Below are 72,089 nucleotides of genomic sequence, written 5' to 3'. Positions count from 1 at the left end.
AGAGCCGGGAACATCATTAGCACATTGTTAGAGCTAGAAAGAAACATATTTGGAGCAAGTAATGAAGAAACAAAACCTACAAAGAAAGGATTTGGAAAGTATTCTTCGCAGAGAGTAACAATGAAAGAGCTTGCAAGAGAGTAAGAGCTGGGAACATCATTTGCACCTGGTTAGGGCTGGAAAGAAAAATTTGGAGCAAGTTAGACCAATTGGAAAAAACTGCAAAGACTTAGAGCTTGGAAAACAAACATTATTCTCAGAGAGTAACAATGAAAGAGCCTGCAAGCGGGTAAGAGCTGGGAATATTGTTAGCACTTAGTTAGGGCTGGAAATAAATTTATTCGGAGCAAGTTAGAGCAATGGAAAAAACGCTGCAAAGACTTAGGGCTTGGAAAACATCCTTTGCAGAGAGTAACAATGAAAGAGCTTGCAAGCTGGTAAGAGCTGGGAACATTGTTAGCACCTGGTTAGGGCTGGAAAGAAACTTATTTGGAGCAAGTTAGAGCAATGATAAAAACCCTGCAAAGACTTAGGGCTTGGAAAACATTATTTGCATGGAGAAACAGTGAAATAACCTGCAAGGTAAGAGCTGGGAAGATGGTAAGCAGCTAGTTAGGACTGAAAAAAAAAGGCACATTCAGAGTATAAAACGCACCCAAATTATTAGCCTATTTTAGGCAGGAAAAATATATGTCTTATACTCAGAAAAATACGGTAGCTTCTCGTTCTATCTTTAGGTACTTTGGAGAATAGGTTGACCCCCTCTTCTTTGTTGCAACCTCTTATTTACTGTACTGTATCCTGGGGTGCAGTTTGAGAGTTTCTTAAGGAGTAGTTATATAACCAAAGTGATCCATTTGGGTTATTCCAACAGAGCAATATTTCAGAATTCTGCAGTTGGGCATTACAAACAATGCAGCCGTGACATTGGTTGGGGCCACTTGAGGCTTATGAAATCAATTGTTCTTTCACATGGAAGATAGAGGGATCAATTATCCTATTCCCCCCCACCAAGTGTTGTTTAAAGCACCAAAGAAAACACCGCTTTACAAATGGAGTAAATTTAGGAGAACGGTGGTATTCTGCCAAACAAGAAAGAAAAGGAAAGGGGGGGAGACCCATATTTCCTCCTTGTTTATATTAAAAATGACTTGTTCTGTGAAAAATGATTGGTTTGCTTCCACAATTGCAGCAGGGAAAATGGGCAAAATTGAACATTATGCTTGATTATGAAAGTGTGTAGGAATAGGCTTCTGCCATTATGATATATTGTTACTGCTATGTTAAAGAAAATAGCAATTTTTGATCATTACAAGTGTTGCTATTTATACGCTGACAGGTTCTGTGTCGGGAACCCTGAGAAAAATTTAAAGGCATAGAAGATGGATGCCAGGCAGTTTTAATTTATGTATCTCATTTGCTCGGAGCAATTGAGACACAAACATAAACACATTTACATGAGTAGTTGTGTGTGTAGATCCCAATGTTTTGGATGCGCACATAAAGATGCTCTAATCTCAAAGCTTTTTTTTTCTCTCTCTCTCTCTACAATATATAGAAACACATGATGGAATGGGCTTATAATTTCTTAGTCCAGCCTTAAATTTTTGGATTTATTTTTCAGAAATTTTCATTGCTCAACTTTCTCCATAACTTGAGTTTATTTTCTTTATTTTCTTATTTTCTTCTCTATCCTGGTCCTCTCTCATTTTTTCCTCTCTCATCTGTCTGTCTGTCTGTCTGTCTGTCTGTCTGTCTGTCTGTCTGTCTATCTTCATCTATCTCTCTATCTCTCTATCTCTCTATCTTCATCTATCTATCTATCTATCTATCTTCATCTATCATCTATCTATCTATCTATCTATCTATCTATCTATCTATCTATCTATCTTCATCTATCTATCTGTCTGTCTGTCTGTCTGTCTGTCTGTCTGTCTGTCTGTCTGTCTGCCTGCCTGCCTGCCTGCCTGCCTATCTATCTATCTATCTATCTATCTATCTATCTATCTATCTATCTATCTATCTATCTATCTATCTATCTATCTATCAACTTTATCCATAATTTGTGTTTATCTTTTCTCTATCATAAGACTCTCTTCTTTATTTATGGTCGGTCTATCTGTCTGTCTGTCTGTCTGTCTGTCTGTCTGTCTGTCTATCTATATTTGATGTCATTAAAAAAAAGCATTGCAATTTAATTACAATTATCCTTGACTCTAGCAAGGAAGATGGGTGTGAAACTTTTTCAGCTCTCATGTGAAAATCTGGCACTGAAATGCAAACAACAGCAAAAGAGTAAAAGGGTGCTCATAAACAAACTAACAACAACAAAAAAATAAAAAACAACAATGCTAATAAAATTATACAAATTACAAATGTTCCAAAAGTAATGCATAATTGAAATAGGTTGCAATAATGACAAAAGATAATAGCCAAGAAGCCATGTGTTTGCACAAAATGATGTCTTTATAAAACACATACTAATTATTTTCTAAATATGGAACTTTCCATTGACTGGTTAGCTAATGTCATATTGTGTATTACATTTATTCTTATGACCTCTTTCCATTTATATGTCAGATATATACCTATTTGGAATTTGACATTTAAGGAGATATCTATATCCTTTTATACATACATACATACATACATACATACATACATACATACATACATACATACATAATCAGCAAAAATACTGCATGTTACATATACACACACACACACACACATTTAAATGTATAATGAGCTCAGATGCACCTGGATTTTGATCTCTCTAATTCCAAATCTTTTAAATGGGCCACATACTCTCATTATTCATCTTATCCCTATTGTTAACAATGGCTTAAAGGCAGAAAAAGTGAATTACCATTAGAGTTGAAGATATAAAAATCTTATGATGGGGAAAATGAGTGTTTACCCAATGCTTGGAGGAAAAAATATATAATAAAGCCATTGTTGATTTTTCACTCAGCATTACTGAACAATTCGGTGAAAACTAGAGTTATCCCATCATTTGAATTTTCAATTAGGCAAGGGTATTTTGTAGAATTATTTGGGTTTATTATATTCGAATACACATATATAATTTCACACATAACATCTTGTTCTTTTCCAATTTTAAAGGAGACAATTTATTTTTCTGATGAGTCTTGGGGGGGAAACAGGACTTACATCTTTGATAAGCTTCAAAGATTGTGGTGTATTGTTACAATGTCTGCTAAAGTGATGCTTATAGAGAAAGATGTGGTAACTCTACATAGAGCAACTTGGCTCACAATGCTGCTTTCTTCCTTTTGAGACCTATGTACAAACATCACATTTCAGTGAGTATTTATTTATTTGTTTGTTTATTTTGTCCAATACATAATACACATTGAAGAGAAAGATATGTAATAATATAAATAAAGAAAAGAATAGAAGAAAAGATATAAAAGTACAGGTGGACATATTTGAAAGGAAGAAAAGATAAATGAGATAAGGAGAGACAATTGGACAGGGGACGGAAGGCACACTGGTGCACTTATGCACGCCCCTTACTGACCTCTAAGGAACCTGGAGAGGTCAATTGTGGATAGTCTAAGGGAAAAACGTTGGGGGTTAGGGGTTGACACTATCTCCCATAAACAGAGCCCTTTTTGATGCTTCTCAAGGTAGCAAAACCCATCAAACATCATCCATAGACTTCAGCAAACATGTCCCATCTTGGCAACTTTTAAGACTTAAGAGTTCCAATATCTCCAGGGTTGCCACAAAGAAAAGGGAGTCAGACTATTTTCCAAAGCACCTGAAGGCCGGGCAAGAAGCAACAGGTGAAAACTCATCAAGGAGAGAAACAACCTGGAACAAAGGAGAAACTTCCTAACAATGAGAACAATTAATCAGTGGAACAACTTGCCACCAGAAGTTGTGAGTGCTTCATCACTGAAGGTTTTTAAGAGGATGTTGGATAACCATTTGTCTGAAGTGGAGTAGGGTTTCCTGCCAAAGCAGGGGGTTGGACTAGACTCTTCTCTTCTCTTCTCTTCCATTCCATTCCATTGTATTCTATTCTATTCTATTCTATTCTATTCTATTCTATTCTATAAAAATAAAGATATTAGGGGATTGAAGGCTAAAATATACAAAGAATGATTGGGGGATTTGGGTATGCCTAGTTTAATGAAAAGAAGGACTAGGTGTCACATGATAGCACTGTTCCAACATTTGATGGGTTGTCACAAAGCCTACCTACCATACTAACCTACCCAGGCTTCATGCTCTGGGGAATCCAGAGCACGATATCATGGTCTTTCAAGACTGAAGGATGCCAATTGCAATGTTACAAAGCACCGGAAGGCAGGACAAGAAGCAATGGATAGAAACTAACCAAGGAACCTAGAACAGAGGAGTCAGTGTGTGCTTCTGGTTTTGATTTTGCAACAAACTTTAATAAATACGACATATCCAATAAATGTGTTCTTTGAGGAAACTGCATGCCTTGGAGTTCTGTTTGCTATGGGTGTATTACTTGGAACCTTGACACCTTGACTACTGCAACACTCTCTACATGGGGCTACCTTTATAAAGTGTTCGGAAACTTCAGATCGTGCAGAATGCGGCCGCGAGAGCAATCATGGGCTTCCCAAAGTATGCCCATGTTTCGTCAATACTCTGCGGCTTGCAGTGGCTGCCGATCAGTTTCTGGTCACAATTCAAAGTGTTGGTTATGACCTATAAAGCCCTTCATGGCATTGGACCAGAATATCTTCGGGACCGCCTTCTGCCGCACGAATCCCAGTGACTGATTAGGTCCCACAGAGTTGGCCTTCTCCGAGTCCCGTCGACTAAACAATGCCATCTGGCGGGACCCAGGGGAAGAGCCTTCTCTGTGGTGGCCCCGGCCCTCTGGAATCAACTCCCACCAGAGATTAGGATGCCCCCACCTTCCTTGCCTTTTGAAAGCTCCTAAAAACCCACTTATGTCGCCAGGCATGGGGAAACTGATACACCCCTTAGCTATTATGTTTTTTTATGTATGATTTGTTAGGTTGTGATTGCTTTTTTATAAGAAGGGTTTTAAATGGTTTTTTACATTAGATTTGTACACTGTGTATTGTTGTTGTGAGCCGCTCCAAGTCCTCGGAGAAGGGCAACATACAAATCTAATGAATTATTATGTCAGTACAACACAGCAAACGAGATCACTATGCTGTATTTCGTATTTCATCACCAGTCGGGTGCTTCCCAAGCACCTAGGACTGCGTGATGTAGTGGCGAATTATGTTTGCCGATCCCAGTAAAGCGGCCTTTTGCAATTGACAGATGGAGATTTTGTCAATTCCGATGGTTTTCAAATATCCGCTGAGATCCTTTGACACTGCGCTCAGCGTGCCAAGGACCACTGGGACCACTTTCACGGGCTTATGCCAGAGTCGTTGCAGCTCGATTTTTAGATCTTCGTATTTCACTAATTTCTCTAGCTGCTTCTCCTCAATTCTGCTGTCCCCTGGGATTGCAATGTCGATGATCTATACTTTCTTTTTCTCCACGATCACAATGTCTGGTGTGTTATGCTTCAGAATTCGGTCAGTCTGAAGTCGGAGGTCCCACAGTAGTTTTGCTTGCTCATTTTTGACCACTTTTTCGGGCTTATGATCCCACCAGTTCTTTGCCACTGGTAAATGGTAGTTCCGGCACAGGTTCCAGTGGATCATCTGTGCCACAGCATCATGTCTATGCTTGTAGTCAGTCTGTGCGATCTTTTTGCAGCAGCTGAGTATGTAATCGATATTATTATTATTATTATTATTATTATTATTATTATTATTATTATTATTATTAATTATTATTACTCTTTTCCCATTTATCAGATAGACCTATTTTTCACAGGAATACAGTGCTGGGTAGCCCAAAAGTGGAATCAGAACAGTGATTTGGAATGTGAAATAATCAGATGGATCAAAACTTCTCATATAAGGCAGCCAAAGAAAATACTTAAAAAAAACATAATCCCAAGAGTCATTTCGGTATTTTGGATGTGCTGTTGACTTGAATAAACAAAAATTAATGGAGGAAAAAGAAATAGATGGACAGAAGAGGCAATGGGAAGAAAAGTAGGGGAGGTCTCAAGTGAATCTTTCTTATGAAAAATGCCTAAGAATCTTAAAAAGGCCCTCAAGGAAAGCAACTATAATTAATAATTAAAGAAAGACATGAAATCAGGAAGCACTAAAAACAGAAGCAAGAAATGTGAACATTTGTGAAAACTTTAAATTAGATCTCTCTCTTCCCCCCCCCCTCTTCCTCCCTCTCTACCACCCTGCTAAATTTCCCATGAACTCTAGAAAGAGAGTGAGAATTAGTGTTGGGCGAACCGAACCTGCAAAGTTCGGGTCCGTACCGAACTTTGCGCGGTTTGGTATACCGAACCCGAAACCAAATTTTTGTAAAAGTTCGGCAAAAGTTTGGGTTCGGGAGAGCGCCAGGAAGCGCCGCCGCCCAGCTGTCACCTTCTGAAACAGCCGGGGAGCTGTCGGCCAGTCTGGAGGCGGAAAAGGAGATGGGGAATCCCCCGAGGAGATTGCAGGACAGTGTTCCCTCTAATTTTTTGGGGGGGTGGGCGGAAAAGTATAGTGTCTGAACGGCAGTCCCTTCGGGACTGGGCGGCACAGGAATAATAAATAAACAAACAAACAAACAAATAAATAAAAAACCCACCCTGTTTTGCCTCAGAGAATTTCAAAATAAAATACTGTACTGTGTGTCTATAACAGTGAGCTCATAATAGGGCAACTCTATCAATATCAAAATGCCACTTAAATAGTTGAGCTAGTTTCAAACTAGATTTCGATTTTCTTTCTCTCTTCCTTACTCCCATTCTTTTTCTTTCTTTTTTCCTTCCTCTCTTTTTTCTATCTGTTTCTCTCTCTTCCTCTCTCTCTCCTTCCCTCTCACTCTTTCCCTCTCGGCTTCTGGGCAGGTTTGGAAAACTCTGAGTTGATGATGATTTTTAAGTGAGCAATTGCTCACTGCTCAGCTTAGAGGGAACTATGTTCCAGGGGCGGAGCTTTGACGTCACTGAGACATCCTTCCTGGCCGGCTGAAACAGGGACTATAGGAAGGACATCTCAGTGACGTCAAAGCTCCACCCCTGGAATCCCCTCATGGGATTCCCCACCTCCTTTTGTGCCTCCCCACCGGCCGACAGCTCCCTGGCTGTTCTGAGAAGCGCCACCGCCCAGCTGTCACCTTCAGAAAAATCCAGGGCGCTTCTCAGCGGTCTCCCGAACGCCGAACCTGGAAGTTTGGCAAAAGTTCGAGTTCGGGAGAGCGCCGGGAAGCGCCCCGACTGTTCTGAAAGGTGACAGCTGGGCAGCAGCGCTTCCTGGCACTTTCCCGAGCACCGAACTCGAAAGTTTGGCAAAAGTTCGGGCTCAGGTTCGGGTGCCGAACCCAAACCCGAACTTCGTTGGGTTCGCCCAACACTAGTGAGAATCTGTCCAGTAATCTACCACTTTTTTCATCAACCAAGTTAACTTTCCCATTTTAACTCTTGGAAACGAGAAGAAAACTAGCACTGGGATCATAGTTCCCTCTAAGCTGAGCAGTGAGCAATCGCTCACTTAAAAATCATCATCAACTCAAGAGTTTTCCAAACCTGCCCAGAAGCCGAGAGGGAAAGAGTGAGAGGGAAGGAGAGAGAGAGGAAGAGAGAGAAACAGATAGAAAAAAGAGAGGAAGGAAAAGACAAAGAAAAAGAATGGGAGTAAGGAAGAGAGAAAGAAAATCAAAATCTAGTTTGAAACTAGCTCAACTATTTAAGTGACATTTTGATATTGATAGAGTTGCCCTATTATGAGCTCACTGTTATAGACACACAGTACAGTATTTTATTTTGAAATTCTTTGAGGCAAAACAGGGTGGGGTTTTTGTTTGTTTGTTTGTTTGTTTGTTTGTTTGTTTATTTATTTATTTATTTATTTTTATTTATTTATTCATTCATTCATTCATTCATTCATTCATTTATTTATTTACTTATTTATTTATTTATTTATTTATTTATTTATTTATTTATTTAATATTTCTGTGCCGCCCAATCCCGAAGGGACGGCCGCTCAGACACTACACTTTTCCGCCCACCCCAAAAAAAAATTAGAGGGAACACTGACTGGGATGGATATTTAAAAAAAAAAAATAAGCACTTAAACTCAAAATGAGCAGAGGGAAGCAAATCAAGGCGTCCCAATCTGTTCCATGTTATATAAAACTAATTTAGGAATTACACACATGAGGTATGCTTACAAATGATCTTAATTGCAAACTAATTACAATTTGGTTCTGCTAATCAGATGATCGGGTGCATTGATTTTGATCAGTTGATTAACCTTAATATACAACTTTGCAGAAATATGCCAGACACTGTTTTGTTGTGTTGAGGAGGTTGGGTTGAGGTAGGAGACCTAAAAAAGATCATTTACAAACCTGGTAGAATTGTGTTAGCAGGTGGATGCCTAATGAGCCAGAAAAAAATAGTCATTCCCTACTTGTATCCCCATTGTGGTTGATGTTGTTGTTGTTTCTTTCACTGTCTGTAGTAGGTATTTGTCCAAGGCAGTGATGGATTGCTATTGCCGGCCAATATTGGTGTGCTGCGCTTTGGTTGCCTTGCATGTGTTGTGGTTAGCTCTGGCCCATCTCCTGCCCCAAGGACTGTGGATGTGGGGGAGACATCCACATGCTGCAGGCCTGTTTTGCCCCCGGTGGAATCAGCTGATGAAGGCTCCTCTGACCAAGAAGACATGAGTGACAGGGAGGAGGAGAGTGTGGCAGACAGCTCAGAAGGAGATCAATTCTCTAGCTCCTCCTTGGATTCAGAACAAGAGTTAATGATACAGCCATGCATGCGGAGAGCGATGTATAGGCAGCAACAACTGAGAGATTATTATCAAAGAAAATGAGGCCACCTGTGGTTGGGTGGGGCTGCGGTAATTAGTGAGGCTGCTATTAATAGCAGCCCGTGGGTTTGGCCATTGTGGAGGATTATCTGATCGTTGTGTTTCGTGCCTGCTTTACTGACTTTGACCTTTGTGGGCTGATTTTTCCCCGCTTTGAAACTAAACCAGAGCAAAGTGTGTGTCACTTTGTGAAAGAAGAAGGACTGTGAATTGCCTCACAGCTGCAAGCTAAGTATCACAGAACTGATAAGGGACTTGTACAAATTACCAGTTTGTTTGGAGACGAGTGCTCTTTGCTATACCAAAAGAGGGCTTCGTTTATTTGCATTTTCGGTATAAAGAACATTGTTTTGAATTTTCAAACGTGTGTGTGTCTGAAATTGTATCTGTGCATTTTTGGGAGGATTCTACCAGAGAGCCCGACAGAACAGCATGAATGTGCATGCCATGCAGCCCTGCGTTTGTTTTGTTTCTGCACATGTGCAGAAAGCAAAACATGCCAACATTTGTGAGCGGACTTGTGCGGGAGAGAGATTTCAGAGATTTTTTGCTTCCATGCATACACAGGAGCAAAAAAAATAACTGAAATCTCTTTTTGGGTGCATCCTCTCGTGAGATTTTGCTTCTGCAAATTTTTGCATCCAGAAAATTTACAGCTACGCCGCCTCCGAACTGATTTAACTCTTGTTCATAATATCATACATCACAATGTACTCCCTGTTAGCGACGACTTCATCTTTAACAACAACAACACAAGAGCACACAGTAGATACAAACTAAGTGTAAATCGCTCCAAACTTGACTGCAGAAAATACGATTTCAGCAATAGAGTGGTCAACGCCTGGAATTCATTACCGGACTCTGTTGTTTCTTCCCCCATCCCAAAATCTTCAATCTTACATAATCTACATTATCTTATTTGTCTCTTCACTATCTCGGTCTCAATTATTTCTTATCAAATTTTATGCAGTTGTTCATATTGTTTAGGACATTTGCATTTCATATTTGGTCTCATGTAATTATTTTATATTTCCTCACCAGTTTATTATTACTAAATACTTTATAGTACTATAATTAATTCATTACACCCTTGCCTATTAGAATGGTCTTCTATACTAAGTTACTCTTTTCTCACTCATTATTAATAATAATAATTAATAATAATTTTTTAGATTTGTATGCCGCCCCAAGAACTATCTATCTATCTATCTATACATCCTCTACCATCTCTATGAGTTCTCAAGATTTATCATCCCTATATTATTTTATTAAGTTTTCTTCCTTTTGTCTAACCATTTATACCATTTGTCCCAAATTTGATAATAGTCTGTGTTTTTTTTTAAAAAAATCTCATTTTTAGGCTACTCATTTCTGCCACTTTAAATATTTATATCTTGTAGATTGGTAGGAACGGTTTCTTTCTTCAAAGATTGTGCATAGCAAATCCTCGCCACAGAATCTGGTAACTCTCTAATTCAAATATTTCCTTACCTTTGCCAGCTATCTTCATTTGCCCGTGGCAGCCTTGATTCTTCATCAGTATCTAATTGAATCATGGTCTGGGAGACACTATAATTCTGGGGAAAATTTAAACACTAACTCTAACTCCAAAGCAGACTGAATACTTATCTCTATTTTCTTTATATCTCTCTGCCCTTGTCTCAAGGGCTCTGATCTATCAGGGGGAAAAAAAACCAACAGAAGGCCAAAAATCTAAACTTTAGAATGGATGTACAAGATTTGTAGAGTGTCCCCTACAGTTTGTGTCCAGGATGGGAGGGGTCAGTAAATATTTTCACAGCCTTCTTTTTGACTCGTGCAGTATACAGGTCTTCGATGGAAGGCAGATGGGCAGCAATTTTTTTTTCTGCAGTTCTGATTGTCCTCTGAAGTCTGGGTCAGTCTTGTTGGGTTGCAGCACCAAACCAGACAGTTATAGAGGTGCAGATGACAGACTCAATGATTCCTCTGTAGAACTGTATCAGCAGGTCCTTGGGCAGTTTGAGCATCCTGAGTTGGCGCAGAAAGAACATTCTTCGTTGTGCTTTTTTGATGACACTTTTGACGTTAGGTGACATATCTTGAGATATGAGAGAATCTAGAAAATTGAAGATCTCTACTGTTGATGCAATGTCAGATCCTCTACCAGAAGCCTGGGAATTTGGGAGTTTTGCATAGGATCTCAGCTGTTCCTGGCACTGCAGTCTGTCTACGAGAAAGAGAGTTTATTTATTTATTTATTTTTATTTATTTATTTATTTTGCCCAATACATAATACACATTGAAGAGAATAGATATGTAATAATATAAATAAAGAAAAGAAATAGAAGAAATGATTCTCACAGGTGAATATTTATTTTTTTTCTTAGAGGTGTTATATTTGCATGTCATTCATGCAAGAGTAGTCTATGTACCCTTCACGTCTCTCATCTATACAGGAGATCAGCTGTAAGCCTGGGGTCTGAAAACATTACACTGAGAACTGCATCAAAGGATTTGGAAAGTACAGTGGTACCTCTACTTATAAACTTAATTTGTTCTGTGACTTGGTTCTTAAGTAGAAAAGTTTGTAAGAAGAAGCAATTTTTCCCATAGGAATCAATGTAAAAGCAAATAATGTGTGCGATTGGGGAAACCACAGGGAGGGTGGAGGACCTGTTTCCTCCCAGGAGATTCCTAGAGAGGCCCCACGGAGGCTTCTCCCCACCTTTTCCAGCCCTGTTTCCTCCCAGGAGATTCCTAAAGAGGCCCCACAGAGGCTTCCGCCCTGCCTTTTCCAGTTACAGTGTTGGAGGCTCGGGTTTGTAAGTGAAAAATGATTCTTGAGAAGAGGCAAATAAAATCTAGAAAAGTTCATAAGTAGAGGTGTTTGTAGGTAGTGGTACCACTGTAATCAGAAATGTGTCAACCAGAAGCCTGGGAATTTGGGAGTTTTGCATAGGATCTCAGCTGTTCCTGGCACTGCAGTCTGTCTACGAGAAAGAGAGTTTATTTATTTATTTATTTTTATTTATTTATTTATTTTGCCCAATACATAATACACATTGAAGAGAATAGATATGTAATAATATAAATAAAGAAAAGAATAGAAGAAAAGATGTAAAAGTATAGGTGAACATACTTGAAAGGAAGAAAAGATAAATGAGATAAGGAGAGACAATTGGACAGGGGATGGAAGGCACACTGGTGCACTTATGCACGCTCCTTACTGACCTCTAAGGTACCTGGAGAGGTCAATCGTGGATAGTCTAAGGGAAAAATGTTGGGGGTTAGGGGTTGACACTACTGAGTCAGGCAATGAGTTCCACGCTTCGACAACTCGGTTGCTGAAGTCATATTTTTAACAGTCAAGTTTGGAGCGGTTAATATTAAGTTTGAATCAGATTCCTGGGATCTGTTAGAGCCACCCTTCCAGTCTGGGAGTCACACTCCCTGATACTTTTCTCACCAGTGGATCCACTTCTGTTTTTACTTTCCACTTCCTCTCCAGTTCATCCTTCAAGCCCAGCTACCTCTCCAGCTTCTCTTACCTGATGTTGCACTACAGTATCTATCACCACTGCTGTCTTCTGGTCCTTTTCAACCCCCATGATGCCTGGTTGGTTAGTAGCTACCTGCCTGTCTGCCTGGATCTAGAAGTCTCAAACTATCTTAGCCTTCTTATTCTCCATTCCATATCTTTGCATGAACATAATACCACCAATCTTTGTACAAAAAACCCTCTGTAATATGTGTGTGTGGTCCCCAGCTGGGTTCCAAGAGAAAGCTGCATGTAAATTAACAAAAATAAATCTCAATAACCACCTTTTTTTTTAAGAAAAGAGAGAGAGTTATCCTTTGCATTCACTTTCTCCATCTCCCAAAATATTCACACTGTTTTTGCACACAATTTTCTCAAATGTGCACCTCTTTGAATTCAATTCTTGAACGTTTCATAGCAAAATAGCTTATCTCTAGCAGCGATTAGGAAATTATGTAAATTGCTGGGGAAAGGATGGAGCCCATTGTGGCAAAAATCGTACTTTTGATGGGGTTCTTATTCGCAGAGATCTAAATTTGGGGAAAACATTTGGATGCCATTCCATTTATCTTTGACCTCTGTGACCTCTTTTGGCTGTGCTGTTGTGCAGTTTTCCTTTTGCTGCCTTGTTTTTAACTGTGGCTCCCTGGAGAGTCATTAGAGATAAGTATTGATTCTTTGCTGCAAGGAAGGATATTTGGAAAGTGTTCTAAGTAGCAGAGAAATAAGAAAAGGAAGCTTACGGGTAAATAAAAGTTACAGTACTTATATAGACTGTATACATTTGAAAAGATGACTGCTAAATATTATGGAACAGTAACATTTTAGCGTGAACAATATCAGGTCATCTCATGGAATGCAACAAGTGAAATATGAGTTGGTAAACCACTTAACCCCCATGTTCTGTTCAAAAACACACCCTAATGTTATGTTCCCGGGTCTATTTGACCCGGACTGCAAATTGTTCATTTTAGGTACTTATATTTGGTCTTTTTGAAAGCTTTTTTCACTTGGAAACAAGTTTGAACATTTCTGCACACATTGAAATGAAAAAATTAATGCTTATTGGTTTATTTTGCTGATAAAATCCCCCCCCCCGTTTTTGTGAATTTGTTTTCAATTTCTAGATAGTTTTGCTTGCAAAATGCATTCTATTTTACTAAAGCTGGTGTGGGATTGGTAGCCTGAACATTTCTGAACTTAATGATATGAAAATTGAACTGAAAAAATTGATGCTTATTGGTTTATTCTGCTCATAGATGAGCCCCCATGCTTATACTCAAATAGGCTTATACTCGAGTGGGCTTATACTCGAGTATAAGACCATATGGTCTTATATTCGAAAATAAACCAATAAGCATCATTTTTTTCAGTTCATTTCTATTTTTCTTATGATCAGGAATGTTCAATTTAGTATATCAAAACTTTTTTGGGGAAATTCCTTAGAGATTTGTAGCCTAATGAAATATAAACTGACATGAAATTCTGAAAAAATGGGGGTGGGGCTGTTTGATCAAAATAAAAATATAAGCATCAATTTTTTTTCAGTTCAGGTTTCATATCATTGTGTGCAGAAATTTTTAGACTACTTTCCAAGTGAAAAAAGTTTTCAAATTGACCACACATAAGCTCTTCAAATGAAGAATTTTGGGTCCGGGTCAGGGTGACCTAGGGACTATTTTTTTTCAGCAAGAAAGAAAAACCCCCACCCCCAAAAAAATTCTCATAGAGAGAACCTCTGAAATGATGCAAAGCCATGAAATTTCAAGTTTCAGATATGCAGGGAATTTTTTTTACAAGGTCTCAAACTTTGATTTCGGGTCTCACAGGCCCGAACAGAACAGCAGGGTTAATTCCCTTTGCCCTTAAAATGGCCTTCTTGTTTTCCAAAATAAATATAAACCCGTTTAGTCTTTGTTCTAACAAGATTTTGAAGACTTCTGGCATCAAAACATCTCTTTTTATAATACCAGTTTCATTTTGGTGTACTATATTAATAGATTAACAGAATGGGAAAGGACCTTGCAGGTCCACCCCCCGTGCCCAAGCAGGTGACCCTAACACCTGCTTCTACCTAGGTTTGAACTCACAGCTTCCTGATTGTGAGGCAAAAGCTGAACCTCTAAGCCACAGAATAATTGATTCAGAATTGAGTTTTTTAAGACTTATTCATGAGAAATGTGTACACAGTTATTGACCTCGTGCTAGAGTTTGGGCTGGATGCAGCATATGACTATTTTTCAATAGTTTATCCAATGTATTTATTGTATACAGTGGTCCCCCGATTATTGCGAGGGTTCCGTTCCAGGACCCCTCGCAATGATCGGTTTTTTGCGAAGTAGCGCTGCGGAAGTCAAAACACCATCTGCGCATGCGCAGATGGTGTTTTTACTTCCGCCGCAGCAGCGAGGAGCCCAAGATTGGGGTTTCCCCGCCGCCCACGCAAACTCCTCGCTGCTGCCGTGCCCGCCGCTGGTCTTGTCCGCCCGCCGCTTGTCCGCCGCCTGCCTGCCCGCGTGCCCGCCACTCGCCCGCCCTTCGCCCGCCCATGCCGTTCGCTCGCGCCGCTTCCCAGCTGAGTCCTGAAGCCAGAAGGCAAAGGCGAACTTCCGCGTTTGGCTTCGGGACTTAGCTGGGAAGCGGCGCTGCGGTTTCCCCACCGCCCACGCAAACTCCTCGCTGCCGCTCGCCCGCCCTTCGCCCGCCCACGCTGTTCGCTCGCGCCGCTTCCCAGCTGAGTCCTGAAGCGAACTTCCGCGTTTGGCTTCAGGACTCAGCTGGGAAGCGGCACTGGGGTTTCCCTGCCGCCCACGCAAACTCCTCGCTGATGCCCGCCGCTCGCCCTCCCGCCAGCAAGAGGGGGAAGACCCAGGGAAGCCGCCCAGCAGCTGATCTGCCCGGCGCCATCTACGCATGCGTGGCCATAGAAAAAAGGGCGCGCATGCGCAGATGGTGTTTTTACTTCCGGGTTGAAAAATCGCCATGTAGCCGTTTCGCAATGATCGGGATCGCAATACCCCGGGGATCACTGTATTTGTAAATAAAAACTTTTAATTTTTTTTTAAAAAAATTACGAAAACATTCTTCCCAGAGAGTAACAGTGAAAGAGTTTGAGAACATTTTTTTTCAGGTATAAAGAGCTTGGGAACTTTAATAGCACCTGATTAGGGCTGGAAAGAAACATCTGGAGCAAGTAAAGCAATAACAAGCCATTCAGAGTATAAGACTTACACTCTGAATGGTTTTTTATTGCTTTACTTGCTCCATATGTTTCTTTCCAGCCCTAACCAGGTGCTATTAAAGTTCCCAAACTCAGCCTCATTTAGGGAGGAAAAAGTTCCCAAACTCAGCCTCTTTTAGGGCAGAAAAAGGTGCATTTTATACACAGAAAAATACGGTATTTCATTGTACAGCATTGCATCAAGAAGCTATCAGCTTGGGGATTCTCTAAGGAGTGATCACTTTTGTGGTTGCAATTCACCCTTGAAAGACTGTTTGGTGGGACTTTGCTGGATGTCAATGAAAGGAATTCACATTAGCCAAATAAAAAAAGGGGTTTTGTCGGGACAAGGGGTTTGTTTCAGGATTTGGTGAAGCCTAAGTCAGAGCTTCCTGTTTTCCCATTTTGGAAACAGAAAAGTTGGGTATTAACAATAAACCAATGGGTTAAACTATACAGGAAAGGTTTTTTTATTGAACAACAGAGCAAACAAACTCAGCAGGTGCTTGGATTTTATTCAGGTGGAAATAATAAAGGCTAAGATAAGACAAGCACTTGTCAGAGATGCTTTAATTGCATCTAGAATTGTAGGTCTTCAACCGGATGTGAGCTTGTGATAATGTCATCTAGATTTCTTTCTGGTTCCGTGATTCAAAATGTTTCACCTTTCCCCCAAATGCTGAGAAAATTGCAAGATTTCCTTCTCTTGTTCAACCTTCCAAAGTGTGCAGAACAATTGTTGAATATTCAACTTGAATGCAGAGCTGTTTAACTCAGTCCATTAGAGGGGGAAAAAAAGTTTTATATGGATTTGCTAACGTTAAAAAAAAAAAGTAAAATTAGAAATACAAAGTTAGAGGTGTCTAAGTCTATTAATCATCTGAACGTCAGTGAAATCCAGTACTAGTGATGGTCTTTGAGAAATGAAACTGGACAATATAAAAATCAAATTAATCCATTTTATCTAAGTCTATCGAACGGGAGGTCAGCTGTCTGGAAATTGATCATAGTTTTGAACCTCGTAAGCAAATCTTTTATTTGAAAATTGTATTAAGCCAAACTAAAAAGATAGGCCTGAAGGTAGACAATGCCAAAGAAGAGAGGCAAAATTATCTTATTGCAATCCTTGGTACTCTTCAGCAGAAGAATACTTTGATCTCTGAAAACTCAATAACTTGGCAAATAATAAAATCAGATTTGCATTCTCTTCATTGACAGATAAAGATTAAAGGAAATAAATATGTTTTGATCATGTTTTGGTTGGCGGTTAATAAAAATTGTTTGAGTCTTTGTCTGTCTGTCTATCCATCTATCCATCTATCCATCTATCCATCTATCCATCTATCCATCTATCCATCTTTCCATCTATCCATCTATCCATCTATCCATCTATCCATCTATCTATCTTCCATCCATCATCCATCCATCATTCATCCATCCACCCGCCCACCTACCCAGATAGATAAATGACTTCATGATTGCATTTTAAATCAATTGTTAGTCCAAAGCCTAAGAAAAATGAAAGCAAAATAGTTAGGCAAGAATCTTTAAAGTTTGGTCAGAAATGATTCTCACAGGTGAACTTTATTTATTTTTTTTCTTAGAGGTGTTATATTTGCATGTCATTCATACAAGAGTAGTCTATGTACCCTTCACGTCCCTTCACGACCCTTCACGTCTCTCATCGATACAGCAGATCAGCTGTAAGCCTGGGGTCTGGAAACATTACACTGAGAACTGCATCAAAGGATTTGGAAAGTACAGTGGTACCTCTACTTACAAACTTAATTTGTTCTGTGACTAGGTTCTTAAGTAGAAAAGTTTGTAAGAAGAAGCAATTTTTCACATAGGAATCAATGTAAAAGCAAATAATGCAAGCGATTGGGGAAACCACAGGGAAGGTGGAGGTCCTGTTTCCTCCCAGGAGATTCCTAGAGAGGCCCCACGGAGGCTTCTCCCCACCTTTTCCAGCCCTGTTTCCTCCCAGGAGATTCCTAGAGAGGCCCCACGGAGGCTTCTCCCTGCCTGTTCTGGCTCTGTTTCCTCCCAGGAGATTCCTAGAGAGGCCCCACGGAGGCTTCTCCCCGCCTGTTCTGGCTTTGTTTCCTCCCAGGAGATTCCTAGAGAGGCCCCACGGAGGCTTCTCCCTGCCTGTTCTGGCCCTGTTTCCTCCCAGGAGATTCCTAGTGAGGCCCCACAGAGGCTTCTCCCTGCCTGTTCTGGCCCTGTTTCCTCCCAGGATATTCCTAGAGAGGCCCCACGGAGGCTTCTCCCCGCCTGTTCTGGCTCTATTTCCTCCCAGGAGATTCCTAGTGAGGCCCCACAGAGGCTTCTCCCTGCCTTTTCTGGTTACAGTGTCTGAGGCTCGAGTTTGTAAGTGCAAAATGGTCCTTGAGAAGAGGCAAAAAAAGTCTTGAACACCCAGTCCTTATGTAGAAAAGTTCGTAAGCAGAGAGACGTTTGTAGGTAGTGGTACCACTGTAATCAGAAATGTGTCAAAATGGACAAAAGTTCACAGTAAACATTTCTAATAAAAACACTCTTGTTGGTTTTTTAAAACTACACATTACAGTTCATTCTTGCATGCAAACAAACTACTTCCTAGCTCCAGAAATGCTTTGTTAGATGCCAATAACTTTGGTTCACTTGATATGGTCCTCCCGATGCCAAACAGTAACAAAACACAAATATTGGTCCCTTCTGGAGTGCTGAGTATTTTATCTCATTTTTATGGTGAAAGATAAAACAACAGTTCCATCTCAAAGTGAGAAAGCCATTAAGGGGGAAGAGGAAAAAGTGATACAACTGAGCCCAGATTTTACTATATTTGTTCTTTATCGTCTATAAAGCAATTGTTTTTGGGGGGGAAGGGATATTTTATCTCTAAACTCTTACATCTTTGAAAGATTATTGCAAACACACACAAACACACACACACCAATAATTTTGACTATACAAATCTCTAAGTGGACGTCAGCTCGATAGCTTTATGGTAAAATATTATTTAGAAGTGTATATCATCTATTATCATCTATCATCATCATCATCTTGTAAACCAAGTCTTGAGCTGGGGTGGCACAGTGGTTAGAGTGCAGCACTGCAGGCTACTTCAGCTAACTGCTAGCTGTTGTTCAGCAGTTCAAATCTCACCACCGGCTCAAGGTGGACTCAGAGCTATGTACACTGAGGGCATATGCACCAAAGATGAATTCCTTGTGTAACCAATCACACTTGGCCAAACAAGAATTCAATTCAATTCTGTCCTATCCTATCCTATTTTTAAAAATAATTTTTATTGAGTTATATTCTATTCTATTCTGCCCTGCCCTGCCCTGCCCTACCCTACCCTACCCTACCCTATCCTATTCTGTTCTACACATTGAAAATCCTTCAATAGTAACTAAGATGGATGGGGACCTGCAGTTTTCCCAACCATGGCTTCTACCTAAATAAAGAAACATCTGCATTCTCATCTGATTCATGGAAAACACAAAGCTGGTTGATATTAATTTAATTAGAAACATAGAAACATAGAAGACTGACGGCAGAAAAAGACCTCATGGTCCATCTAGTCTGCCCTTATACTATTTCCTGTATTTTATCTTAGGATGGCTATATGTTTATCCCAGGCATGTTTAAATTCAGTTACTGTGGATTTACCAACCACGTCTGCTGGAAGTTTGTTCCAAGGATCTACTACTCTTTCAGTGAAATAATATTTCCTCACGTTGCTTTTGATCTTTCCCCCAACTAACTTCAGATTGTGTCCCCTTGTTCTTGTGTTCACTTTCCTATTAAAAGCACTTCCCTCCTGAACCTTATTTAACCCTTTAACATATTTAAATGTTTCGATCATGTCCCCCCTTTTCCTTCTGTCCTCCAGACTATACAGATTGAGTTCATGAAGTCTTTCCTGATACGTTTTATGCTTAAGACCTTCCACCATTCTTGTAGCCCGTCTTTGGACCCGTTCAATTTTGTCAATATCTTTTTGTAGGTGAGGTCTCCAGAACCGAACACAGTATTCAAATTAAACTACAAGTAACTTTGCATTGCAATTCTCTCATAGACTGGAGAATTATATCTCTGCTGGGAATCATAGGCATTTTATAGGCAAATTATCTGTACAGTATTTTGATCTGGTATACTTAAAAAAAAAAAATATGACACCCCCCCCCTAAACTTCAACTGTTAGATTCATCTCAAACAAGACAGAGATTTATCTGTTGAGCCCTTAGCGTTATATCTTGTCTCTGGAAGCATTATAATTCAGCCCCCAAACCCTTACACCAGTTGCCACCAAATTATCCCTGTGTGTAAACAAGAAGGGAAATTAGAAAAGACATGGGAGAAAGCATATGAATTCGGCTTAATTTGATGATAATTAAATTAAAAATAAATGAAATAAGCGTGCTGCGGTTTCTGCTAATTTTTGAATTAGGAAGGAGAAACCTGGAAGGCGTTTGGGGGCCTCCACAGAGAAGGCTCTTCCTCTGGGTCCCGCCAGCCAGCATTGTTTTGTCAACGGGACCCAGAGAACGCCAACTCTGTGGGACCTAATTGGTCACTGGGATTCGTGCGGCAGAAGGCGGTCCCTAAGGTATTCTGATACGATGTGACAATAGGAAGTCTTGAAAAAATATATGTACTTCTTATTTACACTACATATTACACTACATATTTACTATACATACACCACACTAGTATCTCACTAGTATCTCTCTACAACTATTTCAATTACAATAACTCACAGGAACCAACAATACAGCAACAGGAGCTTGCACGGAGAAGAGAGAACACTTCACACAGAGCAGGATGAGAGGTCAGAGAGCAGAGAGCAATACAAAAGCTCTTGCATATTTTAAATATCTATCACCCAATCAGGTTGCTGCATGCTTAATTGCCTCAGAATGACTCAGCATTCCCTACGTATTCCTTCCTTCTGCATTCAGACATTACCCCAGGATATTGCTTGATCCTGACATACCAGAGGTAGCAAGCAAATAATTTCCCCTTAAGTGGAAATCAAAACTCCCAATCCAAAGACTCATAAATTTTGAGCCCCATCTCTAATCCAGAGCTAAAATGCACCTCTCTGCAAGACTTCTATTTATTTATTATTTATTTATTTATTTATTTATTTATTCTTTGTCCAATACACAATACATATGGAAGAGAATAGACATGAAGTAATATATATATATAAAGATAATATGTAAAATAGCAGAGAAAATATATGAGAGGAAGAAAATATATATGATATATGAGATAAAGGAAAGACAATTGGACAGGGGACGGAAGGCACACCAGTGCACTTATGTACGCCCCTTACTGGCCTCTTAGGAACTTGGAGAGGTCAATCGTGGATAGTCTAAGGGAGAAATGTTGGGGGTTGGGAGTTGACACTATTGAGTCCGGTAATGAGTTACACGCTTCGACAACTCGATTGTTAAAGTCATGGTTTTTACAGTCAAGTTTGGAACAGTTAATATTAAGTTTGAATCTGTTGCGTGCTCTTGTGTTGTTGCGGTTGAAGCTGAAGTAGTCGTTGACCGGTAGGACGTTGCAGCATAGGATCTTGTGGGCAATACTTAAATCGTGTTTTAGGCGCCGTAGTTCTAAGCAGTTCTATTGAAACATCTCACTACATTATATTTCTGTGTCTGTGTACTGCCATCTTTCATTAGTTTCCTAATTCTTGGACACGCCTAGGCGAATACTTGGCTAAATATTATCTGGTTCAGAAAGGAAGCTTCTGCATTGTACGCTAATTCATATATGTTGGAAAGTTAATCATCTAGCTTTAATAATCTCTTTTGATGGATGTAATTCGGGAGAAATGTAGAGGTTTCGGAGCAGGCATGAATGAATAGAGATGCAGGCTTGCTAAGCACGTCTTTGCCACATTTGGGGAAAACAAATCCTTAATTCATAACTACATACTATTTACAGATCCAGAGAACAAATGCCAGAATTGTAATAGAAGCCGAGTCTTGTTTTCTCACCCTCATCTCTCAATTTTCCCAGAACTGAATGGATATCTCCTTCTACCGCACGAATCCCAGCGACCAGTTAGGTCCCACAGAGTTGGCCTTCTCCGGGTCCCGCGGTCTAAACAATGTCGTTTGGTGGGACCCAGGGGAAGAGCCTTCTCTGTGGCGGCCCCGACCCTCTGGAACCAACTCCCCCCCCAGAGATCAGAATTGCCCCCACCCTCCTCACCTTTCGTAAGCTCCTTGAAACCCACCTTTGTCGTCAGGCATGGGGGAACTGAGATATTCCCTTCCCCCTAGGCCTATACAATTTATGCATGGTATAGAATAGAATAGAATAGAATAGAATAGAATTTTTATTGGCCAAGTGTGATTGGACACACAAGGAATTTGTCTTGGTGCATATGCTCTCAACGTACATAAAATAAAATATGCATTTGTCAAGAATCATGTGGTACAACACTTAATGATTGTCATAGGGGTCAAATAAGCAATAAAGAAGCAATATTAATAAAAATCTTAGGATATAAGCAACAAGTTACAGTCATACAGTCAACATGGGAGGAAATGGGTGAAAGGAATGATGAGAAAAACTAGTAGAATAGAAGTGCAGATTTAGTAGAAAGTCTGACAGTGTTGAGGGAATTATTTGTTTAGTAGAGTGATGGCGTTCGGGAAAAAACTGTTCTTGTGTCTAGTTGTCTTGGTGTGCAGTGCTCTGTAGCGACGTTTTGAGGGTAGGAGTTGAAACAATTTGTGTCCAGGATGTGAGGGGTCAGTAAATATTTTCCCCGCCCTCTTTTTGACTCGTGCAGTATACAGGTCCTCAATGGAAGGCAGATTGGCAGCAATTGTTTTTTCTGCAGTTCTGATTCTCCTCTGAAGTCTGTGTCGGTCCTGTTGGGTTGCAGCACCAAACCAGACAGTTATAGAGGTGCAGATGACAGACTCAATGATTCCTCTGTAGAACTGAATCAGCAGCTCCTTGGGCAGTTTGAGCTTCCTGAGCTGGCGCAGAAAGAACATTCTCTGTGGTATGTTTGCGTGTATGTTTGGTTTTTTAAATAAGGGTTTTAAAAATTATTTTAAATATTAGATTTGTTATATGTTGTTTCATTATTGTTGTTAGCTGCCCCGAGTCTACGGAGAGGGGCGGCATACAAATCTAATAAATAAATAAATATTATTCCTATTATTCCCCCTGATAATATAGCCATGATCTAAACATAATGTTAGCAGAATATCCCCTTCTTTCCTAAAATATTAATACAAGCCTAAAATATTAATAGAACCACTGAGAGTGCTTAGGATGATAGCTGGGGGAGGTGTAATTACCCCCTTCACCTACTGTTTGTCTATGATTGATTTCTATGTGATGGCTGAGGCTTATTTCTCTTTCTGACATGGTTTCCTTAAAAAAATAAAATAAAGAGATAGCTAGGAGAAAGGATCCTTCCTGCTTGATAGATCTGACAGGGCTCAATTTTCCCTTTTGCTCCTTTAAAAAAAATGTTATCTCTGGATCTATTGCATCAAGGTTAGATTGGAGCTCCAATTATATAGGATCCACAGTGGCAATATAGTCCATAGAGGCTGTTTTAGCAAGCATCTCTGACATTTTTCTATTGCGGGTTTTTCAACTTGAGCATATTTCAAATGCAGTAGTCCTTGGGTTACAACCACGTGTTCGGAAAATTTCAGAAAAAAAAACCAATTACTGCCAACCTGCCTTCCATTGAGGACCTGTATACTGCACGAGTCAAAAAGAGGGCGGTGAAAATATTTACTGACCCCTCGCATCCTGGACATAAATTGTTTCAACTCCTACCCTCAAAACGGCACTATAGAGGGAATCATTCAAAAAACCTATGCCATTTAATCCAGAACTTTTCCTTTTAGGTATAATCAGGCACCAAATTGATGAAGAAGATATATTAATAAATAGAAACATAGAAACATAGAAGACTGACGGCAGAAAAAGACCTCATGGTCCATCTAGTCTGCCCTTATATTATTTCCTGTATTTTATCTTACAATGGATATATGTTTATCCCAGGCATGTTTAAATTCAGTTACTGTGGATTTACCAACCACGTCTGCTGGAAGTTTGTTCCAAGGATCTACTACTCTTTCAGTGGAATAATATTTTCTCATGTTGCTTTTGATCTTTCCCCCAACTAACTTCAGATTGTGTCCCCTTGTTCTTGTGTTCACTTTCCTATTAAAAACACTTCCCTCCTGAACCTTATTTAACCCTTTAACATATTTAAATGTTTCGATCATGTCCCCCCTTTTCCTTCTGTCCTCCAGACTATACAGATTGAGTTCATTAAGTCTTTCCTGATACGTTTTATGCTTAAGACCTTCCACCATTCTTGTAGCCCATCTTTGGACCCGTTCAATTTTATCAATATCTTTTTGTAGGTGAGGTCTCCAGAACTGAACACAGTATTCCAAATGTGGTCTCACCAGCGCTCTATATAAGGGGATCACAATCTCCCTCTTCCTGCTTGTTATACCTCTAGCTATGCAGCAAAGCATCCTACTTGCTTTCCCTACCGCCCGACCATACTGCTCACACTACTAACTGCGGCAGGAATAGCCTTCTCCCAAAATTGGAAATATGACTGTACTCCTGCCACTTTATATTTTATCAGCAAGACTATGGAGTGGAATTGCAAGATAAAGAAGGATCACAATTTTACAAAGCCGGCGAGAAATGGTTCACCTGGTTAGACCAACAAAAGACTCCAAAAATTTGACTGAATTACAAAAGAACCTGCCATCTAAACTTCCATTCTACAATTTCACTAAAAATAAAGATCTAACAGTAGGATAGGATAGGGTATTAACTAGGGTAAATAGATCTTGATATTGTTCACTTTTATACCACGTTGTCTTTCTTGCATCTCAAAATTGGAACTACTCTTCTGAAATGAAGAGTAAACTTGTGTTCCACCTCTAATTATTCTCGTTTGTTCAGTTTTCTATGCAAAGCAATGGAATCAAATGTTTATTGTTTAAAAAAAAAGCCAAATCCAGGAATAGGGCGAGCAACAATAAAATCAGAAATAAATTGTGTGTGTGAGAGAGAGAGAGAGAGAGTGCATGACATGTATACCGTTGAGTCAGTTTTAATTTGTAGAAACTGTCTGGAGTAATTCCAGCTAATGAAGCTGAGAACTTCTATCTCTTTCTTTCCGAACCTTGCAAGAAACCACTTGAATATAATTCAAACAAATCGCTCGACTCATCTAGCCCAAAATTAGAATTTCTCATGCAGACGGCTTTTCCCATCACCTGCCTCCTTGTTTCCTTTTAATTGGAACATTTGAGGTGTTGAGGTGTTCTGTATCGTTAGAAATAAAAGAAATAAAAATAAAAAGATGAAGCTAAAAACATAAAAAGGCTTTTTTACAGATGATGCAAATATTGTCCAACAACTTCAGAAGTTGCAAAAGTTTTCCTTCCCCTTGGAAAAAAGAAAATCTTTCAATGAAGAATATTTGGTGGAAGCACCAGTACAATATTTTCCCCCTTTTGATTCTCAGAGTCCACCTACACAAATCCCTGCAAATCCCTTTTTGTCCAGTTTATTTTAAAGCAGTTTGCCATTGCCTCCTTCCTATTGCTGAGAGAAAGGGACTGGCTCGAGTCAGTTAGCCAACTGGTTTCAGTTAACCAACTGGTTTTCTGCCTAAGGTGGACTAGAATTCTCAATATCCCAATTTTGAAACCTGACGCCTTAACCATCACACTTAAACTGGCTCTTGTGATTGTTGCTGTTAGTTGCGAACTCAAGTCTGACCCATCGCAACCCCATGGATAACCTTCCCCCAGGCTTTCCTGTCCTCTAAATGGAGTCCACTTAAAGTCATGTTGACTGTTTCAGTGACTCCATCCAGCCACCTCATTCTCTGTCGTCCCCTTCTTCTTTTGCCCTAAATCGCTCGCAGCATTCGGCTCTTCTCCAGTGAGTCCTTCCTTCTCATTAAGTGGACAAAATATTTGAGTTTCATCTTCAGGATAACATAAGATCATAAGAAGAGCCCTGCTGAATCAGGCTAAAGCCCATTGAGTCCAGCATTCTGTGTCACACACAGTGGTCCACCAATTGTCCATGGGGATCTTGAGCAGAAATAGAAGGCAAAACCCTCCCTTTCCCTTGACCCCCAACAAATGGTACTCAAGGAACATAGAGGCGGCACATGGACATCCGTTTCAATAACCACTGATACGCTGGGCATCCATGAATCTGTCTAATCCTGCCTTGAAGCTATCAAGCCTGACAGTTGTCATGACCTCTTCTGGAAGTGAATTCTATAAACCAATTACCCTCTGGATGAAGAAATATTTCCCTTGATTTGTCCTCTCTTACCTATGAGCTTTAGGGAGGGCCCCCTTGTCCTAGTATTGTGTGATAGAGAAATGAATTTTTCTCTATCCACCTTTTCTATCCCATGCATGATTTTACACACTTCGATCAAGTCACCCCTTAAATGCCGTCTTGCAAGGCTGAAGAGACCAAGGCATTGCAACCTGGTATCCTAAAGGAGATGCTCCATTTCCTTCAGGATCTGGCCTTCTAAAGAGCAGTCGGGCTTCATCTCCTCTAGGGTTGACTGCTTTGATCGCCTTGCACTCCAAGGGACTCACAGGAGTCTTCTCCAGCATGTAGTTCAAAGGCCTCCATTCCTTGGTGCCCAGGGTCCAAATTTCACAGCCATACATTGTAATCAGAAAACCATAGCCTTGGCTATACACACTTTTATTGGCAGGGGTATGTCTCTGCTTTTTAGTATGCTGTCTGTTGTGGTTAGCTCTGGCCCAGGTCCTGCCCCAAGGACTGTGGATGTGGGGGAGACATCCACATGCTGCAGGCCTGTTTTGCCCCCAGTGGAATCCGATGACGAAGGCTCCTCTGACCAAGAAGACATGAGTGACAGGGAGGAGGAGAGTGGGGCAGACAGCTCAGAAGGAGATCAATTGTCTAGCTCCTCCTTGGATTCAGAACAAGAGTTAATGATACAGCCACGCATGCGGAGAGCGATGCATAGGCAGCAACAACTGAGAGATTATTATCAAAGAAAATGAGGCCACCTGTGGTTGAGTGGGGCTGTGGTAATTAGTGAGGCTGCTATAAAGAGCAGCCTGTGGGTTTGGCCATTGTGGAGGATTATCTGATCGTTGTGTTTCGTGCCTGCTTTACTGACTTTGACTTTTTTGTGTGCTGATTTTTCCCCACTTTGAAACTAAACCAGAGCAAAGTGTGTTTCACTTTGTGAAAGAAGGACTGTGAATTGCCTCACAGCTGCAAGCTAAGTATCACAGAACTGATAAGGGACTTGTACAAATTACCAGTTTGTTTGGAGACAAGTGCTCTTTGCTATACCAAAAGAGGGCTTGGTTTAAGTGAATTTTCATTATAAAGAACATTGTTTTGCATTTTCAAACGTGTGTGTGTGTCTGAAATTTGTACCTGTGAATTTTTGGGAGGATTCTACCAGAGAGCCCGACAGAACACTGTCTAGATTTGCCATAGCTTTCTTCCCGAGGAGCAAGCCTCTTTTAATTTCTTGGCTGAAGTCCCCATCTATGGTGACCTCGGAGCCCAGGAACATAAAATCTGTTCTGGAGTGTAGCTTAATAGGTGTCCCAGAGGGGCTTTTTCAAAAGGCAACTGGTCCTTCTTTTTCTTTTTTCTTTGAAAATATTTTGCTCCTCGATCAAGAAGGTTCTTGTATTTCAAGGGGGAAAAAAGAGAGTCCAGTTACCTTTTGATAAAGTACCTTTGGGACAACCATGATCTAGAATAGATGCTTGAGAATAGATACACTTGATAGGGTTTCTCTTGCTGCATAGCTATCATCTCTTGCTGCATAGCTATCAGCTCTTGTCTGCTAATTCTAGATGTCCACAAGATGGCAGCACAGATGTAGATTATTTTTAAATACTCTTTGCTGCCATCTCGTGGCCAGATAAATCATTACAAATGTACCAGTTTGTCTGTGATGAGCCCAGTTGAAATATACTAGTAGTTTATTAGATTGCAAATCTCTCAGCAGTGATAAATTGCAGGAGACATCTATCATTGTATCAGGAGCAATACTTTTTGTTTATTTGTACTTTCCCCTGTGCCAGAAGAATTTCCTATTTTTTTTATTTAAAAAAAATTCAATAATGACATGAAAGCAATCCAACAAGAAGGATAAGAACAAACCCCAGGAGGGAGGAAGAGAGAAAGAAAGATAGAGGCAGAGACTGAATCCTGCTCAGTCTAAATCTCAAAATTGTGGCAGAGATTAAATGCTTAGTTAATCATCATACTGTAACTCAGAACAAAAAAAGAGTTTGTTTGTTTAGTATATTTGGATTTATTTTTCCATTGATCATTTTCAGTAGAACCGAGTACCCCAGCTCCCTAATCTTTCACTTCAGTTAATTTGACATGACAAATACACTATTCATTCTGGAGATTTATCTCACTCAAACCATGAATTCACAAACACCAAGAAGGGACAGTTGACTTTCTGGAAAGCAAAGTTTATAGCAATTTATTCCAGGGACGGAGGGAGGGAGGGAAGAAAGGAAGGAAGGAGGAAGGAAGGAATTGAAGGAAGGAAGGAAGGAGGAAGGAAGGAAGGAAGGAGGAAGGAAGGAATTGAAGGAAGGAAGGAGGAAGGAAGGAGGAAGGAAGGAGGAAGGAAGGAGGAAGGAAGGAATTGAAGGAAGGAAGGACGAAGGAAGGAATTGAAGGAAGGAGGAAGGAAGGAGGAAGGAAGGAAGGAGGAAGGAAGGAAGGAATTGAAGGAAGGAAGGAAGGAGGAAGGAAGGAATTGAAGGAAGGAAGGAGGAAGGAAGGAGGAAGGAAGGAATTGAAGGAAGGAAGGAGGAAGGAAGGAAGGAATTGAAGGAAGGAAGGAGGAAGGAAGGAGGAAGGAAGGAATTGAAGGAAGGAAGGAAGGAATTGAAGGAAGGAAGGAAGGAGGAAGGAAGGAAGGAATTGAAGGAAGGAAGGAAAGAAGGAAGGAAGGAAAGAATGGAAGGAAGGAAGGAATTGAAGGAAGGAAGGAAGGAAGGAGGAAGGAAGGAATTGAAGGAAGGAAGGAAGGAAAGAAGGAAGGAATGGAAGGAAGGAAGGAAGGAAAGGGAAAAAGGGAGGGAGGGAGAAAAGGAAGGAAAGAAGGAGGAAGAGAAGTGTTTATGAATATCTACAAGGTTATCTTTATGCCTCCAAAAACTAGGATCTCATATTCCTTAGACCCAGGGTTCTGATGGTCCCTGAACTTGGTGGTTATCTTGCAGATGTCTCATTATTATTGCAGGCAGCCAGCAGGTGGCAGAAAAATCCTGCAGTACTGCACTCTAACCACTGCGCCACCATGGCTACAAATGGCTATTTATCTATCTATCTATCTATCTATCTATCTATCTATCTATCTATCTATCTATCTATCTATTTATTGGATTTGTATGCCGCCCCTCTCCGTAGACTCGGGGTGGCTAACAACAGTGGTAAAAATAACATGCGACAATCCAATACTAAAACAGCTAAAAACCCTTATTTTAAAAGCCAATCATACATACATACAAACATACCATACATAAATTTTAGAAGCCTAGGGGGAAAGAATATCTCAGTTCCCCCATGCCTGACGGCAGAGGTGGGTTTTAAGGAGCTTACGAAATTTTTGTAGCCCATCACTGAGTATCACCCACCCTCTTCAGTTCTACTGAGCTTAATGTCTTCCACTTCTAGTCTTCTAGCAATGCATCATGCACAAACTACAAACCCATGGCGGGACATCAGTGATGGGCTACCAAATTTTTTAATACCACACTGTGGGTGTGGCTTATGCATTTTGTTTCAACATCTTTCAGTGCAAATTGAGTGCTCTGGGGTGGAGCTCCATTTTTGCTACCACACTGTGTTCCCCCTCGTCTGGGCAGTAGCCCACCCCTGATTATCTACTATATAAAGTGTATGTATACACACATGCACAGTTCTTCCAAAGTTATACCATTCAACCTCATTTACTGCAATAGGAAAAACATACCCCGAGCCCAGAAGGGAAAAAAAGGGGAAAAAAATCAAAATTTTGCTACGGGCACTGTGTACGTGACCGTTTCCATAGGAGCCCATCACTAGTGATACTTTAGGATCTGGCTTCCATCAGTGACTCACCAAATGCCAATGGAACTATAAAGAAACCCATGTTACAATGCAATACCAATAGCACTTATAAAGTGCTTCACATTGCTTCACATTGCTTTACTCAATGATTTACTGGGGGAAATCAGCTTGCTGAGAGTGTACTTCTAGCAAGCCACAAAAGAACACATCTTCATCACTTGGCTTGGTGTGGTGGAAACCCAACGCTTCCATTCCAAACTGTTCTACAACATTTCACACAATCGGTGATTAGTTGCGTTACTTATTTCAATGATTACACGTTATATAGATCCATTTCATCCTTTGCCTCGCCAGGCAATTAATAATACTTTACAGATTACCCCTAGGCTGACATTAAACATGGATGTGAAGTCAGAAAAGTCTACTTGTATTCATTAAATTCTGCATCCCGGTCTCTGTAGGGTGGTAATGGTCAACTTTATGGTGGCCTTTATGAGAGCTATGGAAGAGCAGCATTTTACGGGCCACTTTGAAGTCATGGCAACGGCAATATTGCTAGCTAATCTGGGCCATGTGCTTACTCCTTTTTAAATGCAAATGGGATCAGGATAAAATTACCAAGTATCCTGTTTATAAAATGTGGTTTCATTCTCTCTCTTTTTTTAAGGTCCTGTTTAATCAGTTCTATACCTATGGAGTAATTAAAATGAAATGCCAAGTCTGAGCTTTTGCAAAGGAAGATATTTGGATGGGTTTTCTAAACCAAGCTGTGTTCAGTTCTGGAGACCTCGCCTACAAAAAGATATTGATCAAATTGAACGGGTCCAAAGATGGGCTACAGAAATGGTGGAAGGTCTTCAGCATAAAACTGATAGGGACTGCCTTCTGCCGCACGAATCCCAGCGACCAGTTAGGTCCCACAGAGTTGGCCTTCTCCGGGTCGACTAAGCAATGTCGTTTGGCAGGACCCAGGAGAAGAGCCTTCTCTGTGGCGGCCCCGACCCTCTGGAACCAGCTCCCCCCAGATATCAGAGTTGCCCCCACCCTCCTTGCCTTTCGCAAGCTCCTTAAAACCCACCTCTGTCGTCAGGCATGGGGGAATTGAAATTTCCCTTCCCCCTAGGCTTATAGAATTTATACATGGTATGCTTGTATGTATGAGTGGTTCTTTAAATTGGGGTTTTTTAGATTGTTTTAACATTAGATTTGTTTACATTGTCTTTTTATATTGTTGTTAGCCGCCCCAAGTCTTCGGAGAGGGGCGGCATACAAATCTAATAAATACTAAATACTATGAAAGACTTCTCGAACTCAATCTGTATAGTCTGGAGGACAGAAGGAAAAGGGGGGACATGATCAAAACATTTAAATATTTTAAAGGGTTAAATAAGGTTCAGGAGGGAAGTGTTTTTAATAGGAAAGTGAACCCAAGAACAAGGGGGCACAATCTGAGGTTAGTTGGGGGAAAGATCAGAAGTAACATGAGAATTTATTATTTGACTGAAAGAGTAGGAGATGCTTGGAACAAACTTCCAGCAGACGTGGTTGGTAAATCCACAGTAAATGAATTTATACATGCCTGTGATAAACATATATCCATTGTAAGATAAAATAGTATAAGGGCAGACTAGATGGACCAGGAGGTCTAGTTCTGCTGTCAATCTTCTATGTTTCTATGTAAGCCAGAAGAAAATCTGAAAGAATAGCAGCGAAGATGATTAGGTGGTTGGAGGCTAAAAGATGAAGAACAGTTGCAGGAACTGGGTATATTTTTGTCTAACAAAGAGAGGGACTAGGGGTAACATGGTAGTGTTCCAGTGCTTGTGGAACTGCCACAGAAAAGACCTATTCTTCAAACAATGTGAGGCGCGGGAGAAGAAATAATGGATGGAAACCAAACAAGGAGAGAAGCAGCCTAGAACTAAGACAATTTCCTGACTGTGAGAACAATCAACCAGTGGAATGGTTTGCCTTCCGAGGTTGTGAGTTATTCTGATGTATATGACGTATATAAATAAAATTGTGTAATAAACGTACAGTGATCCCCCGGGTATTGCGATCCCGATCATTGCGAAACGGCTATATGGCGATTTTGCAACCCGGAAGTAAAAACACCATCTGCGCATGCGCGCCCTTTTTTCTATGGGCACGCATGCGTAGATGGCGCCGGGCAGATCAGCTGCTGGGTGGCTTCCCTAGGTCTTCCCCCTCTTGCTGGCGGGAGGGCGAGCGGCGGGCATCAGCGAGGAGTTTCCCCACCGCCCACGCAAACTCCTCGCTGCTGCCGCCCACCCGCCCTTCGCCCGCCCACGCCGTTCATTCTCGCCGCTTCCCAGCTGAGTCCTGAAGCGAATTGGCTTCAGGACTCAGCTGGGAAGCGGCGCGAGCGAGCGGTGCGAGCGAACGGCTTGTCCGCCGCCTGCCTGCCCGCGCGCCCGCCCGCCCTTCGCCCGCCCACACCGTTCATTCTCGCCGCTTCCCAGCTGAGTCCTGAAGCCAATTCGCTTCAGGACTCAGCTGGGAAGCGGCGCGAGCGAGCGGTGCGAGCGAGCGGCTTGTCCGCCGCCTGCCTGCCCGCGCACCCGCGTTCATTCTCGCCACTTCCCAGCTGAGTCCTGAAGCGAATTGGCTTCAGGACTCAGCTGGGAAGCGGCGCGAGCGAACGGCGTGGGCGGGCGAAGGGCGGGCGAGCGGCAGCGAGGAGTTTGCGTGGGCGGTGGGGAAACCCCAATCTTCGGCTCCTCGCTGCTGCGGAAGTAAAAACACCATCTGCGCATGCGCAGATGGTGTTTTTACTTCCGCAGCGCTACTTTGCGAAAAACCGGTCATTGCGAGGGGTCCTGGAACGGAACCCTCGCAATACCCGGGGGATCACTGTATATGAATAGAAATGAAAAATGAAAGAGGGAAAAAATGAAAGAGGGTAAAACTTAAACTGTACCAACAATGAAACTGTATAAGTTGTATAAACCTTTCCAAAGAGTGTTAATGTGGAAAGCAATCATATTTCTACACGGATGATGTTTCATGGGGAGGGAGCCACCACGGAGAAGGACCTTCTCCTTGGTCCCCCAAGATTCATTCATTCATTCATTCATTCATTCATTCATTCATTCATTCATCAATTCATTCATTCATTTGATTTTTATGCCACCCAACTCCCTAGGGACTCTGGCGGCTATGGAGATAGATGTAGCTACCTACAACTTCCACTCCTCCTACATCCACCTCTGCCGGACCAGATTATCTCCAGCGACCAGTTAGGTCCCACAGAGTGGGTCTTCTCCGGGTCCCGTCAACTAAACAATGTCGCTTGGCGGGACCGAGGGGAAGAGCCTTCTCTGTGGCGGCCCCGGCCTTCTGGCACCAACTCTCCCCCAGAGATTAGAATTGCCCCCACCCTCCTTGCCTTTCATAAGCTGCTTAAAAGCCACCTCTGCTGCCAGGCATGGGGGAATTGAGATACTCTTTACCTTAGGCCTCTACAATTTTATGCATGGTATGTCTGTATGCATGTTTGTTTTTTATAATAATGGGTTTTTAACTGTTTTTAGTATTGGATTATTATTATATGCTGTTTTATTACTGTTGTTAGCCGCCCCGAGTCTGCGAAGACGGGCGGTATATAAATCAAATCAAATCGAATGAATGAATGAATAAACAAACAAACAAACAAACAAACAAACAAACAAACAAACAAACAAACAAACAAACAAATAAATAAATCATTTCTACTTTCTATCCTGGTAGAATGAGAGCAGATAACTTCTTACTTGGCATTCTATATGCCTCTCATAGGGTTATATTGACCGTAGGGTTAAAATCAACAAATGTTGCATACAGATAATAAGAATAATAATAATTTATTAGACTTGTATAAATGCCATTCCAAATAGTTAATATTAGTGTTATAGCTCAAGCTATTTACAATTCATAGGCTATTCAAAATCTAAAGCAGAGTGAATCAAAAATATTATAAACTTATTTATAAATAATTGCCTCGTCCAGGTACCATTCTTGCAATTTGTATTTGATGAGGATCAGTTACATTTAAAAACTCTGGAATTTGAACAACTCAAAAAAGGAATCAATGTACTGAAAGAATGAATGGGGCAGAATAATATCCCGTGTTATTAAAACACTTTGTCATTGCACTCCCTGGTCAATAGAATCAGGTTTCTTGGACTTTTAAAAATATGGCTGGATAGAGATAATGCACCTCTGCATTTTATTAATATCTGTAAAATATCTATCTTCTATGGCATTCTAAAGTCCCACATTTCTGGCATATAAAGTATCCACAATGATGATGTACAAAGAACAAAGATTGTTCTTTTTTTTCCTCTTGAACACAAAATAGTAGCCTCTTGGAATTATCTCCAGCTGATATTTAAGGCACTTTCTACATCAGAATTTAAGACTCAACATATTATCAGTACATTGAGAAGCATAGATGAATGGAAAATCTGAAAATCTAATCATTACAGGATTGACTTTGAGAAAGTAGACTATTTGCTGGGTTATTTCACTTTAGTTTTAATTACTTGGTGCTGTTCTCTCTCTCAATTGAGTTTTGGAGTTTTTAGTTGAATTTAATTTTTAACGTTTTTTATACACTGTCTAATAAATAGCTATTTCTTCACAGCTCCCTCTTCCAAAGCAAACACAGTCTGGAGACCAAATGTGGATTAACTTGTCAGAAATGTATTTAATTTAATAGAATCTGCAGTGGGGAAACCATTTAGCCTTGGGCTAATAAACTCTCCAGAGAACTAAATGAACATGCCCCTGAAGTACTATGACACAATTTAAACACACAATTGTGTAAACCACAAGAAAATACTCCCCAACTGTAATTGACTATGGAAAATTGCACATAGTCAACCATGCATTGTTAAAGAATGGAAACGTTATTGGAAAGGGAGAGGTTGACTTTCACTGCTATCATCTCAAAGAACCAAGAGATCTTTAAGTTGGCATCTTTTATTTTATTTATTTTATTTATTTATTTTGTCCAATACACAATGAGGATTTTAGTGGGTATATATCTATATACACATAGTAAAATACATGATGAAGGTTATAAAGGAGATACTCATAGTAAAATATATCTAAGAAAGAATAGAAAAGAAGATATAGTAATAGAACATATCAATGAAAGAATAGAAGAAGAGATATAGGAATAGAAGAAAGGTATAGGAGATATAGGAGAGCAATAGCACAGGGGACGGAAAGCACTCTAGTGCACTTGTACTCGCCCCTTACTGACCTCTGAGGAATCTGGATAGGTCAACCGTAGATAATCTAAGGGTAAAGTGTTGGGGGTTTGGGGATGACACTATGGAGTCCGGTAATGAGTTCCACACTTTGACAACTCGGTTACTGAAGTCATATTTTTTACAGTCAAGTTTGGAGCGGTTAATATTAAATTTAAATCTGTTGTGTGCTCTTGTGTTGTTGTGGTTGAAGCTGAAATAGTCACCGACAGGCAGGACGTTGCAGCATATGATCTTGTGGGCAATACTTAGATCTTGTTTAAGGCGTCTTAGTTCTAGGCTTTCTAGACCCAGGATTGAAAGTCTAGTCTCGTAGGGTATTCTGTTTCGAGTTTGAGGAAATTTCCTGCAAACATTTCATTAACCAAGCGTAAGGACGTGTCTTTCCTCTCTCCTCAAGAAAGCAGAACTCTTGAAACAGCTAACATTTCCAAAGGAAGCTTTTATTGGGAGGTAGTGATAGCAAAAAAAGTAAGACAGGATCTGAAAGTCCTGCTCAGAACCATTAGATTAAACCTTGCAAAACTCCTCCCCTGCATCGAGTCCCAGATGACCAAATCCACAGGGGCAAAGTTGTTGTGGCAACTCGAGATGAGGAGGTGATAACAAGTTGTTGTCAGGGGGGCGCTTTACCAATTTATTTATTTATTTAATTACGTCCAATACACAATAATACACCATGGAGGTAGTAGAGGATACCTTCAAAGGAAATAAAATTAGAGAAGGAATAGAAGAGAGGGTATAGGGTAAAATAAAACAATGAGAGTTTCCGGTCACAATTCAAAATGTTGCTTATGACCTATAAAGCCCTTCATGGCATCGGACCAGAATATCTCCGGGACCGCCTTCTACCACACGAATCCCAGCAACCGATTAGGTCCCACAGAGTTGGCCTTCTCCGGGTCCCATCGACTAAACAATGTCGTCTGGTGGCTGCCAGGGGAAGAGACTTCTCTGTGGCAGCCCCGACTCTCTGGAACCAGCTGCCCCCAGAGGTTAGAACTGCCCCCACCCTCCTTGCCTTCCGTAAACTCCTTAAAACTCACCTCTGCAATCAGGCATGGGGGAATTGAGACATCTCCCCCATGCCTATATAATTCATGTATGGTATGTTTGTGTGTATGTCTGTTTAATAATGGGTTTTTTAAATGTTTTTTAAAATTTATTAGATTTGTTATGAATTGTTTTATTGTATGCTGTGAGCCGCCCCGAGTCTACGGAGAGAGGTGGCATACAAATCAAATCAAATCAAATCAATCAATCAATCAATAAATAAATAAAGGGATAGAAGAGAAGATATATGTGATATAGGAGAGACAATAGGACAGGGGTCAGAAGGCACTCTAGTACACTTATGCACGCCCCTGACTGACCTCTTAGGAATCTGGAGAGGTCAACCATGGACAATCTAAAGGTAAAATGTTGCTGGTCAGGGGATGATACTACAGAGTCCAGTAATGAGTTCCACGCTTCGACAACCCGATTACTAAAGTCATATTTTTTACAGTCAAGCTTGGAGCGGTTAATATTGAGCTTGAATCTGCTCTTGTGTTGTTGTGGTTGAAGCTGAAGTAGTCATTGACAGGCAGGACGTTGCAGCATATGATCTTGCTCTGGGTTGTTTGTTTCCTGGTTTTATTTTTTTGATATTTATCCAATATTATTTATATTGGATTTCTATGCCACCCCTCTCTGAGGATTCGGTTTTGTATTTTAAACGATGGGGTTTCTCTTTTATTTATTTATTAATTAGATTTGTATGCCGCCCCTCTCCATAGACTCGGGGCGGCTAACAACAGCAAAAAGACAATATGAACAAATCTAATGAGCCGGGGTGGTGCAGCAGGTAGAGTGCAGTACTGCAGGCCACTGAAGCTGACTATAGATCTGAAGGTCAGCGGTTCAAATCTCATCACCGGCTCAAGGTTGCCTCAGCCTTCCATCCTTCCGAGGTAGGTAAAATGAGGACCCAAATTGTGGGGGCAATAGCTTAGCTCTGTTAAAAAGTGCTATTACTAACATGTTGTAAGCCGCCCTGAGTCTAAGGAGAAGGGTGGCATAAAAATCGAAGAAAGAAAGAAAGAAAGAAAGAAAGAAAGAAAGAAAGAAAGAAAGAAAGAAAGAAAGAAAGAATACTAAAAGTAATGTAAAAACCCCAATTTAAGAAACCAATCATACATACAGACATACCATGCATAAATTTTATAAGCCTAGGGGGAAGGGAATATCTCAATTCCCCCATGCCTGACGACAGAGGTGGGTTTTATTTATCGCCGGCTGATTAATCAAAGTACCAAAACTTCCAGAGATTAAGGAATTCTGACTTAAAGTAACAGCTCCCATGGAAACGAGTCCTTCTAGCCTTTCCAATGTGAAATATCTCGGATGGTGCTTTGAGTGAAGGCAACATCCTTGAGTTGCTATGTCCCAATGGGAAGTAAGAGGAGAAAGCCAAGGGCGCTCACCTTCTGCCTCAAATTACCAGCAGGCCTTGAAACAATGTTCTCATCTTCTAGGTCTAGGAGGTGGAAGATTTGGTGGAGTTGATGGAGTCTCAGCGGGGAGCTCACTAAGCTAGATAAAGAAAATTGATAGGGCATATTAAGTCACGGCTTGAAGCTTCTCCTTAGGTGAAGGACAGCCTGCTCATCACTGTAAACAGCAACAACCACCCTCAACAAATGGAAGTATTGTCATTCTAAATAGCTTCATTTGAAGTAGAACTGAAAGAACACTTGTTAGATTCTCTGTTTGTTTCATAACCGAACGTCTCAATTTTGAGGTTGCCTCTTCACACCTGGATGAAAGATGGCCTTTGAACCCAAATGCGCTAGTGGAGGGACCAGGAAGCAAAGCTTTCGAAGAGATTGGCTATGTTGCCGTCAGCACAAGCATGTTTACCAAAGCACAGTGCTGAATCGAGGACATTTTCACGCTTCCTCAAGGTTATTTATGCAAAGGGATGGTACCCAGAAGCAACGATCAATTATATTTCTTGTGCATACAATTTGCTAAACAATGAAGACAAAAGCTGATCCCTCTTCTTTCTTTCATGTTTTCGTATCAAAGATGAGACTTGTTCCACCAAAAAATTAATTCTAAAAAGCCCACTAAAATTAGCGAATTAAATCTCAAAATGCAAGGAACTCTCGCTAATGTCCACTCAAAACAGAGAGAGGAAAATGGAGAGTAGAGAAGAACACTGTTGTTGTTTCTAACAACATAACAGCACTCTCCACTGTGCAATACACTACAATGGGATAAAATGACTACCGATGGTTGGTGAAGCAAATCCAGATTTTATCTGAGCATAGAATATGATCCAGGCCAAACAAGCTAAGGGTTGTTGTTTAATTGTAGCTTATTGTAGTAACATACAATTATGTTTATGAAGTTGAGTATAGCAGCAAGTGTGTTGCATGACCCCAGACATAGCACAATAAATCTAAGTTTAAATTCTGAATATCTGTTCAGTTGGTTCTCGAGATAGGTTATATCCTTAGCGCCAAGAGATGGATAGATTAAATCAGTCTCCAATCTCTTGTCGTTTTATGTGCTCCACTCCATCCTGTTTCTTTTTCTCTGTTTGATAAATTATAACGGTCAATTTAAAATAACTCAACGTGCCTGTATTTAAACAAGGTTTCCCTTGAAATAAATTGCCATTTGTTTGTTGCTCCTGTTGGAAGAAATATCCATCTGTTTCAGTTCCATACTGGGAGAAAAGCACTGGGAACATGGAGGCTAATTGGAAAGATGGGTTTATTGATGGACAGGACCATATGGGTTTGAGGTCCTGGTGCAGCTGACCATGTGGAGTGGAGAGGGAAGTGTTTTTAATAGGAAAGTGAACACAAGAACAAGGGGACACAATCTGAAGTTAGTTGGGGGAAAGATCAAAAGCAACATGAGAAAATATTATTTCACTGAAAGAGTAGTAGATCCTTGGAACAAACTTCCAGCAGACGTGGTTGGTAAATCCACAGTAACTGAATTTAAACATGCCTGGGATAAACATATATCCATCGTAAGATAAAATACAGGAAATAGTATAAGGGCAGACTAGATGGACCATGAGGTCTTTTTCTGCCGTCAGTCTTCTATGTTTCTATGTTATCTATCATCTATCAGTCTCTCTCTCTCTTTGGGCCTTGCCCTTGAGCTTCCTGTTCCTGTACAATAACATTTATTCTGTTGGTTGTTGTAGGGATCACTGCTAACTTTGTAGGTTGTCCCAAATTTTCTTGAAAGGATGGTGTAAGGTGTTTGTGCCATGGGGTGAGCTCTGCTGCTAGAGGGGTTAATCCTATTATGGCCTAGAGGGCCATGCCTTTAATTTAATGTAATTTATTAAATTTATAAACCGCCCACTCCTATTGAACCAGGTGGGAAAGGAGATTCCTGCAATATAGCAGGCATTTTTGGAATTTACGACTATTCACTTTGGTTGTAGGAGTGGTGTATATGTTGAGGAAAAGGAGGTGAATCTGTAAAGAGCTTAAAGAAATAAGTGTTTAGTATTTATATGTAGGTATAAACAGGATAATATTTCAAATAATTCTTTTACAAATTGCGTACTAGAAGTCGAATTAAGATTTAAGTTGTTTGTAATCGATAATTGATCTTTTTCCTTTATTGTTATCTGTTATCAGGTGGAACAGTTAGAAGACTTGAGACATTTCTTTTTTTCTTTCCAAAGATTTTGATATATTTTTTTTATTTGTTAACCATTGGTATCATTTCTCCCAAACCTTGTAGAAATCTGATTCATTTTTGTTTTGGAGTTCCAATGTCATGTTAGACATTTTTGCTACTCCACTCCATTGTCCCGTCCCTCCTGTCTGGGCAGTAGCCCACCCCTGGTGCTAACTGTCTACATCCCCATTGCAAATACAATTAGAACTTTAGTTATTGAGTTTTTACTCATCCTTCTCTCTAACCTCTCTGCCTCTGTCTACGAAGAGGGTGAAGAATTCTGAGAATCTATCACATTTCCTCAGTGGGAACTGAACACCCATTTAGCTACGATGCAATAAATCTGAGGAGGGGGAAACTTAACGCTATGTCAGTCTAGAGCAATTGTTACAGTGGATTTACTGAAGGTGGCCTACCATGGCTACGGTTTTGGAATTAAATCACAAAAGGTAGCATTGAAGTCTCTTGTTTTGATTTGACCTGTGGGAGAAAAGAGTTGCTATAAATTTCTGTCAGATAAGTCTTTTTATTGCCTCTTTCCAACCCGAAAGGTGATAAATCAGCAGTCTGTTTCTGAGAGCTGATCTTAAAGAATGACTTGATGATCACACAGACATGCAATCAGGAAGGGGGAAAAAAATGCTGTTTCGGTGCCAAAGTTCTTGTCTTCATCATTGGTAAGAGGATTTCAATAACCTCTGGGGAATGTCCGTTTGGAGGCTGGGAATGGATTGGAAGCAGGATTTATAAAAGCAGCAGGAGGAAAATAAATCTTTTATTTACAGAACCAGCCATTTTTATCATGAGGATATTCTCTAGGAAACAAGAGAAAATTATGTAGCAGCTGAGAACAGCGCCCTGCGCAATAGAACAGGCGCAATAGCCACAGATTAAGAGTCTGCTCTTAACTAGCCAAAGGATACCAACTGAGTACAAGTTTTATTAGGAACGTATTAAGGCTGCAGAAGTACCACTCTCTGTTCCCTTCCTCAAATTATTCAAGAGACGGGGGGGGGAGGAAAGGGAGGGGAAGGGAGAGGAGGGGGCAGGGAGGGAGGGAGGAGAGTGAGAGGAGAAAAGGAGGAAGAGTGGGAAAGAAGGGAGGGAGGGAGAATGGAAGGAAGGAGAAAAGGAGGAAGAGCTGGAGGGAGGGAGGGACAGAGGAAGGAAGGAGAGTAGGGGGAAAGAAGGAGGGAGGAAAGGAAAAAAAGAAGGAAGAACGGGAAGGAAGAAATGAAGGGAGGGAGGAAGGAAGAGAGGAGGAAGGAGAAAAGAAGAAAGAGCAGGAGGAAGGAAGGAAGGAGAGTGGGAGGAAAAAAGGAGGGAGGGAGGAAGGAGGAAAGGAAAAAAAGAGGAAGAGCGGGTAGGAAGAAACGGAGGGAGGAAAGAAGGAGAGTGGGAGGAAGGAAGAGAGGGGGGAAGAAGAAAAGAAGGAAGAGCTGGAAGGAGGGAAGGAGGGAGGAGGGAAGGAAAAAAAGGAGGAAGAGCAGGAAGGAAGGGAGGAAGGAAGGAAGGAAGGAGAGTGGGAGAGAAAGAGTGAAGGAGAGAGAGAAAAGTTCACCATTAAATCTTAATTTGCTTGGCAATCACAGGAGACAATTTGGGTGTGGGGATGATATAAATTATCCTGGCAAAACTCAAGGCTGGTTTGCTAGTTAAAAGCAAACTCTCCTCTCTACCACTTCTTGCTGCAGGTCCTATTTGCTAAGTGCAGTGCCCATAACTCTCAGTGAAACTCATCGCGTTGATATTCCTGACACCGCGTACTGTATACTTCATAGGGTCCCACCATCCCAGCTTTGCTGTAAGTCTTCCAGGCTCTTCTTGAATTGTAACTGTGCAGTTTTAATTAGTATTAATTGCTGAAAGGTAAAGTAGGAAAGAAACAACCTTCATATATTCAGCCTGTACATTTACCAGAGGCGTTTGACTGCTCTCTTTCAAGAACAGAAAACTGAGCAAAATGCTGATGATGAACCTAACTTTCATATAGCACCATCGACTTTTCAAAATTGTTATGTTTCCAACCTGCTCTTTTTAAACCTCAGGAACGTTTGTAAATGCAGGATAAGGTAAATTCAGAAACCTGTTTGAGGAATGCAATTGAGTTTTTGGAAACGAACATGGCTGGCTAGCAAAGAACTCATAGCTTGCCCAATGAAATGAATGGAGCTGAACATCTGGCCCTCCAGATGTTCAAATGGAACTTGCATCCACCTCCAACCATTCACCATGTTGACTGAAACGGATGGCAGCTGCATTGTAACATCTGGAGGACCATCAGTTACACTCCTTTAAATTAATCACAACACTTTGAAGAAAGTCACCATGTTTGGCTACTCTAGATAGCATCTCTAATGTCCCAGAAACTTTAATTAAACAAGGAGCTGGATGAAATACTAACTAATCCGGTTTTGAACATTAGATATGAACAGATTCCACCAACGAAAGCATCCAGTCATATTCACATTGAGATACTCACATTGAGATAGATAGATAGATAGATAGATAGATAGATAGATAGATAGATAGATAGAGAGAAAGGTAGGTAGGTAGGTAGGTAGGTAGGGATGGATGGATAGATAGATAGAGAGAGAAAGATAGATAGATAGATAGATAGATAGATAGATAGATAGATAGATAGATAGGTAGGTAGGTAGGTAGGTAGGTAGGTAGGGATGGATGGATGGATAGATAGAGAAAGATAGATAGATAGATAGATAGATAGATAGATAGATAGATAGGGATGGATGGATAGAGAGATAGATAGAGAGAGGGAGATAGCTATGAGATGAGAGCTATAGATATCGACATACATACATACATGCATACATACACACACACACACGCATACACACACACAAGTTTTTTTTCTGCTCGATCTCCAAACACTAAGTTAAACAAAAAAAAAACATTTGACATATATATGTATATATGTATGTATGTATGTATGTATGTATGTATGTATGTATATGTATATGTATGTGTATGTGTATATGTATGTATATATGTATGTATATATGTGTATATGTATGTATATATATATTCTGTTACTATATTCTATATATTCTATATATTCTATTCCTATATATTCTATTCCTATATCTTCTTTTCTATTCTTTCTTAGATATATTTTACTATGAGTATCTCCTCTATAACCTTCATCGTGTATTTTACTATGTGTATATTGATATATACTCACTAAAACCCTCATTGTGTATTGGACAAAATAAATAAATAAAATAAATAAATAAGTTAAGAAACATTAAGAAATCATCTTTGATTATGTGTGCACATTATGCCCAAGGTCACTGCAAACTACCACTAACATAATCTCTAATTGTTGCTATCTGAAGAAGAAATTATTGCATTTGGTGTGCCTACACTGTGTAGTATTAATGACCCCAAAATATGATTTTAGCAGAGAATGCATTACTTATGCTTAAGACCTTCCACCATTTTTGTAGCCCGTCTTTGGACCCGTTCAATATTACCCATATCTTTTTGTAGGTGAGGTCTCCAGAACTGAACACAGTATTCCAAATGTGGTCTCACCAGCGCTCTATTCAGCGGGATCACAATCGCCCTCTTCCAGCTAGTTATACCTCTAGCTATGCACCCAAGCATTCTATTTGCTTTCCCTACCACCTGACTGCACTGTTCATCCATTTTGAGACTGTCAGAAATCACTACCCCTAAATCCTTTTCTTTTGAAGTATTTGCTAACACAGAACTGCCAATACAATACTCAGATCGAGGATTCCTTTTCCCCAAGTGCATTATTTTACATTTGAAAACATTAAACTGCAGTTTCCATTGCTTTGACCACTTATCTAGTAAAGCTAATATTCTAGTAAAGACGATTGAAAGCTTTGTTGGTTCAGGAATTCTGTAGTTGCCATCCTATTCTTGAATGGTGTCAGTTTCGAGAAACTTGCTTATGTAGATTTAAGGATATGTATATATTTATGCTATGGCTATTGTATTCTAGAAAGGTAAAGTCTGATCCTTTAAAAAAGACAAATTCCTTTTTGGAACCTATTATAAATACCTCTGAAAATATCAAAATGGATTCTTAAAAAAAATAAATCCAAAGGAGATATTAATTCAAATGGATTAACACCACAATTTATCAGTTTCTAGACAGATGGAAAAGTAAGCCTCAGTTCAAACTGATCCCCAGAAAGGGAAGAATTGACCTAGAAATGAAATCTTATATTGACATTTAGTGTGAAATATTGCCTTTGCTCTCCCACCCACTCCTCATCTTTTATGTTAGCTTTCGCCCGTTTGGAAAATTTAGAATTCAAAACAATTAACCGCAACTAATTCACTGTTGCTATGCTCCAGCTAGGATACCTCTGATGTAGAGACTTACACAACAGAGGCAGAAGACCCAGGAAGGAAAGGCAATTTCTTTCCAAATGCCGCTGTCGGTAGGGCACAAAGGAAGGTCTGCGCAGAACTGGAGATGGGAAACGAAATGGCATTTCTGAAAGCTGCTCTTTAATGTGTGTTTGCATGGAAATTGTTAAAACGCATAGTTGAAAAAGCCGAAAAAGCTTCTTGCATGAAAAGCAAAACAACTTCAAAGAAAAACCAGGAAGTTGAAAAGTTGTGTTGAGATTTTCAACGATCAGCTCACATTGTCTGTCTGTCAGTCTGTCGATCCATCTGTCTGTCAGTCAGTCTGTCTGTCAGGCTGATAGTCTGTCCGTCCGTCTTTCAGACTGTCTGTCTGCCTGTCTGTCCATCTGTCCGTCTGTCTGTCCATCCATCCATCAGTCAGTCCGTCTGTCCATCTCACTGTATGTCTGTATGTCTGTCCATCTGTCTGTCCGTCCATCCGTCAGTCAGTCCATCTGTCCATCTGTCTGTCTGTCTGTCTGTCCGTCTGTCCGTCCATCCATCTGCCCATCTGTCTGTCCATCCATCTGCCCATCTGTCTGTCCGTCAGTCTGTCTGTCTGTCCATCTGTGCATCCGTCTGTCTGTCTGTCTGCCTGTCCTTCCATCTGTCCATCTGTCTGTCTGTCTGTTCATCCATCCGCCCATCCGTCAGTCTGTCTGTCTGTCCATCTTTGCATCCGTATGTCTGTCTATCTATCCGTCCATCCGTATGTCTGTCCGTCCAGCTGTCTGCTTGTCTGTCTGCTTGTCTGTCTGCTTGTCTGTCTGTCTGTCTGTCTGTCTGCTTGTCTGTCTGTCTGTCTGTCTGTCTGTCTGAGGCAGGCATGATTCCCTTGGGTACCCTTTGTTGGGGGTCAAGGGAAAGGGAGGGTCTTGCCTTCTCTTTCTGCTCAAGATCCCCTTGGACAATTTGTGGGCCACTGTGTGACACAGAATGCTGAACTCGATGGGCTTTGGCCCGATTCAGCAGGGCTCTTCTTAAGTTCTTACGTTCTTATTAGATGGGTGTAGGGTCAAGGGAAAGGGAGGGTCTTGCCTTCTCTTTCTGCTCAAGATCCCCTTGGACAATTTGTGGGCCACTGTGTGACACAGAATGCTGAACTCGATGGGCTTTGGCCCGATTCAGCAGGGCTCTTCTTAAGTTCTTACGTTCTTATTAGATGGGTGTAGGAGATAATCGAAAAATATTAATGCATGGGAGACACCTGTGGAACACTCTAATGTGACAAACTAGATGCTCATTAAATCTAGTTTACAGCGCAGGTCACCATCCGAGAAATTTGGAGTGAATACTTAAGGGTGTGACTTGCTAAAGAAAGATGCAAGTCCCTAAGACATTTTATAAGGTGGCAGCTCTGCCTTTGTTGGTCAGTTGTTAAGAGATAAGACCTGCCTGGAGAAACCCAGATTCACATTCACACCTTCAACAAAGAGTCTTCCAACAAAGTCATCAATATCTCTCGGTCTAATCTCCTTCCCAGAGTTGCTGCCATGGAGATAATTCCAAAGTAATAATTATAATAATAATTTCTTAGATTTGTATGCCGTCCCCCCTCCCAGCAGAAATAAAACGAATAAATAACAATGTGATATATATCCATCGTTGTTTGAAGAGCCTTAACCAGATCATGGAACTGAGGGCAGGATAATGGTAAGGTGTATAATGGAAATAGCGGCACCCCTAGTTCTACCCATTGCCTTCTCCAAAGGAAGAAAAAAAACTGGGGAAAAAAGCTCCCAAATGTTACCAGAAGATGTTTGAAAGAAAATCTCAAGCACACTGGATAGAAAACCAGAGAGCACTTTTACAAAGGAAAAATGCTTTTGAGAAATCGCAAAGAGGGTTTCAAGACAGAATTAATTCCACAGTCAATGAGTTGAATGGTGGAGGATGAAAAGAGTTTTAACTTAATAACAATTTGAGGGACATAAGATCTTGATGGATGGATAGATGGATGGATATGATAGATAGATAGATAGATAGATAGATAGATAGATAGATAGATAGATAGATAGAGATAGATAGATAGATAGATAGATATAGACAGATGGATAGATAGATGATAGATAGGAGATAGATAGATAGATGATAGATAGATAGATAGATAGATAGATAGATGATAGATAGATAGATAGATAGATAGGAGATGATAGATAGATAGATAGATAGATAGATAGATAGATAGATAGATAGATAGATAGATAGATAGATAGGTAGATAGATAGGAGATAGGTAGATAGATAGGAGATAGATAGATAGATAGATAGATAGATAGATAGATAGATAGATAGATAGATAGATAGATAGGAGATAGGTAGATAGATAGGAGATAGATAGATAGATAGATAGATAGATAGATAGATAGATAGATAGATAGATAGATAGATAGATAGATAGAAGATAAGACAGATAGGCAGATAGACAGATCATGTATGTATGTATGTATGTATGTATGTATGTATGTATGGATAAGATAGATAGATAGATAGATAGATAGATGATAGATAGATAGATAGATAGATAGATAGATAGATAGATAGAAGATAAACAGATAGACAGACAGACAGACAGGCAGGCAGGTAGGTAGGTAGGTAGGTAGGTAGGTAGATAGATAGATCATGGATGGATGGATGGATATGATAGATAGATGGATGGATGGGGTGGGTGGGTGAGAGAGAGAGAGAGAGAATTCTTTATTGGCCAAGTGCGATTGGACACACAAGGAATTTGTCTTGGTGCATATGCTCTCAATGTACATAAAAAAGAGATACATTCATCAAGAATCATAAGGTACAACACTTAATGTTAGTCATAGGGCACAAATAAGCAATCAAGTCATAGTAGGAAACAGTATCAATAAAATTTATAAGTTTACAAGATACAGTCCTTTAGTCATAAGTGGGAGGGGATGAGTTATAGGAACGATGAGAAGACTAATAGTAATAGTAATTCAACCAGTGAATAGTTTGAAAGTGCTGAGGAAATTATTTGTTTAGCAGAGTGATGGCGTTCGGGGGGAAAAACCTGTTCTTCTGTCTAGTTGTATTGATGTGGAATTCTCTATAGCGTCATTTTAAGGGTAGGAGTTGAAACAATTTGTGTCCAGGATGCGAGGGGTCAGGAAATATTTTCACAGCCCCCTTTTTGACTCATGCAGTGTACAGGTTTGGCAGTAATTCGTTTTTTCCCTGCAGTTCTGAAATATAGACAAGCAGATGATCCTACGTAGCTTCTGCTCCGGCAATCTCACACTACTCACAAGAGCCTACAAAACTTTTGCCAGACCCATGCTAGACTACTGCTCATCTGTCTGGAACCCATACCACCTCTCAGACAATAACACCCTTGAAAACGTCCAAAGATACTTCACCAGAAGAGCCCTTCACTCCTCCACTCGAAACAGAAGACCCTATGAAAATAGACTAACAACCCTGGGTCTAGAAAGCTTAGAACTACGGCGCCTAAAACACGATTTAAGTATTGCCCGCAAGATCATATGCTGCAACATCCTACTGGTCAATGACTACTTCAGCTTCAACCGCAACAACACGAGCACGCAACAGATTCAAACTTAATATTAACTGCTCCAAACTTGACTGTAAAAAAATATGACTTTAACAATCGAGTTGTCAAAGCATGGAACTCATTACCAGACTCTATAGTGTCACCCCCTAATCTCCAACATTTCTCCCTTAGACTATCCACGATTGACCTCTCCAGGTTCCTAAGAGGTCAGTAAGGGGCGTACATAAGTGCACTAGTGTGCCTTTCGTCCCCTGTCCAATTGTCTTTCCTTTATCTCATATATCATATATATTTTCTTCCTTTCATATATCTTCTCCTCTATTTTTACATATTATCTTTATATATATTACTTCATGTCTATTCTCCTCCATATGTATTTTGTATTGGTCAGATGAATAAATAAATAAAATAAAATAAAAAAGATTCTAATTCTACTGCATAATACTGAGGAAAGAACCAACATGAAAACATTTATATTTCAAAACTTAGATGACCAATAGAAGAAAATATCTGAAGTTTGTGGAGTTTCTGGTACTCTCTGTGCCTGATTGTTTTTTTGTAGACGTTTTATTACCCAGCTAGGTAACACCATCAGTATTGCTGACGAATCCTAAATCCCCAGGATTAAAGCTCTACTTTTCAAACATATATCTCAAGAGATTGATCACACAGGGCTATTTTTTATTAAAAAAAAAATCCCTTTGGGAACCTGGACAGGGATTTGTGGTCCACTAACACAATATTACAATGTTCCCTCGATTTCTGCTGGGGATGCGTTCCAAGACCGCCCGCGAAAGTCGAATTTCCGCGAAGTAGAGATGTGGAAGTAAATACACCATTTTTGGCTATGAACAGTATCACAAGCCTTCCATTAGCACTTTAAACCCCTAAATTACCATTTCCCATTCCCTTAACAACCATTTACTCATCATTATTACTGGTACTCACCATTGGATAAGACACTTAGTGATCCTGATATTTATAAACATAATTATTTATTAACAATAATTATTTTTTTGTTATTTATTTGCAAAAATTATTAGTTTGGCAATGACATATGACATAGAAACATAGAAACATAGAAGACTGACGGCAGAAAAAGACCTCATGGTTCATCTAGTCTGCCCTTATACTATTTCCTGTATTTTATCTTAGGATGGATATACTGTATGTTTATGCCAGGCATGTTTAAATTCAGTTACTGTGGATTTACCAACCATGTCTGCTGGAAGTTTATTCCAAGGATCTACTACTGTTTCAGTGAAATAATATTTTCTCACGTTGCTTTTGATCTTTCCCCCAACTAACTTCAGATTGTGTCCCCTTGTTCTTGGGTTCACTTTCCTAAAAACGCTTCCCTCCTGAATCTTATTTAACCCTTTAACATATTTAAATGTTTCGATCATGTCCCCCCTTTTCCTTCTGTCCTCCAGACTATACAGATTGAGTTCATTAGGTCTTTCCTGATACGTTTTATGCTTAAGACCTTCCACCTTTCTTGTAACCCGTCTTTGGACCCATTCAATTTGACGTCATTAGGTGGGAAAAACCATGCTTTAGGAAAAAAAACCGCAAAGTATTTTTTAATTAATATTTTTTTGAAAAACCGTGGTATAGGCTATTCGCGAAGTTTGAACCCGCGATAATCGAGGGGACACTGTATCACACCAAAACGTTCCACAATTTTGCAGCTAAATAGCCTCACTGATTGAATGAGTAATATAGCCTTTTCCTCCAGCCCTCCAATGTCACTTTGCATTCTGGTCATAGTTAAAACATTGTGCACCTTCAAAGCCTCTGGGGACACATCAAGGTCATCCTTGTTTACTATTATTGAGAAAATTCCTCTTACACCAGCCCTGCCGGTGAAATGTGTCAAAGGAGGTTGCACTAAATCATTTCCATCTTCCCTTTTTCCTGTTAATTGGTGTTTTCTCTCCTTTGCAGCCTTCATCCCACTTTAATGATTTGACATGTTTGGACCTTCAACCCAAATCTGTATCATTTATTTATCGGCCCACTCTTTTATCTCTCTTGCTAAATGCGATCCCAAAACAAAATTCAAAGCAACTGTCTGGGGTGAGCTTCTTTGCGGAAAACAGAGGCACAGAGTAGAAATTTTCTCAGAAATATTTTAATGAACAAATAAGGGATGTTGCAGTCCTGAAACGTGTTCCTTAGTGACTCAAATCCACCCACGGGCTATTTTTGAACTTGGAGGGTTGATTTAGTCATCACAGTCAAGGATGGCAGATCCCCTCCTTATTTGTTTGTTTGTTTGTTTGTTTGTCTGTCTGTCTGTCTGTCTGCCTACCTCCCTACGTACCTACTTATTTATCTATCTATCTCTAGCTATCTCTCTATCACTCTATCTATTTCTCTCTCTCTCTCTCTACCTACCTGCCTACCTACCTACCTACCTACTTATCTATCTATCTATCTATCTATCTATCTATCTATCTATCTATCTATCTATCTATCTATCTATCTAGTCTGTCTGTCTATCTAATCTACCTACCTACCTACCTACCTACCTACCTACCTATCTATCTATCTATCTATCTATCTATCTAATCTATCTAATCTACCTACCTACCTACCTACCTACCTACCTATCTATCTATCTATCTATCTATCTATCTATCTATCTAATCTATCTAATCTATCTAATCTATCTACCTACCTACCTACCTACTTATCTATCTTGCTATCTCTCTATATCTATCTATCTATCTATCTATCTATCTATCTATCTATCTATCTATCTATCTATCTATCTATCTATACCTACCTACCTACTTATCTATCTATCTATCTATCTATCTATCTATCTATCTATCTATCTATCTATCTATCTATATCTATCTATCTATCTATCTATCTATCTATCTATCTACTTATCTATCTATCTATCTATCTATCTATCTACATCTATCTACTTATCTATCTATCTATCTATCTATCTATCTATCTATCTATCTATCTATCTATCTATCTATCTACCTACCTACCTACCTACCTAATCTATCTACCTACCTATTTATCTATCTATCTATCTACCTTCCTACCTACCTACTTACTTACTTACTTATTTGAGTTGGAAGGGACCTTGTAGGTCATCTATTCCAACCCCCCACTCAAACAGTAGTCTCTACACCATTTCAGATAATGGCAGTCCACTCTGCTCTTGAAAGTATTGGAGCGCTCACGTTTATTCGTTTGTTTGTTTGTTTGTTTGTAGATAGGTAGATAGACAGATAGATAGATAGATAGATAGATAGATAGATAGATAGATAGATAGACAGACAGACAGACAGACAGACAGACAGACAGACAGACAGACAGACAGACAGACAGACAGACAGACAGACAGACAGACAGACATTTGTAATTTTCAGTGGCCAAAACAAAATGCCACCAAAGCCAGACTCAAGGCTTCAATTATCTGCTTATATTCTACAGTGGACATTGTCTCCTGTGGCAGAAACATAGATTCTATGGACTTAAGAGTGTCCATGTGCATTCTTCTCTGAGTGTTGTTCTTTACACCCAAACATCTGTTGACAGGAACATCCATGCCTTAGATCAGCTCCATAAAGAAAGAGGGACTTAACCATTATCTCTCGTCCTTATTTCCTTCAAAAACCATTTCGCTATTTCCCTTCTCTGCTAATTTATCTAGCCACTCTGTTGTTGGAGAAGATGGAGGTCAAGCAAGAGTTCTCCTTGTAACCAAGAACAACCTGAGAAATCTCACACTTGTTTACCTTCAAGGTAGAGAATGAACCTTTGATTCCGATCTGACAAACAGCACCCCGGGGTTTGTTTGTGTTTTGGGACTCACTTCCTGTAGGCTATATTTCTATATTTCATTTTTTTTTCATCTCTCTTAAAAAAACCGAGCCCTAGGTAACTTCCTTCCTGTCTAATGACTGCTTGAGAGGATTCAGAGTTAGAGAAAAATCCATTTTTTAAATGGCAGCGAACGCAGCTTTCAGAATTTCAAGGTGACCACCTCACTCTTTACTGATAAGTCCCCCCCTTTTTGTGTGTGTGTGTGTGTAGGTGGTTCAGGTATATCCTCTGAAGATTAATGACAATTTGCCTCCGTTCTTTAAAGTAGAATAGAGAAAATGCCAAATGCTCATGAAAAGTTACAAAGGTGGAGAAATGTGTGTGGGTAAATATCTATCTATCTATCTATCTATCTATCTATCTATCTATCTATCTATCTATCATCTATCTATCTATCCATCAAATTTCTATCTATCTATCTATCTATCTACCTACCTACCTACCTATCTATCCATCAAATTTCTATCTATCTATCTATCTATCTATCTATCTATCTATCTATCTATCTATCTATCTACCTACCTACCTACATATCTATCTATCCATCAAATTTTTATCTATCTATCTATCTATCTATCTATCTATCTATCTATCTATCTATCTATCTATCTACCTACCTACCTACCTACATATCTACCTACATACCTATCTATCTATCTATCTATCTATCTATCTATCATCTATCTATCTATCTATCTTTCTATCTATCTATCTATCTATCTATCTATCTATCTATCTATCCATCCATTATCTATTTATCTATCTATCTATCTATCTATCTATCTATCTATCTATCTACCTACCTACCTACCTACCTACCTACCTATCCATCCATTATCTATCTATCTATCTACCTACCTACCCATCCATTATCTATCTATCCATCCATTTTCTATCTATCTATCTATCTATCTATCTATCTATCTATCTATCTATCTATCTATCTACCTACCTACCTACCTACCTACCTACCTACCTACCTACCTATCTATCTATCTATCTATCTACCTACATACCTACATACCTACCTACCTACCTATCTATCTATCTATCTATCTATCTATCTATCTATCTATCTATCTATCTATCTATCTACTTACATACATACCTACATACCTACATACCTACATACCTACATACCTACCTATCTATATATCTATCTTCATCTATCTATCATCTATCTATCATCTATCTATCTATCTATCTATCTATCTATCTATCTATCTATCTATCTATCTAGCTACCTACCTACCTACCTACCTACCTACCTACCTATCCATCCATTATCTATCTATCTATCTATCTATCTATCTATCTATCTATCTATCCATCCATTATCTATCTACCTATCAATCTGTCTGTCTGTCTGTCTATCTACCTACCTATCTATCCATCCATTATCTATCTATCTATCTATCTATCTATCTATCTATCTATCTATCTATCTATCTATCTACCTACCTACCTACCTATCATCTATCTATCTATCTATCATCTATCTATCTATCTATCTATCTATCTATCTATCTATCTATCTACCTACCTACCTATCTATCCATCCATTATCTATCTGTCTGTCTGTCTGTCTGTCTGTCTACCTATCTATCCATCCATTATCTATCTGTCTATCTATCTATCTATCTATCTATCTATCTATCTATCTATCTATCCATTATCTATCTATCTATCTATCTATCTATCTATCTATCTATCTATCTATCTATCTATCTATCTATCATCTATCTATCTATCATCTATCTAGCTATCTATCCCCATTGAACCCAGTGTTTCGAATCAGGGCAGTAAGATGGGACTTATATATTTATTTGTTACAACCATCAATGCAAACCTGATTAGAGCTGCTCTTGCTCGATTTTACCATACTCATTAATTTCCATCCCCTCTTCTTGAAAATCAGGCCAGCAATAATTTGGCCACAGGAGGTTAAAGAAGTTTAGCATTTCAAGTCACTCTTCCAACTTATTTCCATTGCATGGGATATTCTAATGAGTTTACTCTTCAGGCAAAATTAAAATAGCTCCTTAGGAGCTGATATATTTCGCAATGTAGGAATTGATACTGACAATTGCATGTTGGGTTCCACTGGAAATAAGAAATTATACTTAATGACTTCGATAGGGTTTATTTATTTATTTATTTTATTTATTTGTCAAGTACATATTGGCAATATACATAGATATAACATTGTTTATGTACATGAGATTGGTGCTAATGGAAGGGAACATTACCGTGTTCAGTTCAAACAACAGTTCAAACAACTGTGTTCAGTTCTGGAGACCTCACCTACAAAAAGATATTGATAAAATTGAATGGGTCCAAATGTTGTTTACGACCAAACCTTTTGAAGAATGTTGAGACTTCTACCAGTCTGCTGCAAACTGTGAGAGCTTGGAACTTTTTCAAGGACATCATACCAGGTGTGGAGTTGAAGCAGATGGTTCCCATCATAAAGATAACTTGTTTACATGGTTTAGTACAGACACCTGAAGGAGGGTTTCCCCCCCCCTTATTTCTTTCAAAAAAGTTTTACATTTTCTGTACCTGTCTACCCCTTCCAATGATTATTTGTCCAATATTGCGGTCAGGCGGTAGGGAAAGCAAGTAGAATGCTTGACTGCATAGCTAGAGGTATAGCAAGCAGGAAGAGGGAGATTGTGATCCCGCTGTAGAGAGCGCTGGTGAGACCACATTTGGAATACTGTGTCCAGTTCTGGAGACCTCACCTACAAAAAGATATGGATAACATTGGACGGGTCCAAAGATGGGCTAAAAAAATGGTGGAAAGACTTCATGAACTCAATCTGTATAGTCTGGAGGACAGAAGGAAAACGGGGGACATGATCGAAACATTTAAATATGTTTTTTTTTTTAAATATACTTTATTAGTTTATTAAAAAAAGAAAGAAAACAGGGGAAAAGGGGAATGGGAATACAAAAAAGAGAAGTGGAAGGGGATGGGGTAAACAGTATTATTATACAACGGCTTATATATATTATTGTATACACATTCTGAGTATTTGTCTATATGTAAATATTTGGTATTCAATATTCTTATTTGGATAATCTTATAGCTGTAATATTTAAATAAGGTTCAGGAGGGAAGTGTTTTTAATAGGAAAGTGAACCCAAGAACAAGGGGGCACAATCCAAAGTTAGTTGGGGGAAAGATCAGAAGCAACGTGAAAAAATAGAGTAGATGTTTGGAACAAACTTCCAGCAGATGTCGTTGGTAAATCCACAGTAACTGAATTTAAACATGCCTGGGATAAACATAGATCCATCCTGCCCAATTTGAGGTTAGCTGGAGGAAAGATCAGAAGCAACATGAGAAAATATTATTTGATTGAAAGAGTAGCAGATGTTTGGAACAAACTTCCAGCAGACATGATTGGTAAATCCACAGTAACGGAATTTAAACATGCCTGGGATACACATATATCATCCTAAAATAAAATAGAGGAAATAGTATAAGGGCAGACTAGATGGACCATGAAATCTTTTTCTGCCATCAATCTTCTATGTTTCTATGTTTCTAATATTACCACCCTTTTCACCCCATGAAAGTGCAGGTTTGAAACTGTTCCTTTACGTGTCTTTCTCCACCTATCACCCCAAACCACTATTCACCCCCATTGGTCTCCTTTCCAAAATTTAGGCACATCATTATTTGTTGTGATTCAGCCTGAGGCTCCTCAGGGACCGGCTGTGTCTCTGCTGGATCCATGCCCGGAGGAGGAGGACAGTGAACAGGAGGGGGAGGAACAGGCAGACGGGGGAGAGGAAAGTCAGAAAGAGGATGAGGGGGAGCAGCCTGAGAGCCCCGGGGGGGGGGGGCTCTCCCCAGCTAGTAGCCTGGCCTCATTGGATGAGGAAGCACATGCTATAATTGACATGAGACAGCGACATCCAGCTCAGAGACGGGACCAATTAGAAAGGTATTGGCATCACTGAATTGGCAACAGCTGGGTTTGGGTGTGGTTCTCCTCAGCAGGGTTTAAAAGGCAGGCCAGCCCTTTAAGCCATGTGGAGCGTTATCAACTGGGAGTTCTGTGACCCTGCTTTGCTTCTCGGCGTCTCTGATCTTGGCTTGTGGCCTAGAAGACTGGAAGACTTGGGGGAGGTGTATGTTTGTTATCTCCAGCATTGTTTTTGACAGCAAGAATCCTGTTTTACTTCATGGCCTTCGTGAAACATCTTTGAAGTTTCAGCGTGTTCCTCTTTGTAAGGACATTTTCTGTTACCTGTGTTTGCTTTGAATTATATAAACTGCCTTTGCTTTTTACCAGTGTGTCTGGCTTCTCTTTTTGGGTTGGTGTTTGCTCCTGGAGGGACCCAGACAGAACAATTATTAATTGAAGCCAACTTCAATTCGAACTTCCTTTCTGAAAACACTGCAGCAAATGGTTCTGTTCCTAATTTCATAGCTATTTCCCCAATGAGCTTGAAAACCGTATTTGCTGATTCACTGGCATTATTGTACCAATTGGTAATAAATGAATAGGTTTTGCTCATTATAGCCGAAAGTATTTAACGGATGGCCACACTATATTGTATTTAACCTTTTTGAAGATCTGCTTTCCAATTTTCTGCCTCATAAAGGTACTTAGGTTTATTTATGATGATATCACAGAAATAAGCTCCTCGAAATGAAGAAACCACTCAAATGTCATATGTTATTGTCTCTGGCTTCAGAAACAGTGCTTCCCGGTGTCTTAAAAACTTAAGGAAAATTACAAAAGAAATAGATTTTTGCAAAGTGTAAAATGTCCTCAGGTGGAAGCCACATTAGTTTATGGGGTCTTTCGTGCTCTCTGACCTTGGCTATTTTCTTACATAGATTTCATTACCCAACTTGGTAATATCAGTGCTAGCTAGAAGGGAGAGGGATTTGTGTTCTTCATGGTTCCTTAATCAGACTGTTGTTTACTCATAGCTTGTTTGCTTGAGTTGCTAGTTCTCCGATTGGGGTATTGTTTACTTCTTGATTGTTGTTCTAGTTGGTCTTGGTGTTAATCTCTGCTTTTCTGAATTGCTGATGAAGATGTGTTTTACTCTTTTTATTATTATTATTATTATTATTATTATTATTATTATTATTTATTGGATTTGTATGCCGCCCCTCTCCGCAGACTCGGGGTGGCTAACAACAGTAACAAAACATATGATCCAATACTAAAAACAGTTAAAACCCATTATATAAAAACCAAACATACATACAGACATACCATGCATAAAATTTTAAAGGCCTAGGGGGAAAGTATATCTCAGTTCCCCCATGCCTGGCGGCAGAGGTGGGTTTTAAGCAGCTTACGAAAGGCAAGGAGGGTTGGGGCAATTCTAATTTCTGGGGGGAGTTGGTTCCAGAGGGCCCGGGCCGCCACAGAGAAGGCTCTTCCCCTGGGTCTCGCCAAACGACATTGTTTGGTTGACGGGCCCCAGAGAAGACCCACTCTGTGGGACCTAACTGGTCGCTGGGATTCGTGCAGCAGAAGGCGGCCCCTGAGGACCCTTTGTGTTTTCTTGTTGACTTTTTGATTGTCTCTTTCATTTTGGCTGTCTCCAAACGTAAACATGGCCAGAGGTCGGAAAAAGGGTAAGGAATGATTTGTCAGAGAAAAATGCTCGAGGGACCATTTCTGGTGGTTTCTACACCACTCTAAATGCTTTGAAACATTTGTCTTTGAGAGCAGAGGTTTTCTAATGGCAGCTCTTCCGTGGAATCCAGATTTGTGAAGCTCCCTTTGAACAGTTTTTGTGGAAACTGGGTTCTCTACGTGTCTATTGAGCTCTGCAGTGATTTTAGGAGCTGTGGTCTTGTGATCCGCTCTAACAATTCGCTTTAGAGTCCGACGGTCTCTCTCAGACAACTTCGACTTTTGACCAGACCTGTGCTTGGCTGAGGACCTTTTCCCTTCTCTTTCGAAAGCAGTCATTACTTTTGAGACATGACCTCTTGAAACGCCAAACATTCTGGCACTTTCTGTTACACTAGCGCCTGCCATTCGAGCACCAACAATTTGACCTCTTTGAAAGTCTGAGAAGTCTGCCATTTCTAGAAGGTTATAACCAATTTCCTTAAATGTAGGTAAAAAAAAGATAGTTTAAAAAAACATATCAAATAACAGATTTTTTAAAAAAACACATTAAAATATGTCAAGTTTTGATTGGTTTGAACATGTTCAAACATTATGATGCCAAAAAGTCATGTGTTTCCATTAATTTGTCCACCCCCTGTATGTAGACATTATTTACCTCTATGTGCCTGTTGATGGCTGATGGCTCTGAATGGCAGGCTTTCAGGAATGCTCTACAGTTTGGGACTTGTCTCTTGGTCTAGGAAGCTCACAATTTCTCAGTTGAAACTATGTTGAAGTCTGTCCATGTGTTGTGAAATTAAGGATTTGATCATGTCTAAATTTGGTCAAGAGTCACAGTGGACAGTCTGATGCACCAGGTACATACTGAATATTAGTATGCACAAGAGGTTCTCAAGTTCAATGAAAAACTCCTTATCTTGTGTTTTTCTTGTTTATTTATAAATCCTATTGATATTCCATTCCATTCTTCTCCTAGGGCAATTTATCCCTGCAGCCATCTTTCAAGTTATTTTGCCTATGTGTATCCAATGAAAAATTATCTGGGATATTATGGGAGTTTGAAGCTGGAATCGTTCCAACAGGCTGGTCTTTATTAATGCAACTAGAGAAACAAGCACATAATCTAATTGGTCCATTATTTTTAATCAGTCATGTTATAAACAACAATATGAAAAACAACAACGAAAGACATATTATGGGAAGAAAACTCCTTTGCTTATCTGTGTTCAGAGTTAAATTCTCATTTAATCGGTGCTCTACACTTAGATACGATAGGAAAATAAGGGGTAGTGCTATATTTTCGAACCTTTCTCATTTGGATAAAGATCTTGTTGTGCTTTGCTGTGATCTCAGCATCAGGCTTCTGCTGTCAAGACAAATCAAATGATTTTTTTCAAAAACGCAACATCCCTGATGAGCTATTCTGGAAATGATGAGATATTCTGCAGAGAAGAATGATTAGGAGTCTAAACATTCTAAAACACACGAGGAACAGCTGCCAGAATTGGGTATGTCTAGTCTAGTGAAAAGAAGGACTAGGGGCACTGTGACAGCAGTCTTTCAATATTTGAGGGGATGCTTCAAAGATGAGGAGGTCAAGCTGTTCTCCAACACACTTGAAGGCAAGACAAAGAAACAATGGATGGAAACTTATCAAGAAGAGAAGCAACATAGAACTTAGGAGACATTTCCTAACAGTGGGAAAATTAACCAATGGAATAACTTGCCTTCAGAAGTTGTGGTTGCTCCATCACTGGAGGATTATAAGAGAAGACTGGACATCCCCTTGTCTGGAATGGTGTAGGGCAGGGATAATGATGATGATGATGATGATGATAATAATAATAATAATAACAACAACAACAACATCTTCCATCAGTGGGAGAAGTCATTTCTTGCTTGTGTTTTTTAAGGCTGGCAGTCTCTTTCGCTCTGCATTGGACCCTGCATGAACAAGTATTTGGTCCTTAAGTTCTTGCTGCCTTTGAGTCATAGTGTCAAGTGTCTCATCTGCAGCTTCTAGCTGTCTTTCCAAGTTTTCATCAGGTTCCAGTTGTGCAGTGACTCCAGATCTTATTGGAGCTTCTACTGGTGCCAGATCAGATTTTGGTGTTTCTATTTTGCAAATTTTCTGTATTTCTTCAAATTCGACTTCACTGAACATTTTGGTTCCTGATTATGAGTCGTCGCTGATCATCGGCCAGTCGAAGTTCCGTTATTTTTGAGTCTGCATATTCTTGTTTCTATAATTGGTACATCCGTCTTTGATATCCACGTTTTTCAGGCTCCGAGTTGTAATAACACTTCATGATTGTGCGATTCTCTGACATTGAGAATTTCTGCCGCTTTTTGATTTGTAAGCTTTGTTTGTTTTGTTCCTGTAGCTCATTTGTCGATGGCTGCCCAGGTTCCACAGCAGCCACCGCGGTCCTTTTTATCCTGGGCAACGACAGAGCCAGTATGGACTTCTTTTTGTTTTGTCTCTCCATTAGTTTAAATGGGTTATGTACGTTTAGTTTGGCTCCTCTGCTTTGACCACTCCGGCAAGGTTAGACCTCCCAGTAGTTTACACTACCACCGGCACAGCTCTCATTGAAGCACACAAGCCCCACTACCACGACAAGGCATACCCATCAGTGGGATAATAATAATAATAACAACAACAACAACCATTAACAATAACAATAATAATGATTGATGATGATGATGATAAATAATAATAATAATAATAATAATAATAATAATAATAATAATAATGTATTGGACTTGTATGCTGCCCCTCTCCGAAGACTCGGAGCGGCTCACAACTGCTCACAATAGCTAAACTTTTTGCTGTCGCGTGCCAAAAACGGTGGAAGCACATGTATGCCCTAACCCATAATTCAATGTGCCCTGCCCCCTACGCATGCATGCATGACCCCCTGCACACGTTTGACATGTGATGGCACAGTGGGGCCATTTTGCACCCTCCCCAATGAACCAGAGGCTTTCTAGGAGCCTGGGGAAGATCAAAATGGCCTCCGCCACCCAGAAGCCCTCAGGAGGCTAGAAACAGCATGTTTTCTGATTTCTAGTGGGATTGGAAAGCCTATTTTTACTCTCCCCAGGCTCCAGAGGCTTTTCTGGAGGCTGTGGAGGACAAAAATGGCTTCCCTCGCCTCCCCAGAGGCCCCCAGAGGCCAGAAACACCCTCCCAGAGTTTCTGCACGAGCATTTTACTTACCTCAAAATGGCTGCTGGAGACTCCTGGGAGGGGAGTGGTACATTGCCAGCCGAAAATCAGCTGGCAATTGCACGCATGCACACTGCAGCTGATCTACAGAAATGGCTCCCATGCTGGCAGATATGTTTCTGTGTGCCACCTGTGGCACACATGCTATAGGTTCACCATCATGGGTATAGGGTCTCCTGCTTGAGGAGAGGGTTGGACTAGAACAGGGGTTCCCAAACTTGGCAACTTTAAGATTTGTGGACTTCAACTCCCAGAATTCTCCAGCCAGCATAGCATAGCATAGCATAGCATAGCATAGCATAGCATAGCATAGCATAGCATAGCATAGCAAAGCATAGCAAAGCATAGCAAAGCATAACATAGCTGGCTGGAGAATTCTGGGAATTGAAGTCCACAAGTCTTAAAGTTTCCAAGTTTGGGAACCACTGGACTAGAAGATCCTTTAAGGTGCCTTCCAACTCAGTTGTTCTATTATTCGTGTGTGTATGTGTGTGATCAATCCGATGATGTTTAATGTAACTCAAACATATGCATTTCCTAGTATCCTGACTGAGTGCTAATACATCCACATCTTTTACCCTCTACTGATCTACCCTCCACATCGGCAAAAAGAATCCAAACCGCACATACGAACTGAATAAACAATCTCTCACTGCTAACCCCCACTCAGTAAAAGACCTTGGAATACTAATATTAAATGACCTAAGTGCTAAAGCCCACTGCAACAATATCGCCAAAAAAACTTCTAGAGTTGTTAACCTGATCCTACGCAGCTTCTGCTCAGGCAATCTCACACTACTCACAAGAGCCTACAAAACTTTTGCCAGACCCATCCTAGACTACTGCTCATCTGTCTGGAACCCATACCACATCTCGGACATCAACACCCTTGAAAATGTCCAAAGATATTTCACCAGAAGAGCCCTTCACTCCTCCACTCGAAACAGAATATCCTACGAAATATCCTATGAAAATAGACTAACTACGGCGCCTAAAACACGATTTGAGTATTGCCCACAAGATCATATGCTGCACTGGTCAATGACTACTTGAGCTTCAACCTCAATAACACAAGAGCACGCAACAGATTCAATACGAACCGCTCCAAACTTGACTGTAAAAAATATGATTTCAACAATCGAATTATCGAAGCGTGGAACTCATTGCCGGACTCAATTGTCTCAACCCCTAACCCCCCAACATTTCTCCCTTAGACTCTCCACGATTGACCTCTCCAGGTTCCTAAGAGGCCAGTAATGGGCGTGCATAAGTGCACTAGTGTGCCTTTCGTCCCCTGTCCAATTGTCTTTCCTTTCTCTCACTTATCATATATATTTTCTTTCTTTCATATATCCTCTCCTCTAAGCCCACTTTCACCCTTATATATATTACCACATGTCTATTTTTCTTCCTATGTATTTGTGTATTGGACAAATGAATAAATAAATAGATAGATAGATAGATAGATAGATAGATAGATAGATAGATAGATAGATAAATAAATTATTCCTAGAATTTATATCTATACAGTTTTGTGTACTATACTTGATGTGAGCGATGCTTCCAAATGATTTTTGAACCACTGTGGAATATGTAACAATGAAGACTGTGTAGAAAATTGTGCCTCTGTTCCTTACCATTGTTCATGCTTACTGGGATCTCCAAATTTAGTGACAACTCAGTAACTACAACTTGGTCGTTTCTAGTTGCAGCACCATGAAAATCACTGCCCGGCCTTCATTCTCAATCACCATTGCCAAAACCAGTTCCCTTTTTTAAATCATTCTACAGTTCTTTGTTTCCAAACTAGAAATAGGAAGAAGAATTTTGAAACCCATATGAAGTTACTGAACTATTCAACATTTCTAACTTACATCAATATCATGCATATGTAAGGGGGGGAAAGGGGGGATCCAACTCCCATAAATTTTTAATGAAGAAATAAACCTGTCAGTGGAATATATTTACAGCACAAACTGCAGGCATGCTGCAGAGATCTGGTTTATGTCATTGAGCTAATAAGGATGATATCTTCTAGTTTGGAAATGACTGTCTAACTAGGGTTCCTTTCAACTCATCCAACTCTTTTTTGAAAATTGCATTTTCTAAGTTTAGTATTATTATTATTTTTATTATTTATTAGATTTGTATGCCATCCCTCTCCGCAGACTCGGGGCAGCTCACAACAACAAAGAAAACAATGCAACAAATCTAATATTAAAAAATAATCTAAAAAAACCCAATTTAAGAGACCAATCATACAAACAAGCATACCATGTATAAATTCTATAAGCCTAGGGGGAAGGGGGAAATTTTTTTTCAAAACTATATAGGCCTGGGGGAAATGTCTCAATTCCCCCATGCCTGACGACAGAGGTGGGTTTTAAGATGTTTGCGAAAGGCAAGGAGGGTGGGGGCAATCCTGATCTCTGGAGGGGAGCTGGTTCCAGAGGGTCGGGGCCGCCACAGAGAAAGCTCTTCCCCTGAGTCCCGCCAGAAGGCATTGTTTAGTCGACAGGACCCGGAGAAGGCCAACTCTGTGGGACCTAATCGGTCGCTGGGATATGTGCGGCAGAAGGCGGTCCCGGAGATATTCTGGCCCGATGCCATGAAGGGCTTTATAGGTGATAACCAACACTTTGAATTGTGACCGGAAACTGATCGGTAACCAATGCAGACTGCAGAGTGTTGGTGTGACATGGGCATATCTGAGGAAGCCCATGATTGCTCTCGCAGCTGCATTTTGCACGACCTGAAGTTTCCGAACACTCTTCAAAGGTAGCCCCATGTAGATGGGTGGATGGAAGGATGGATGGATGGATGGAGGGAGGGAGGGAGGGAGGGAAGGAAGGAAGGAAAACAGTGCAACTATGGATGGTATAACTGAAGAAAGACATTTGGATTGGATCTCACAAAAGTGGTGTTCAAAGAGCAACTTGACTTTTTATTTTATTTATTTGTTTGTTTGTTTGTTTGTTTGTCATACAAATATAGTATTGTATTATAGTATGTTTAACATAATCTTCGGAGTCTTCGGAGAGGGGCGGCATACAAATCTAATAAATTATTATTATAATATAAGTATAAAGTAGAGATAGAAAAGATGAAAAAGACATTAGGATAGGGATGGTAGACACAAAGGTGCACTTATGTACGCCCCTGACAGACCTCTTAGAAAAGGGGAGAGGTCTATTGTAGATAATGTAAGGTTGAAGATTTTTGGAGGATTTCCCTCTTTGAAGAACAAAAATGAAGCACAAGTCAAGAAGCTTCTTGGATGAAAAACAAAAGGGGAAAAAAACAAGAAAAGACAGTTCCCATTTCAAAGTCACCATTGGGACAATGATGACCTCGAAGATTGAGAATCTCCATAGACATTAGGAATGCCTCTGTTACATCATCTCTCTCTGTCCTCTCTCTGCTCCTCATGTGTATTTGCACCAGTAATGGGCTCTAAAATATTTTACTATCAGTTCATGCCCATACATGTGCAATGCTTCTGCGCATGTACAGAAGGGTTCTGACAGGTGGGTGGAGCTTCCAGCCACTGCGCTAACGTTTCTAACTGGGTCGAACCGGAAGCAACTCACCATTGATTTGTACCTGAAAATTGATAGAATCCCAGTCTAGATGTTCTATACAAAGGAAATGATTGCTGGTTCGGCCATGCGGCATCCTAAACTAAGGAAGTCAGGAGCTTCTCGGAATTATGGAGATTACTTTTTCCTAGAGAATTTTTTTTTAAAAAATAAGTTTTTGTTCACAAATAGAAAAACAATACAATTCAAAAATAATAGTAAATGACTCTCGCAAAAATGTAATTAAGAGAAAGAAAAGAAAGGGTAGGGAGAGGAAAAAAAGGAAAAACCTAGCAAAAGAAAGGAAAGAGAAACAAGAAAGATGGACAGAGAGAGAAAAAGAGAGAAAAGAAAATAGAAGAAAAAGAAAATAGAAAAAGAAAGGAAAATGGTTACATATTACGTCATTTTCATTTTGTTTGCATTCCTGGTGAATCAAAAAGCAAACTCTACATATCTCCTTATTGCTTTATCCAATCCATATATCAATTGTTTACATTTTTATTGTGTTATTTATAGTTATCAATATAGTTATCAATGCAGTCTGCATTGGTTGCCGATCAATTTCCGGTCACAATTCAAAGTGTTGGTTATGACCTTTAAAGCCCTTCATGGCATTGGACCAGAATATCTCCGAGACCGCCTTCTGCCGCACGAATCCCAGCGACCGATTAGGTCCCACAGAGTGGGCCTTCTCTGGGTCCTGTCAACTAAACAATATCGGTTGGCGGGCCCCAGGGGAAGAGCCTTCTCTGTGGCGGCCCCAACTCTCTGGAACCAACTCCCCCCAGAGATTAGAACTGCCCCTACTCTTCTTGCCTTTCGTAAGCTCCTTAAAACCCACCTTTGTCGTCAGGCATGGGGGAACTGAGACATCTCCCCCGGGCATATACAATTTATGCATGGTATGTTTGTATGTATGTTTGCTTAGTAAATGGGTTTTTTTAAATATTTTAAATTATAATTTAGATTTGTCATGAATTGTTTTATTTTGTTGTGAGCCGCCCCGAGTCTGCGGAGAGGGGCGGCATACAAATCTAAATAATAAATAAATAAATAAATAAAATTATATCCATATATTGTTTACTTGTTATTTCTTCTGGTTTCAAGCCATTCATAAAGATTTTCCCAAATTGTGTAAAAGTTTTTCTCTTGTTTATTTTGCAGTTCAAAAGTGAGCCTGGACATGTCAGGGCAATCCATGAGTTTGTTTATAATCATATTATCTGTTGGGAGGTTATTATCTTTCCACATTTGTGCTAATATCGCTGCAGTTATTATTATATACTTTTTCCTAGAGAATTTGAGAGTGATGTTCATCATTAGTTCAAGAGAAGAAACCTCAAACATAAAAATAATGGAGTGGCAATTAAGGAAGAATCATATAATCATTTTGCATCTTGGAAGCTATCATTTGGAAGATCCTAGTCCAAGACCAGTCTGGTCAACCCTGGAATAATTGCTATCTTATCCCACTATCTCAAGCAGCAAAACGTCTTGGCTTGTACTTAATAATATTATGTTTCTAGTAAAACCAGCAAACTTTCTGCAGCTGATGTGCATTGACATTTACTGGTCGTGCTATTTACATATTTCATAGCACATGGGAAAGACACACAGCATGGACCCTCTAATCAATTACTTAGCTATCAATTGTTAATCGGCAAAAAGTCATTAGTTAGGCTTCACACTGTGTTTGGACTTACACGAAGAAAAGACTTAGAGTGATATCAGATTCAGGTAATTAGCACTAACTCTAATGGCTGGATGAAGGGCGGAGGCTGATACAATGATAAAAGTTATACTCTTTGAATTAATTTTAGGAAAATTGGTTAGATCTGCTAATCTTTAAAGACCAAGGTACAACCCTCTTTGACTGGGTTTTAGTCTGGATCTATGAAACAAGGCAGATCGCATCAATGGATTTTGGTTCCCGAGATAACGCTAAAAAAATAGAACATACAGAATCAGAGAATAGTAAGAGTCTAACCACTGCACTAACTTGTCTCCCCAACTTTATACAATCCCCCCTCCCAGTTTCTCACAGCACCAAATGAGATTCAATGCCCAAGATGTTTCCCAGGCCTGACAATTAGTTATTGTACTATCTTGAGTTATTTATAAAAAAAAAATAATAGAGGCCAGTTTTTAAAAAATAAAATAAAAATCTCCATCACTGCAAGCTACTAATAAGACCTCTCAAACTTTTTTTTTATTGTTTATCTCGACTAGGCAAGAGAAAACACAACCGACAAAGGACCCACTCCAGCATGTGCTAAAATTGCAGGCCTGGGAGAAGGATGTAACTGAAAGCTAATGACTTCTTAAGGAAACTTTCAGCTATTATTAAGGCTCCTAATTTAAGGCATCCAATTGTCCATCTACCTTTCACACACATCAAAAGGGGCTTTATAAAGCATCCGTGATTACAAAGCCTTGAGCATGGCATCTTCCCACCTGGAAATGTGATATTGTTTTGATCCAAGACCCTACAAGGGTGGGCAGTTTGGTGCAGCGACTTCTTTACCGAAGCCGCACAAGTTTTTGAATACTTCTCTCCAAATTTCTCACCTGCGGCTTTTTGCTGAACTCATTAAAGTGAAGCCGGCTTCTCACACTTGGGGCTTTGTTCTCGTTGTCCAGCAAGTATATTAGGAATACTAATATCGAATGACCTAAGTGCTAAAGCCCACTGCAACAATATCGCCAAAAAAGCTTCTAGAGTTGTTAACCTGATCCTACGCAGCTTCTGCTCAGGCAATCTCACTCTACTCACGAGAGCCTATAAAACTTTTGCCAGACCCATCCTAGACTACTGCTCATCTGTCTGGAACCCATACCACCTCTCAGACATCAACACCCTTGAAAATGTTCAAAGATATTTCACCAGAAGAGCCCTTCACTCCTCCACTCGAAACAGAATATCCTACGAAAATAGAGTAACAATCCCAGGCCTAGAAAGCCTAGAACTACGATGCCTAAAACACGATCTGAGTATTGCCCACAAGATCATATGCTGCAATGTCCTACCAGTCAATGACTACTTCAGCTTCAACCGCAACAACACAAGAGCACGCAACAGATTCAAACTTAATACGAACCGCGCCAAACTTGACTTAAAAAATATGATTTCAACAATCGAGTTATCGAAGCTTGGAACTCATTACCGGACTCAATTGTGTCAACCCCTAACCCCCAACATTTCTCCCTTAGACTCTCCACGATTGACCTCTCCAGGTACCTAAGAGGCCAGTAAGGGGCGTACATAAGTGCACTGGTGTGCCTTTCGTCCCCTGTCCAATTGTCTTTCCTTTCTTCCAACTATCCTATATATTCTCTCCCTTTCATATATCCTCTCCTCTAAGTTCACCTTCATCCTCTTTTATATTATCACAGGTCTAATTTCTTCCTATGTATTTGTGTATTGGACAAATGAATAAATAAAAATAAATAAATAAGTACACCTCCATTTAGAAAAGAAAAATTAGAAATGGGAGTATACCTAATAAAATAAAGAAGATGGGGTAGATGGTGCATCCCTGAGAAGATCGCTTCTGCCAGCAATTTCCCAGATTCTAACACTCATCTGCAAAGATAATACAGTAGAGTCTTGATTATCCATCCTTCGATCATCCGACATTCGGTCATCTGATATTAACCGATGTCGTGGCTGCTATGGAGGCATGGCTGTTGGCATTTCCACTTGCCCAAGACACCCCCCCAAAATGGCAACCTCGACAGGGAAGGTAACGTGAAGAGCCAGGCCCCCAAACATGCCCCCAAATATTGTAATGAAAAGAAAGAAGATCGTTGTATCAATGGAGCAGAAACTCGAGGCAATCAAGAGACTGGACACTGGAGAGAAGTAGCAGAAGGTAGCAGATGACAATGGTGTTTGCAATTCATAGTGATTTCAAGGTTTTTCTCGGACCCTCTGGATTATCCGACATTTTCGGATACCTGACTATCAGCCCGCCTGTTTATGTCAGATAATTTGTTCTGTCGGGCTCTCTGGTAGAATCCTCCCGAAAATTCACAGGTACAAATTTCAGACACACACACGTTTGAAAATTTAAAACAATGTTCTTTATAATGAAAATTCCCTTAACCTAAGCCCTCTTTTGGTATAGCAAAGAGCACTCGTCTCCAAACAAAATGGTAATTTGTACAAGTCCCTTATCAGTTCTGTGATACTTAGCTTGCAGCTGTGAGGCAATTCACAGTCCTTCTTCTTTCACAAAGTGAAACACACTTTGCTCTGGTTTAGTTTCAAAGTGGGGAAAAACCAGCACACAAAAGGTCAAAGTCAACAAAGCAGGCACGAAACACAACGATCAGATAATCCTCCACAATGGCCAAACCTACAGGCTGCTATTTATAGCAGCCTCACTAATTACCACAGCCCCACCCAACCACAGGTGGCCTCATTTTCTTTGATAATAATCTCTCAGTTGTTGCTGCCTATGCATCGCTCTCCGCATGCGTGGCTGTATCATTAACTCTTGTTCTGAATCCAAGGAGGAGCTAGATAATTGATCTCCTTCTGAGCTGTCTGCCACACTCTCCTCCTCCCTGTCACTCATGCCTTCTTGGTCAGAGGAGCCTTCATCATCAGATTCCACCGGGGGCAAAACAGGCCTGCAACATGTGGATGTCTCCCCCACATCCACAGTCCTTGGGGCAGGAGCTGAGCCAGAACTAACCACAACATAATCGAGACTATTGTATGTCTGTTTTATGGAGTTTGATATAAGGATTCCAAAAATATGCTTAGTTTTGCTCTATCACATAAAATTTCTGATCTAGAAACATTTTTGTTATTACGTTATTTTTATATTTTCAATGTATGTGGCAATTACTGTTTTCTTAATGTTGCCAGTATATTTCCTATATCTTATAATAACGATGGTGCTCCGTGGAAACTATACTTGTTAAAAGGTTTAGAAGGGAAGTGTTTTTAATAGGCAGGTGAACGCAAGAACAAAGGGGCCCAATCTGAGGTTAGTTGGGGAAAAGATCAGAAGCCACGTGAGAAAATACTATTTTACTGAAAGAGTAGTAGATGCTTGGAACAAACTTCCAGCAGACGTGGTTGGTAAATCCACAGTAACTGAATTTAAACATGCCCGGAATAACCAATAGATCCATCCAAAGATAAAATACAGGAAATAGTATAAGGGAAGACTAGATGGATCATGGGGTCTTTTTCTGCCGTCAATCTTCTATGTTACATAAAAACTATATACATTTTTTAAATCAGAACAATAAATGATTCCGAAAAGTACAAGATCAACTGCGACGATTAAGAAAAAATAATACAATTTTTTTTTTTGTAGGCCTGTGTAATTTACCAGACAAATTAGGCATTTTAATACACCCCACTCCTCAGCTTTTCTTAAAATGCCTTGTAATCCCCTGTGGATTCCGAATGGGCTGTTTCTTTTTCAAGCTTTCCGAAAAAACAGGAGGGGTCCTAATGTTGCCATTTAGGAATTTGAGGTTAGGAAACACAGAAGGCGCAAATTTCCCATCTCAGATCAATGTGCCTGAACTGATCAGGAGCGCAACATGTAGAGTTTACCCTTCACTTGCTGCGTTTCTCATTTTGCTCCACTAATAAATACACTGTTAAATTGGTTTGTGTATCTTTCGGTGTGGCGGCCAATGCATTCTCCCTTTCTCTGGTCACAACACTTTGTCGCCATATTTTGGAGCAGGCTGGAGTTATTTGGCACGTAGGCAGCAACAGCGCTTAGGATTGTATTTATTTGTTGGTTCGCGTTGTTTGTTTGTTTATTGGATTTATATGCCGACCCTCTCTGAGGACTCGGGGCGGCTTACAACATTCATTCATTTATTTATTTATTCGTTCGTTCGTTCATTCGTTCGTCTATTCATCGATCCGTCTGTTCATCCGTCCGTCTGTCTGTCTGTCTGTCTGTCTGTCTGTCTGTCTGTCTGTCTGTCTGTCTGTCTATCTATCTATCTATCTATCTGTCCATTCCTCCATCCATCCATTCTCCACCCACCCATTCACCCTGTCTGTCTGTCTGTCTGTCTGTCTGTCTGTCTGTCTGTCTGTCTGTCTGTCTGTCTGTCTGTCTGTCTATCTATCTATCTATCTATCTATCATCTATCTATCTATCTATCTATCTATCTATCTATCTATCAATCTATCAATCTATCTATCTATCTATCTATCTATCTATCTATCTATCTATCTATCTATCTATCTATCAATCTATCTATCTATCTATCTATCTATCTATCTATCTATCTATCTATCTATCTATCTATCTATCTATCTATCTATCTATCTATCTATCTATCTATTAGATTTCTATGCCGCCCCTCTCCAAAGACTCAGGGTGGCATATAAATCCAATAAATATATCAACCCCCCCCCCACACAATATACATTACTAATATCTAAACCCAATTAATTTAACTAATTAAATTTAAAACCTAATAGTATTGAAAAATCATTCATTCCCATTCAGAAACAGACATACCTACACTCATCAGCCAGGGGGTTGGAGTCTAATGACCCCAAGCCTGGTGATACAAATGAGTCTTTAGAGTCTTTGGAAGGCAAGGAGGTTGGAGGCAGTTCAAATTTTGGGGGTCAGCTGATTACAGAGGGCCGCGGCTCCCACAGAGAAGGCTCTTCCCCTAGCCCTCGCCAAGCGACACTGTCTAGTTGATGGGACCCGGAGAAGGCCAACTCTGTGGGACCTAACCGGGCACTGGGATTGATGTGGCAGAAAGCGGTCCCGCAAGTAATCTGGCCCAATGCCATGTAGGGCTTTATATGTCATAACCAACACTTTGAATTGTTGTCCGGAAACCAATTGGCAGCCAACGCAACCCGTGGAGTGCTGGAGAGATAAGGACATGCTTTGGAAGGCCCACAACCACTTGTGTGGCTGCATTTGGCATGATTTGAAGTTTCCTCCTCCTCCTCCTCTTCCTTTATTTCCTCCCCCCTCCCTCTCCTCCCTCCCTCCTCCTCATCATTTTCTACCTCCTCCTCTCTTCCACTCCTCTCTCCTTTTCCCTTTTCCTCCTCCATCTCCTGGACCTTCTCTCCCTTCCGCCACCTTCTCCCGCTCTCCTCCTCTTCCTTCACTTCCTCTCCCCTTTCCATCTCCTTCTCCCTCTCCTTCTTTCTCCTTCTTCTCCTTGACCTTCTCTCCCTTCCTCTCCCCTCTCCACCATCCTCTCCTCCTCCTCTTCCTTCATTCATCCCCTTTCCCTTCCCTTCCCCTCTCCCTCCTCCTTCTCCTTGACCTTCTCTCCCTTCCGCCACCTTCTCCCTCTCTCCTCCCCTTCCTTCACTTCCTCTCCCCTCTCCATCTCCTTCTCCTTCTTTCTCCTTCTTCTCCTTCTCCTTGACCTTCTCTCCCTTCCTCTCCCCTCTCCACCATCCTCTCCTCCTCCTCTTCCTTCATTCATCCCCTTTCCATTCTCTTCCCCTCTTCCTCCTCCTTCTCCTTGAACTTCTCTCCCTTCCACCACCTTCTCCCACTCTCCTCCTCTTCCACCTCTTCCTTCACTTCCTCTCCCCTTTCCATATCCTTCTCCCTCTTCTTCTTTCTCTTTCTTCTCCTTCTCCTTGACCTTCTCTCCCTTCCTCTCCCCTCTCCACCATCCTCTCCTCCTCCTCTTCCTTCATTCATTCCCTTCCCCTCTTCCTCCTCCTTCTCCTTGGCCTTCTCTCCCTTCCACCACCTTCTCCCGCTCTCCTCCTCTTCCTCCTCTTCCTTCACTTCCTCTCCCCTTTCCATCTCCGTCTCCCTCTCCTTCTTTCTCCTTCTTCTCCTTGACCTTCCTCTCCCCTCTCCACCATCCTCTCCTCCTCCTCTTCCTTCACTCATCCCCTTTCCCTTCCCTTCCCCTCTCCCTCCTCCTTCTCAAACCAGATGTCACACTAGAAACTCAAGATTTATGTGTATGCGCTTATGTGTGTGTGTATATATATAAAGGAATAACTCAGAAAAACATGGGCCAGAAATAGGCTTGGTCATCCATCTGCAAAATATTACACACGTCTGCAGTTGAAAAGTAAGACTGTATCAGAACTGACATTTTCATCTC

This window comes from Erythrolamprus reginae, chromosome 8 (assembly GCF_031021105.1).
Source record: "Erythrolamprus reginae isolate rEryReg1 chromosome 8, rEryReg1.hap1, whole genome shotgun sequence".
Classification (NCBI taxonomy): Eukaryota; Metazoa; Chordata; class Lepidosauria; order Squamata; family Dipsadidae; genus Erythrolamprus; species Erythrolamprus reginae.
This window is presented reverse-complemented; position numbering follows the sequence as displayed.